Source organism: Momordica charantia (genome assembly GCF_013281855.1).
Source record: "Momordica charantia cultivar OHB3-1 chromosome 3 unlocalized genomic scaffold, Mcharantia_2.0 BLBB01000003.1, whole genome shotgun sequence".
NCBI classification, from domain to species: Eukaryota; Viridiplantae; Streptophyta; class Magnoliopsida; order Cucurbitales; family Cucurbitaceae; genus Momordica; species Momordica charantia.
The window spans coordinates 11,966,614-12,038,702 of NW_028275161.1; the positions used below are offsets into that span (position 1 = coordinate 11,966,614).

At 41.3% G+C, this 72,089-nt stretch overlaps 1 protein-coding gene and 2 non-coding genes across 3 annotated transcripts; 2 read left to right on the forward strand and 1 right to left on the reverse strand.

Moving 5' to 3' along the window:
• The first annotated feature begins 22,337 nt into the window (after positions 1–22,337).
• On the forward strand, positions 22,338–22,444 carry LOC148212393 (small nucleolar RNA R71). Its single transcript, XR_015790065.1, has one exon. It is a non-coding gene; the product is annotated as a small nucleolar RNA R71 (small nucleolar RNA).
• A 4,766-nt stretch (positions 22,445–27,210) lies between these two features.
• Positions 27,211–29,855, forward strand: LOC148212394 (uncharacterized). Its single transcript, XM_088122211.1, has 4 exons — positions 27,211–27,352; positions 27,426–28,478; positions 28,547–28,999; positions 29,128–29,855. The coding sequence occupies exons 1-4, from the start codon at positions 27,211–27,213 to the stop codon at positions 29,853–29,855; spliced, it is 2,376 nt and encodes a 791-aa protein (XP_087978337.1).
• A 5,517-nt stretch (positions 29,856–35,372) lies between these two features.
• On the reverse strand, positions 35,373–35,479 carry LOC148212395 (small nucleolar RNA R71). The gene has a single exon (XR_015790055.1). It is a non-coding gene; the product is annotated as a small nucleolar RNA R71 (small nucleolar RNA).
• Positions 35,480–72,089: the final 36,610 nt, after the last annotated feature.

Consider the following 72,089-nt stretch of genomic DNA (forward strand, 5'->3'; position numbering starts at 1 on the left):
AAAGAAGAAGAAAGAAAAGGAGCTTGGGGCTAGGGTTTTCTTTTCCTTTTGTTTTGTTTTAAAACTCATTTACCCCAATAGAGGCCCAACGCGTTCAGGCCCAAGAGGAAAGAAGTCCATCCCCCTTAAAACAAGACTCACCACACCGAGTCGGTAATTATTAATTTAAGTGAGAGTTTAGAGCCCGATAATAAAGATAACTTTAGTTAACGATCCATAAATTTAATTAACAATCAATTTAAAATTACTGAAAAAATCTCCCGATTCGGGACTAACTAACCTGAGGGACTCGGGGCGTTACAACAACGTTCCGATGACGATTGTCATCAAAGGAGGAAGGTGAATTGAGAACTAGTCTTACCTGAGGAAATTCTAGGTTAGACAAGCCGAAGAGTTTCAGAATAGGGAGAACAACATGCCGAGAACAAAGTGCAGTAATGGGACAGATTAGCCACGTTGGAAGAGAAAGTCGAAGGGATGCACCGGATTATAACTTTCCTTTTGAGCAAGCTAGAGCAACAAGATTTGAGACAACCTTCACTAATCTGAGATCCTCAATAAAGCAAAGCCCGGAAATCGAGGATGTTGTGGAGTCGACAAATAACCTACCAAGCCAAAGCAAATTAATCAACTAGGTCTGATGACTATGCAGCCACATAAGTCCATGGCGCACAACAGGAGCAAGAACAACAAGGGTAGCAGATAAGATCTCAAACAAACCCTCACTCACAAAAAAATTCAGCCTAGCAGGCACGAATAGGCTGAAAAGCCACAAAACATAGTGAAAAACAAAAAGACAAACGGTGCGACCTAGAGGAGATGCTGGATCAGGAAGACTCACCATTCATGGAAAAAATTATGAAGGAGAAAGTTCCACCAAAATTTAAACTCCCAACCATCAAACAGTATGACGGCTCAGGAGATCCAATCAATCAGCTCGATGCGGACAGGGAACGATGGATATTTATGGAGTGACAAAAGCCATTAGATGCTAAGTTTTCTCTTTCACATTTACTGGTTCAACTCGCATCTGATTTCGACAACTAGAAAGCAAGTCAATTTTGTCATTCAAAGAACTAGCAAGAGCATTTGTCACACGGTTTGTCGGAAGGCTGAATACAAGTCAACCCGTGGCATATATTATTACTATGGAGTAAAAGTCGACAGAGAACCTCAAAGAATATATAGCTAGATTCAATAAGGAAAAATTACTGGTCGAGGGTCTTACTAACTGAGTATCAGTTCTCGCCTTCATGTCCGGTATAAAAGATGAGAATGTGTTATTATCTTTTTGGAAAAAGACCTCAGATTCCTTCGTAGGGAACTACTACTCCACTCAAAGTAAGATTAAGATCCGAGCTTAAGCTGATGGGTTGGGTAAATTTAATTCATATATTAGATATTTAATATGAGAAAAACAATCTGGATCAAAATGGGGAAAAACCAATCTTATGCTAGATCAGTCGATCAAGTCATCAGGATCCCCAAAAGGGGTTTGAACAATATACCCCATCAACGATTCCACTTGAACACGTCGGGATGGAAATAAGTGACAAAAAGCTATTTAAATGGCTTGAGAAGATGAATGCGCCATCTCTTAAAAGAACTAAATGTAGATGTTGCTCTTCCGGACAGGTCATCTCAAATAATTTGTAAATGAGTCAAAGGCAGTTCTGAGCAGTGACAAGGACGACAAGTCTTCTGCGAGGGAGATGAGGACAATATTGGAAGGGCCTACAGCCCTACACCATTGGGTGGATTTGGTAGAGAACATGTCATCCCTGAAGGGAGAATAGAACTACATGTGGTATTTGGCAGCGGGTTGAGGAGTGTTGCAAAGATGGTTGAGTTCCTTGTCATCAACTACGCCTCATCCTATAACGCAATATTGGGTAGACATAACATACACAGGTTGAAGGTGATATACTCCACATATCACCAGTCTATGAAGTTTCCAACGCGCAGTGGGGTAGTTGAAATTAGGGGGAACAACGATTGTCACGAGAGTGCTACTACACCACCGTAACAAACAACAGATCCAAATAACAGGCATTTGCAAACTTTCTCCTTTTGTAGCAACAACTAGTTTCTTTTTGCAGTTTGTTGTTTAAAAATTTATTAGGTTAAGTTTGAATTTTTATATTGCATATTTGTTTTAGATTATGTTTGATTTTATATTTCCAAATTATTTGCCTGTTTCTAGTTAGCGTAGATTTTCCAGAATTTGAGATTTAATTATTTTTTCTTTTGCAACTAGAGTAGTCGTCTTTTATTTTTACAAAATATTAACTTCTAAAGTGGGAGCCTAGATAGGTTAATCAGCAACAAAGGCTGATCAAGAACTCAAAAAGGGATGAAACTAAAAGCAGGCAAATAAGTTAAACCTAGTAAGTAAAATCGGAGAAGATCAATGTAACGCCCCAGGAATTTCACCATTTCCAAACAGGGACCGTTACTAAGACTACCTAAAGTTTTCACATAAACAAGAGAATTGTCTTCACAACAATACTAAGCAATAAAGCTACCACGCTTCTGCTGCGCTACTCTGATTTTCAACACTCACGAGAGCTTGAACAATTAGAACAACACCACTAAAGATTTAAGAGAAACTCACATCCTATACAGATAAACCATTAAATACCGACTTCACATCAACCAAACCCTTCAAGGAAACCTCTACTAACTATAAACCATCCACTAAATGAATACTAACATCTCGAATGACAATGAAGCAAAAACTTATTCAAGTACGATCAACTTAAACAAAAGAAATTAATTGCACGCAACTATCCTAACTAAAAGAAATTAATTGCACGCAACATAGCTAATGGTCTTTCCGATCAAGCCTCCTCCTCGCCATCACCATCCCAAGAGCTAGCTCGATACCTGCAAACTGGAGGGGAAAAAGAGGGATGACTACAACCACAGTACTCAGTAAGCAGCCCTTATCTGAAGGGTCACACACAAACAACATACTTATCCAGGAACAACGTGTCATGCTTATTAAAGAATCAACATATCATGCTTATCACAACTCTCGAGCTTTGAATAAATAGAAACATATCACAAGAAGCAGTTTATGCAAACGTTTAACTATACATGTACCGTACATGTCAAACTCATCCTTACATATTAACACACTAGTTCTCTTTCTTGATTCCTCCAAGGCTTACTCCTTTGAATCGCGTCGGCCCTTGCCATTTATCCCCAAAGCCCGACACTCATCTACACAGGCTTGGCGTTCGACCTTCCTATTTATCCTTAAGGCCTTGAACTGTGCATCGACCCTTGACTGTTTTTACCCAAGGCCCCGAAGACTTCACCATCTATCGGCCCTTGACCATTTTTATCTAAGGCCCCAATAGTATTCCTTTCAAAAGACACCTCGCATCGACCCGCGACCATTTATACCCGAGGCCTCGACACTAATCTTTATCCAATATTGGTGTATCGACCCTAGATCGTTTTTACCCGAGGCCTCGATACCCAATTAGTGACGTATCAGCCCCCGACCATTTATACCCGAGGCCCTGACACTCACCCATTCACTTTCTCCAAGAATTCAACTCTCACCAGAATCTTACTATATACTTTCTTAAGCCATGACCCATGCGTCTTTCAGCTCACAAACACAATTCAGCATACTTCCACAACATAAACAACATCATATTCATGAAATGATAAACCAATCATACTTTCACAACATAACATTTCTTAACAACAGCTCCACAATGAGTTTTGTCACAACAAAGCATAACCAAACAAGTTTTAAACAATTAGAGCCCAACACAGTTCACCCAAAACACTTAAAATCCAACATCAATGTTCAATAAGCGTCGCTAGATATAATAAACACACGAAACACGCCGAACAATTCATGCATATTCAGACAACAAACATCCCCACAACAATTCTCAGTAGTTTCGCAGAGCAGAATTTACACCATTATCATCGACAAATATTCAACAACACTCCAAGTATGCAGATTACCACAACCGAGAGCTACCTAACACATCAGCGCATCAAAAATAATATCGAACATCACAAACAGCACATTAGAGGCCATCTGACACACATTAACGCACGCACACGCCCCTTGTCTACTTACTTTGTTTTGTCTCAAAACTCTCACAAGAGTCCTACTTGTTACTACGCCATGCCTCATGCATCAATAATCTCATAACAGTCCAATATGCGAGACACCAAAATGATCATGTGTAAAAACCAATTAATTTAAAATAGTCCAACATGATCCAACAGCTCCAACAGGCATCGTTCACCGAAGAGGCACAACTAACAACTTAACCAAGATATAATCGATAGATGTCTAGCATACATCAAACACAACTGATTTCTCATAAATCTGCAATATGCTTTTGAAACAACAAATTTTAGTACCAGTATACAATTTTCATCATGAAAACCAATTAAAGCACAACAACAATTCGAACATAGTCATCCAAGATTACTTGGTTACAATTTATTCTCACAACCACATAATTTTCCCGGGATATATCAACAGTCTTTCAACAATGACGTTTACTAAATGATAACAACGATAAGCAATCATGCAAATATCACACGTGGGCACACGAGCAAACAACCATATCATATCAGCACACAACAACCAATCCCTCAAGTAACAAACTACTTACACACTCGCGCTGCTAGCTCCTTGAGTCGGATTGAAATTGAACCTTACTGAAACGATGGTGAAAGTGTTGGGGCTTGTAGATCTTGTGCCGACAAGGTCTAGATGTCACGGATCGGGCTTCGTTTAGGTGTGGGTTAATATCGAGAGTCACCGGTGGGCCAGAAAACGCCACCAAGCACGCTGGGCGTCGCAAAAACATACGCGGGGACACCGAATAAGGGCTATTCTTGTGTTGGCCGTGAGTTGTCGGGTCGTTGAGGGGTCGTGGGTTGCTGCAGTACAAAGTTGGATGAGCTGTCGTGTAACGCCCCGAGTTCTTCAGGTTAGTTAGTCTTGATTTGAGAGATTTTTCTTTTAATTTCAAAGTGAACGTTAATTGAATTTATTTATTTTTGTCGGGCTCTAACAATCCAATGAAACGATTTTTAACCGAGCTTGGTATGATGGGTCTTGGGTTGAGGGAATGGACTCCTCCTTCTTTGGGTTTGGGCTTGGATGATTGGGCTTAATGGGAAAATTGTTTTAAATCAAAACAAAAGGGGGAAACCCTAATCTCTTCTTCCTCTTTCCCTCCCTTTGTTTCTTAGCCGATAGCCCCCAAGTTTCCCATCCTTCTTCTTGTTCAGCCGGCAGCTGTTCTCCGGCGAAGCAGCACGGCAGTGGCGGGTTTCCTCCCCGACAGTAACGGCGGACGGTGGGCCACGGACTTGGCAACTCTCCTCCAGATCCGGCGACCCAATCTATTTCTCCTTACGACGGCGAAAACCTCGATGACGGCGTGTCTGGTTTGGCGATAACGACTCCGACGGCGGTGGCCTCTAGCAGTGTGCGGCGGCACGAAGAGCAGCGAACCCGACTGTGACTCGAGGAGTTGCGGCAAATCCAGCGGCGCCGGCGTCATACGGTGGCGGCGCGTGACCTTTCCTGCGTGCAGCAGACTTCGACAGCCCCGAATAGTCGGAACTCGTGAAGCCCAACGAGTTTGGTGGTGTTTTCCGGCCTTCCGGTGACGTTCGACTTGACCCCCTCTTATTCGAACCCAAATCGGCATTACCCATTGTTTTTCGGCATCAGATCAGCGGGCGCGAATCATTTCGAACTTGGATTTGGAAGTCCGAACCCCTTCGACATCAACCCACTCGTAACCCAAGTTGTTTTATTGTATAGTAGGTAACGACTCTACCTAAACTTGGTTTCGTTTATAACTAAATGTTTCTAATGGGTTACTAACCTCGAGATCGTGCTCTTTTGTGGTAGGAAGTGCTCGACGAGCTTAGAAGCTTTAGGACAAGTGTTTGTAAGTAGCACGGGGGTGGGTGCGTGTGTTGGTGTCTACTATTTAGTTGTCGATGTACTATTTATGATGTTGAAAATGGTTCTGATATGATGTTGCGCGGTGTAACTCTCGTCTATGTTGGTTTGTATGCCTAGGTAGTGTTGAATGTTCGTTGGTGATAATAGTAGAAACTTTGTATTGTTGAGCTGCTGATATCTGTCGTGGAATGATGTGTGTTTGCAGGGAATATTCGTTAAAATAAATATGATGGTGGGGATGTTTGTTGTCTGAAAGTTGTATGAAGTGTTTGGCGTGTCTTATGAGTTTTTATTATATCTAGCAATGCATAATGTGTGCGGATGTTTGATAATGAGTACTTGGGTGATTTGTGTTGGACTGCTGTCGTCTAAAAATTGTTGACTATGCTCTATTATAACTGAGCTCACTGTGGCGCTGTTGTTGAGAATTGATATATTGTGAAAGCATGTTTGGTTTACTGTTTTGCTTTTGGAATGATGTTTATGTTGGGGAAGCATGTTGTTCTGTGTTGGTGAGCTGAGAGATGCATTGAGATCATACTAGTGGTGGTGTTGTTGATGAGCGTTGTGGTGGTTGGTGTTATTAGGGAAGTAGTACCGAAATCCTGACGGGAGACTAGAATTGATATGTGGAGTTATGATAGTTACGAAGTTAATGGGTGAGTGTCAGGGCCTCGGGTATAAATGGTCGAGGGCTGATACGTCACTAATTGGGTATCGAGGCCTCAGGTATAAATGGTCGGGGGTCGATGCGAGGCGTCTTTCAAAAGGAGGACTATTGGGGCCTTGGGTATAAATGGTCAAGGGCCAATAGAATCTAAGACATCGAGGCCTCGGGTATAAATGGTTGATGGTAGATGCACTAGTGTCGGGGCTCTGGGTATAAATGGTCAGGGGCCGACACGACCAATGGAATGGTCTTGAAGAGCTTGAATAGTTGAGGTGAACAGGGATGTATTGAGGCGTTAGGGAGTCATGTGGACGGTAGTTGTTTTTACATGATTGTGGTTAGCATCGCATGTTCATGATTGAATGTATAATGTAAAAGTAGAGCATGTCTATGGTTGTTCGCATACTGTAATGATAGAGCATGATAATGTATGTTTCTTTTATGGTTATGAGTATGAAGGTGGTGTGTGTGTTTGGTGAGGGCTACTTACGGAGTATATTTTATATACTCACCCCCCCTCAACAATGATTGTTTCAGGTGAAGGACTCGTGGGTGACCGTGGTGATGGGACGGAGGAGACCTGACGAGCCAGGACCATAGGCTGCTTAGTTGTTTTTTTTGTGTAGTTTAAATCATTGGTTAGGGCCTCGTGTTGTGGCCAATAAACGGTTTAATTGTATTTGAATAAATGAGAGATTTTCTCCTTGTTGTTAGTTTTGCTTCGGGATAGGTGCCCATTTGAGTTTTATTCCATTTGGTTAGATTCATATAGATTGACTAATAAACTTGCCTCGTGAAGTGGTTCACGAATGTTGTGGAATTGTTATTTCATGAGTCTGATTTATCGTTAATTTGATGAGGAATGGAACTTGACTTTATAAGTTTGTATGTATATGATGTTGGCAGGATGTAGCCAGGGTTAATGTTGATTAGTGGGTTATTTATTATGACCTTGAGGTGTGTGTGTAAAAATTATGGGTCGTTACACTGACGGACCCAGAAATTGAGGAAGATGGGAGTAGTAAGCGTCTGACGCCTAAGGATCCATCTATGGAGAACAGGGACGAGGAGCAGTTTTATTCATCTCCATTGATTATTACACCGGGAGAAAAAGAGTTCAAAACGTCGTGCAGTTCAGGCTAAGAAGCCGACAGTGCCCATGAATGAACCTAAAACGAGAGCTGCGAAAGCTAAAGCAGCTGAAGATAAGAAGAAGGTAGTGGCACCTGGGCCAGTTGATACAATCAAACTAGACTTGTCTGAGGGAAAGGAGGTCGAGACGCAATGGAACGCGGCGAATTTAGCCACTCGAACTTCATTAATGAAATCCCGAAAGATTATGACAGAATTGGGATTCGACCTCAATCTAGGAGATGTGCCTGACTATTGGAGGGAGACCGCTAGAGATAAAGAATGGAGACCGCTCATTCAGCCCATACAATGTGAGGCTTTGGAGTTAGTTAGAGAGTTGTATGCTGCTGTCCATCCCCAGTCACATATAGCCATAGTGCGTGGGAAGGAAATAAAGTTTGATGCCACTCAGATCAACTACACCTTCAACATTAAGAATATCAGAGATGCTGTGGGAAATAAGATGTTAGTGACTCCGACTCTAGAACAGCTCGGTGAGGCTATAGAATGTGTTGGGAAGCCCTCTGCCACTTGGGATTTGACTACTCATGGCAAGATACGACTAAAACCCGAGGATGTTTCACTAGCTGCTGCAGGATGGTTATATATAGTCAAAAACAGAATTCTGCCAACGGAGCATGATGAGCATGTCACTCAGGATAGGGCGCTGCTGGTTTATGCCATGCTAAAGGGCATAAATGTGAATTATGGAGAATTGATCAATACCAGTATCCATGAGTGTGCCCACCGGACACGTGGTAAGCTTTATCACGCACGCTTGGTCACTTCTTTATGCTTGCGACAAGGTGTGCAGCTCCGTGAGGATCAAATTAAGAGAGATGCCCCAGTTGTGGAAGAGAAGAATATTCGGAGAATTATCGCCCATGCGCTACAAAGAAGGGAAGGTACTGGGACGTCTCCTACATCGGAGATCCGTCGTCTCCGAGAGGAGAACCAACAACTGCGAGATCAGGTTCGAGAAGTCGTGCAACATATCTACAACTTGAGGGCTTTATTGGATTTTGCGGTTTTACCTTCATGGCCTCCAGCGCTAGCTGCTATCCTTGGTCATCCATCTTCCAGTACCGACACTGATCCTAGTCCACAACCTCCAACTTCATGAAGGGGAGGTTCCTTCTTTGCTATTTTTTATGTTTTATTCTTTTCGTTAATGACGTCGTTTGCATATTCTAGCCTTACTACGTTTTTTTTTTGTATGGATTATGTTTCGAGCTTAGTTGAAGCATGCATAAATTAGTATCGTCTATCTTCTGATCACTTAAAGTATGCCTTCACTTAACCTTAGTTTAGCTTTTCACATGCCTACTTTGAAGCATCTGTGCTGTGCATGTGATTTCATGTCAATGATGATTCTAAGTGATTGTTGAGTTTTCTGTTCTATGCCTGACTAAGCTTTGAGCTATTTCCTTCGTTTATGTGATAAACTCATTTTCTTTTTTGTCTTTTTGATCTTTACAGACTTTAAGCTTTTTCTTTGCCCCTATATAGGAAGTCCTTGTCCTTTTTACTGTTAAGCCTTTTTCATCAGATGCAAAAGTCTTTTCCCAGTGAGGACACTGTCTCTCTTAACTTTGGGGGGGGGACAGTCGTTGTGTCAGTCATTGTTTCAGAAAGATAAAGTGTTATTTATATTTGAAAAATCATGCTATTTTCTTTTGAAAAATAGTCTATTGGAAAGAATGAAAGTGTTGAAAAGCACTTAGCTTAAAAAAAAAAAAAAAGGACAAAAGTTGCAAAAGAGTAAAAAGAGTCTTGTTGAGAGAAAATAAGAGTGGGGAAAATACTTGTGTTAGAAAGAAAATAGTGGTAAAATCAATGAGAGTTAAAGAAAATGTATTTATGATTTCCGAGTTCTACTGTAGACACCCATTTAGTTTTAGGTTGGGTGTTGACTTTGAAAATAGCAGTAAGGATGGTGATAAGTGACTTCTGTTTTTCATTGTCGTCGTCTTATGACCTAGCTGTTAGTTACAAAGTCTTTCTACGAGTAGCTGTGGTTGAAACCGATGTTAGTGTGTGGAAACCTCAGGGGCTAGTAGCCGGTCTTTCAGATGTAATAGTCTCAATGTAAAAAGGGAGTATGCAGATTCCTTAGGGGTATTTGAAAACGTTTTCTATTTTTGAAAGGAAAAAGGATTTTGAAAGAGAAAGTTTTTATCATTCCAAACTTGGTTTATAGTGACTAAGCTTACAAAGGCAATAAAATTGTAGGCTTTGACATCTTTTCCCTGAGACAATTTATGATTGAACATCTCGGTTGCTTTTGCTTTACCTTGTCCATGTGTTAGAAAGCTGATTAAAGTTGCTAAGTTTTGTTTGAGGACAAGCAAAAAGTTAAGTTTGAGGGTGTGATTACGCTTGTTTACATGCGTAAAAAGAAGGTTTTAGATGCTATTTTTACTATGTTTTAACTTTGTTTCAGACTTTTTCTCGGTCGTTTGAGTTCAATTCATGCAAAATTCATATATGATGGTTTGTGGTTGGCTTATATTGTATATATGACATTTTAGGATCATTTGGGAGTGCAAATTAATCAAAAGAAGCAAAAAGACGGAAAAACTATCATTGGAGGGGCCAGGCACCTGGTAGGCTGCAGAAAACCTGGTTTTCTTCCAACTTTGCCCTTAATGAAACGCGTCTTCCAATGCGTTTTGGTGGTTCCAACCGATGCATACGTGTATAAGAAGTGTTCCACTATCAGTTTGAGCACGATTTAGTCAGTCAAAGGAGTTGGAAATGGGTGATCCACCAGCGTTTTAGGACCTACCTAACCAATTCTGCACAGCTATAAATTTCAGCAGCTTCTCCACCAAATTCATCAAGCCTTGCTTCCTTCTCTTGATCATTCTTAGTGTTTCTTTGTTGCTTTCTAAGTACTTTTGAGTTGCTTTCATTAGTTGCTTTTAGTTTTTAAATCCCGAGCACTTTACATTCCTTTATTGAGCTTTGTTTTGTTTCCGTTGTTACTTAGTTATTTTCTACCTATTCAGATTTATAAAAATCCAGCACTTAGCTTATCTTTACTTTGACTTTACTTTATTTTTAGTTAATAGAATTGTGTTTTTGGAGGAAAGAGCACATGACATCCCCCCTTGCTTGAAAGAGAAGGGCGAAGCTCTCAATCCCGAGCAAAACTCTCCGTTAGTTAACTTTTGTTTTTCACACATGCATTTCAATTTCAACCATTTTACTTGCTGTATTTTCTTCAATATGTCTTTCTAAATTCCCGTCTCTAGCCCGGTTATGGATAGTTAGCCTTTTATTTCTAAAAAGGGTTGCTAAGAAGTAGTGTTTTTGCTTTCCACTCATTGCTCAACATGTTTTCCCAAAAGGCTAGGATTTAGAGAAGGCCACTGTAAGTCTTAACAAGTCAATACTGAAAAGGTTGCTTATTTGCATTGTTGAGTGGTTAAACCGATGAGAGGAGCACCTTAGACATAAGGGTTCCGCTTAAGTAGCCTGGACATAGGACCTTAACCGGAGGTTGCGACTATTTCCATCCTAAAACTAAGATATCTCTCATAATAGACATATTAGGGAATGTCTTAGGACTTTGAACTTGCTTAGACATAAGTCAAGTGAAAAGCGTAGTCGTTGGTTCCTCAAGTAAAATGCATATCGTCCTTAGCGTATCCTTGATTCTTTGTTGGCTAACTTGAAGTAATTCGGGCTAGGTTTTACCATTATAAGACCAAATCTCAAATCCAAACCCATTATTTGTGACTACTTCCCATTTTACAAGAATCACTCATTTCAACGTTCACTATTCATTAAAACTTTAGAGTTTGGAAATTATTTAGAAGTCCTTGAGGATCGATACTTGGATACTCCATCCATTTTATATTACTCTGATAGGTGTGCGCTTGCATCTATAGAATTGTTACCACGCTTAGTGCGTGCGTTTAGCATAACCTCAGTCAACTAAGACTACCTAAAGTTTTCACATAAACAAGAGAATTGTCTTCACAACAATACTAAGCAATAAAGCTACCACGCTTCTGCTGCGCTACTCTGATTTTCAACACTCACGAGAGCTTGAACAATTAGAACAACACCACTAAAGATTTAAGAGAAACTCACATCCTATACAGATAAACCATTAAATACCGACTTCACATCAACCAAACCCTTCAAGGAAACCTCTACTAACTATAAACCATCCACTAAATGAATATTAACATCTCGAATGACAATGAAGCAAAAACTTATTCAAGTACGATCAACTTAAACAAATGTATTCATAAATATCCTAAGTAGGTTACAATCCCGTAGTTCAAGAACCTAACACAATTAATGCTCTAAAAAGAATAATGAATCGGCAACCTTACAACATCCTTTAGACCATAAAACTAAACAAGACCAACCGCTAACAACTCAACTACACGATTAAATAGCCACAACTATCGTAACTAAAAGAAATTAATTGCACGCAGCATAGCTAATGGTCTTTCCGATCAAGCCTCTTCCTCGCCATCACCATCCCAAGAGCTAGCTCCATACCTGCAAACTGGAGGGGAAAAAGAGGGATGAGAAAAACCACAATACTCAGTAAGCAGCCCTTATCTGAAGGGTCACGCACAAACAGCATACTTATCCAGGAACAACGTGTCATGCTTATTAAAGAATCAACATATCATGCTTATCACAACTCTCGAGCTTTGAATAAATAGAAACATATCACAAGAAGCAGTTTATGCAAACGTTTAACTATACATGTACCGTACATGTCAAACTCATCCTTACATATTAACACACTAGTTCTATTTCTTGATTCCTCCAAGGCTTACTCCTTCAAATCGCGTCGGCCCTTGCCATTTATCCCCAAAGCCCGACACTCATCTACACAGGCTTGGCGTTCGACCTTGCTATTTATCCCCAAGGCCTTGAACTGTGCATCGACCCTTGAACGTTTTTACCCAAGGCCCCGATGACTTCACCATCTATCGGCCCTTGATCATTTTTACCCAAGGCCCCAATAGTATTCCTTTCAAAAGACTCCTCGCATCGACCCTTGACCATTCATACCCAAGGCCTCGACACTCATCTTTATCCAATATTGGTATATCGACCCTCGACCATTTTTACCCGAGGCCTCGATACCCAATTAGTGATGTATCAGCCCCCGACCATTTATACCTGAGGCCCTGACACTCACCCATTCACTTTCTCCAAGAATCCAACTCTCTCCAGAATCTTACTATATACTTTCTTAAGCCATGACCCATGCGTCTTTCAGCTCACAAACACAATTCAGCATACTTCCACAACATAAACAACATCCTATTCATGAAATGATAAACCAATCATACTTTCACAACATAACATTTCTTAACAACAGCTCCACAATGAGTTTTGTCACAACAAAGCATAACCAAACAAGTTTTAAACAATTAGAGCCCAACACAGTTCACCCAAAACACTTAAAATCCAACATCAATATTCAATAAGCGTCGCTAGATATAATAAACACACGAAACACGCCGAACAATTCATGCATATTCAAACAACAAACATCCCCACAGCAATTCTCAACAGTTTAGCAAAGAAGAATTTACACCATTATCACCGACAAATATTCAACAACACTCCAAGTATGCAGATTACCACAATCGAGAGCTACCTAACACATCAGCGCATCAAAAATAATATCGAACATCACAAACAGCACATTAGAGGCCATCTGACACACATTAACGCACGCACACGCCCCTTGTCTACTTACTTTGTTTTGTCTCAAAACTCTCACAAGAGTCCTACTTGCTACTATGCCATGCCTCATGCATCAATAATGTAACGCCCCGCGTTACTCAGGTTAGCTTGCCCCGAGTTCCGAAAAATTTTATAACAAAATAGATTTTGTTTATTGATTTATTTATTTATTTCATTTTTTATTTTATTTGATTCATCAGTGATCTTTATTTAATTTAAGTGTGGCATCTCAGCTAGTGTGTATTGTTACAGATTTAGTGGTGAGTTAGTAGCGTGTAGTATTCATTAAGTTATGGTTTAGTACGGATTCCGCTATGTGACACTTACTCTGGGACATTGGACCAACTACGAAATTATATTATTGGTTTTGTTAACAATGAGTGATTGGGTAAGTGGGCCTTAAACAAAAGAAACTAGCCCAAGTGAGTTTTATGTTGCAAAACAAAAGAAAAATGGGAATTAAAACAAAACAACCCGAGCCCATATTGTTCTCCTTCCTCATCTTTTTCCACCCGTCCCCTTCGTTTGAAGTCGCCAGCCCCCCCATCCGGATTTCTTTCTCCGACGAAGCAGCACCGACGACGGCCCCCTCAGTCGGACAGCAGCAGGCGCGGGCGTCGGCAGCAGCAGGTGCGGCGTCGAGCAGCAGCAGTGCAAGGTTGGGCAGCGGCAGACGGCGACAGCGTGCGACGGGCAGCAGCAGCGTGCAACGGGCAGTGGCGGCGCGTGACGTTCGGGCAGCTGCAGGCGGCATCGATACACGTGAGGCTGTTTTCGCGGCGTCCCTTCTCCGATCCAACTGACTGGGATGTTATGCTGAACGCACGCACTAAGCGTGGTAACAATTATATAGATGCAAGCGCACACCTGTCAGAGTAATATAAAATGGATGGAGTATCCAAGTATCGATCCTCAAGGACTTCTAAACAATTTCCAAACTCTGAAGTTTTAAAGAATAGTGAATGTTGAAATGAGTGATTCTTGTAAATGGGAAGTGGTCACAAATAATGGTTTGGATTTGGGATTTGGACTTATAATAATAAAACCTAGCCCGAATTACTTCAAGTTAGCCAACAAAGAATCAAGGACATGCTAAGGATAATATGCATTTTACTTTAGAAACTAACGACTACGCTTCTCACTTTACTTATGTCTAAGCAAGTTCAAAGTCCTAAGACATTCCCTAATATGTCTATTATGAGATATATCTTAGTTTTAGGATGGAAATAGTCGCAACCTCGGGTTAAGGTCCTATGTCTAGGCTACTTAAGCGGAACCCTTATGTCTAAGGCGCTCCTCTCCTCGGTTTAACCACTCAATAATGCAAATAAGCAACCTTTTCAGTATTGACTTGTTAAGACTTACAGTGGCCTTCTCTAAATCCTAACTTTTTGGGAAAACATGTTGAGCAATGAATGGAAAGTAAAAACACTACTTCTTAGCAACCCTTTTTAGACATAAAAGGCTAACTATCCATAACCGGGCTAGAGACGGGAATTTAGAAAGACATATTGAAGAAAATACAGCAAGTAAAATGGTTGAATGTGGAATGCATGTGTGAAAAACAAAAGTTAACTAACGGAGAGTTTTTATCGGGATTGAGAGCTTCGCCCTTCTCTTTCAAGCAAGGGAGAGTGTCACGTGCTCTTTCCTCCAAAAACACAACTCTCTTAACTAAAAATAAAGTAAAGGCAAAGAGAAGATAAGCAAAGTGCTAGATTTTTATATATTTGAATAAGTAGAAAATAACTAAGTACAAATGGAAACAAAACAAAGCTCAATAAAAGAATGTAAAGTACTCGGGATTTAAAAACCAAAAGCAACTAATGAAAGCAACTCAAAAGTACTTAGAAAGCAACAAAGAAACACTAAAAATGATCAAGAGAAGGAAGCAAGGCTTGATGAATTTGGTGGAGAAGTTGCTGGAATTTATAGCTGTGCAGAATTGGTTAGGTAGGTCCTAAAACGATGGTGAATCACCCATTTCCAACTCCTTTGACTGACCAAATCGTGCTCAAACTGATAGTGGAACACTTCTTCTACACGTATGCATCGGTTGGAACCACCAAAACGCATTGGAAGACGCGTTTCATTAAGGGCAAAGTTGGAAGAAAACCTGTTTTTCTGCAGGCATCCCAGGCGCCTGGCGCCTCCCATGTAACTTTTTCGTCTTTTTGCTTCTTTTGATTAATTTGCACTCCCAAATGGTCCTAAAATGTCATAAATACAACATAAGCCATCCACAAACCATAGTATATGAATTTTGCATGAATTGGAACTCAAATGATCGAGAAAAATCCGAAACAAAGCCGAAACATAGTAAAAACAGCATCTAAAACCTTCTTTTTACGCATGTAAACAAGCGTAATCACACCCCCAAACTTAACTTTTTGCTTGTCCTCAAGCAAAACTTAGCAACTTTAATCAGCTTTCTAACACATGGACAAGGAAAAGCAAAAGCAACCGAGATGTTCAATCATAAATTGTCTCACGGAAAAGATGTCAGAGCCTACCATTCTATTGCCTTTGTAAACTTAGTCACTATAAACCAAGTTTGAAATGATAAAAACTTTTTCTTTCAAAATCTTTTTTTCTCTTTCACAAACAGAAAACGTTTTCAAATACCCCTAAGGAATCTGCACACTCCCTCCTTACACTAAGACTTTTACATCTGAAAGACCGGCTACTAGCCCCTGAGGTTTCCACACACTAACATCGGTTTCAACCACAGCTACTCGTAGAAAGACTTTGAAACTAACAGCTAGGTCATAAAACGACGACAATGAGAAACACGAAGTCACTTATCACCATCCTTACTGCTATTTTCAAAGTCAACACCCAACCTAAAACTAAATGGGTGTCTACAGTAGGACTCGGGAATCATAAATACATTTTCTTTAATTCTCAATGTTTTTACCGCTCTTTTCTTTCTAACACAAGTCTTTTCCCCACTCTTATTTTCTCTCAACCAGACTCTTTTTACTCTTTTGCAACTTTTTTCTTTCTTTCTTTCGTTTTTATATATATATATATATATATATATTTTTTTTTTTTTTTTAGCTAAGTGCTTTTTCAACATTTTCTTTCTTTCCAACTGACTCTTTTTCAAAAGAAAATAGCATGATTTTTTAAATATAAATAACACCTTATCTTTTTGAAACAACGACTGACACAACGACTGTCCCCCCCAAACTTAAGAGAGACAGTGTCCTCACTGGGAAAAGACTTTTGCATCGGATGAAAAAGGCTTAACAGTAAAAAGGACAAGGACTTCCTATATAGGGGCAAAGAAAAAGCTTAAAGTCTGTAAAGATCAAAAAGACATAAAAGAAAATGAGTTTATCACATAAACAAAGGAAATAGCTCAAAGCTTAGTCAGGCATAGAACCGAAAACTCAACAATCTCTTATAATCATCATCGACATGAAATCACATGCACAGCACAGATGCTTCAAAATAGGCATGTGAAAAGCTAAACTAAGGTTAAGTGAAGGCATACTTTAAGTGATCAGAAGATAAACGATACTAATTTATTCATGCTTCAACTGAGCTCGAAACATAATCAATACAAAAAAAACATGCGTAGTAATGCTAGAATATGCAAACTACGTCATTAACCAAAAGAAGAAAACACAAAAAATAGCAAAGAAGGAACCTCCCCTTCATGAAGTCGGAGGTTGTGGACTAGGATCAGTGTCAGTACTGGGAGATGGATGACCAAGGATAGCAGCTAGCGCTGGAGGCCATGAAGGTAAAACCGCAAAATCCAATGAAGTCCGTAAGTTGTAGATATGTTGCACGACTTCTCGAACCTGAGAGTTTTCGAAATGCTGGAAAAACAGGGCAGGCGCCAGGCGCCTGCGTAATTCTTTTTTTTTTTCAACATTTTTTTTTCTTTCTTTTTTTGTTTCTTTTTTTTTTCAACGTTTTCAAAAACATTCTCTTAATAAGAAAAACTTTATAATGAAACAAAGAGAAAATACAAGATACAAAGACTTCCTTCCTTTACTTTTGTTCTTTCAAAAACGGATAAGAAGGAAAAACATTTTTCGCAAACATTTATTGACCTGAAAGTTGAATAGAGGTTTTTCCTCTATCCACTGGTTCTCCAAAATACGGCTTAAGTCTCTGCCCATTTACTTTAAAAACATTTCCTTTAGAGTCAACTAGATCCACTGCCCCATATGGGTAGACTTTAAAAATTTGAAAGGGACCAGACCATCTAGACTTAAGTTTTCCAGGGAAAAGTTTCAACCTAGAGTTGAATAACAGAACCAGATCACCTTCTTGAAGATTGTTCGGCCGAAGACGCCTATCATGCCACTGTTTAGTTTTTTCCTTAAACAACTTAGCATTCTCATAAGAAAAGTGCCTGTGTTCTTCTAATTCCAACAATTGTAACTTCCTCGCTTCACCTGCAGCCAACAAATCAAAATTTAATTTCTTAGTAGCCCAAAATGCTTTATATTCTAGCTCAAGAGGCAAATGACATGCTTTTCCAAAAACTAGCCTATAGGGGGACATGCCGAGGGGAGTCTTAAATGCTGTCCTATATGCCCAAAGTGAATCATCAAGCTTAAAAGACCAATCCCTACGGTTAAGATTTACAGTTTTTTCTAAAATGTTTTTTATCTCCCTATTAGATATTTCGGCTAACCCATTCGACTGAGGATGATATGCTGTTGCAACCCTATGACGCACATTGTATTTAGTCAGCAACTTTTGCATAGACCTATTCACAAAATGAGCCCCCCCATCGCTTATCAGACAACGCGGGGTTCCATAACACGTAAAATGTGCTTTTGCAGAAAACGAATGACAACTTTGGAATCATTGGTAGCAGTTGCAATGGCTTCTATCCATTTCGAAACATAATCTACTGCTAACAATATATAAAGCTTACCATTAGAAGATGGAAATGGACCCATAAAATCTATACCCCACACATCAAATATTTCAATCTCCAGGATCGGGGTTTGAGGCATTTCGTGGCGTTTAGATATATTACCTGTCCGTTGGCATTTGTCACAAACCTGGGCAAACTTATGTGCATCTTTGAACAGAGTGGGCCAAAAGAACCCACTTTGCAAAACTTTGGCTGCGGTTTTGTGTCCTGCAAAATGTCCTCCATATGGAGACATATGACAAGCGTCTAATATCGCCTCGTGCTCTTCTTCTGCGACACACCTGCGTAAGATATTGTCAGGTCCTAGCTTATATAAAAAAGGCTCATCCCAACGATAACATCGAACTTCATTTAGAAACTTCTTTACCTGTTGCTTGTTGAACTCATAAGGAACTATTCGACTTACCAAATAATTTGCTATATCGGCATACCACGGAACTGAATCAACTCGCAAGAGTTGCTCGTCAATAAACTGTTCACGTATAACAGTTCCATCATCACAGAGCGGGGATTCCAATCTAGACAGGTGATCAGCAACTTGGTTTTCAGTACCCTTCCTGTCCCTAACTTCAATATCAAACTCTTGAAGTAACAAAATCCACCGTATCAAACGTGGTTTAGCATCTTTTTTAGCAAATAAATATTTTAAAGCAGAATGGTCAGTAAAAACAATGACTTTTGTGCCTATCAAGTAAGACCTAAACTTATCAAAGGCGAACACAACTGCTAACAGTTCCTTTTCAGTAGTAGTGTAATTGAGTTGTGCACCGGTCAGAGTCTTACTAGCATAATACACAGGATGCAAGATCTTGTTTTTACGTTGTCCTAACATAGCTCCTATTGCATAATCACTGGCATCACACATGAGCTCAAAAGGTAAATCCCAAATAGGTTCGATAATTATAGGAGCTGAACTTAGAGCAACTTTCAACATTTCAAATGATTTTAAACAGTCATCATCAAAAACAAATGGTCTATCATGTTCTAACAATTGACACAAGGGTTTAGAAATTTTAGCAAAGTCTTTTATAAAGCGGCGGTAAAATCCCCCATGCCCTAAAAAACTTCTAATCCCTTTGACATTTGTAGGAGGAGGTAGCTTTGAAATGATGTCTATCTTAGCGTGGTCTACCTCTATTCCTTGCTTGGAAATTTTGTGACCCAAAACAATACCCTCTTGTACCATGAAATGACACTTCTCCCAATTTAGGACTAGGTTTGTTTGTTCACATCTCTCCAATACTCTCTCTAAATTAACTAAACATGCGTCAAAAGAATTTCCAAAAACAGAAAAGTCATCCATAAAAACCTCTAGAATATTTTCTACCATGTTAGAGAAGATGGCCATCATACACCTCTGAAAAGTCGCGGGTGCATTGCATAGTCCAAAGGGCATTCGCCTAAAAGCGAACGTACCATACGGACACGTAAATGTTGTCTTCTCCTGGTCTTCTGGAGCAATAGTAATTTGATTATAACCCGAATATCCATCTAAAAAACAATAGAAATCCTTACCTGCCAGACGGTCGAGCATCTGGTCAATAAACGGGAGAGGAAAATGGTCTTTCTTTGTTACCTTGTTGAGTTTGCGATAGTCAATGCAAACTCTCCACCCGCTCACAGTTCGGGTTGAGATGAGCTCATTCTCCTCGTTGGCCACCACGGTAATACCCCCTTTCTTTGGTACACACTGTACTGGGCTTACCCAGCTGCTGTCGGATATTGGGTATATAACACCGGCGTCAAGCCATTTAAGAATTTCTTTCCTTACAACCTCTTTCATCTTCGGGTTCAACCGCCTTTGACTCTCAATAGAGTTCTTAGCATCTTCTTCCAATAGAATTTTGTGCATGCAAAAGGCCGGGCTTATCCCTCGGATATCTGCTATCGTCCATCCAATGGCCTTTTTGTGCTTCTCCAAAATCTGCAATAAAGAATATTCATTAGTAGGTGATAAATTGGAAGCTATAATAACTGGTAAAGTGTCGTTATCCCCTATATACGCATATTTCAAATGCGACGGCAATGGCTTCTGCTCCAACGTGGGTGGTTCCACTATGGACGGAAGTAACGACTTGCATTCTTCTTTTTGTATTTTTTCAATAGGATTAGCCACATCTTCTGGTCCTTCTGCTATCTTATCAAGCTCTTCTTCAATCTCTGTAACTAACGAGTCATAAAACTCATCAAACATAATAGGATTCAAGCTATTTATAGCAGAGCACTCTTCAAAGTCTCCTGGTAATTTCATGGCATCTAGAACGTTAAATTTAACTTCTTCATTATTTACCCTCATTGTAATTTCTCCCTTCCTCACATTAAAAACTGTATCCCCAGTGGCTAGAAATGGTCTTCCCAAAATAATGGGAACGTCTAAGTCCGCCTCGCAATCTAGAATGATAAAGTCCGCAGGGAAAATGAATTTGTCCACCTGGACTAAAACATCTTCTATCTTTCCCTCAGGTCTTATGATAGATCTATCTGCTAGTTGGAGGGTAACCGTAGTAGGTCTAGCTTCTCCTATGCCTAAAGATTTGAAAACTGATAATGGCATAAGATTAATGCTAGCGCCTAGATCACATAATGCCCTACCTAAGTTTTTTCCTCCTATGGAACATGGAATGGTAAAACTGCCAGGATCATTACATTTCATGGGTAGCGGGCTGCCTACAGCTTCACTACTACATTTTGTCATGGCTACCAGTTCATGCTCTCCTATTTTTTTCTTCCTAGAAACTATATCTTTCAAAAACTTAGCATAATTTGGCATCTGTTCTAGAGCATCTACTAATGGTATATTTATATGCAGTTGTTTTAAAATATCTAAAAATTTTCTAAACTGGGAATCATTATTTTTCTTTACTAATCTTTGTGGAAATGGGGGAGTAGGAGTAAAAGAAGGCTGTACCTGTGGAGGAACACTCGGGGTGTCCTCATTACCTTTTCTAATATTTTCTTTTTCTGGTGTTGTTGGATTTTCTGGTATCTTTACAATTGGTTCAGTGGACGGAATCTGTACATCTGTTGTTGGCATTGTTGGTCCATCATATGCCAGTCCACTCCTGAGGGTGACAGCTTTGCACTGTTCTTTCCCTTCTCGTTTTGGTAATTCAGTATGGCCTGGAAAAGAACCTTGGGGTCTATTCTTCAATTCATTGGCGAGCTGTCCCAATTGGGTCTCGAAATTCCTCATTGATGCCGCTTGGGATTGTATCACTGCGTCGGTTCGGGCCATGTACTCCTTCATCATATTCTCAAGATTTGAGTTGTTATTTTGAACTGGTGGAGTCTGTGTTCTCTGATTGTACTGCTGTTGCGGTGGTGGGATGTATTGCTGTGTAGGTGGAACATAGGGCTGCTTGTTCTGTTGGCTCTGCCCTTGATTAAAACCGCTCGAACCTCCTTGACCTCCCCATGAGAAATTAGGGTGGTGCCTCCAACCTGGGTTGTAGGTGTTCGAATATGGGTTAAAGTTCCTATTGTTCCCATGTCCTACATAAAAAACAGAAGCAGGGTTATGTGGACAATTATCATAAATATGGTTTTCACTGCAAAATGAACAAATGAGATCGTTGACTTGGCAAACAGGGGCAGGAGTGCAATAATCCGACTGCACAGGTTGTATCGGCGTGGCTAATGGATTTTTTATTCCCAATGCCATCTCTTTCAGCCTCTGGTTCATTGTAACCATCTCTTTTTGCATCGAGGTCGCAATGTCCAGAGCCAAAACTCCAGCTGGATCTTGCTTCTTTGGTGCTGCCCTAGATCTTTGCGAACACCATAGTTCGTTATGTGAAGCTAAGTCATTTAGGATGTCAACTATCTCGTTGAATGTCTTCTTTGTAAAGGCTCCGTTGGCAGCATTGTTTAGCATCATCTTAGTAGGATGATCTAAGCCTCTAAAGAAATGTTCTATCTGGATGCATGCCAGCAAGCCATGGTTCGGACATTTCCTGATTAGTTCTTTAAATCTCTCCCACGCCTCGTGAACAGGTTCACGATCATATTGTCTAAAGGAGATGATCTCCTCTCTGATATCAGCGTGGCGAGTAGGTGGGAAGAATTTTGTTAAGAACTTCTCCACTAACGACCCCCATGTGGTGATGGATCCCGGTGGAAATGCATTGAGCCATGCTCTAGCTTGGTCCTTCAAAGAAAATGGAAAAAGTGTTAGTCTCAGAGCATCGTCTGTTATACCAGGAAATCGAAATGCATTTGCAATTTGAATGAATGATTTCAGATGATCATGTGGATCCTCATGTTCCTGCCCTCCAAAATGTCCAATTGTCTGCAACATTTGGAACATCATTGGTTTAAGCTCAAAGTTTGCGTGGGCTGGAATAGGGTTGACTATCCCTGAATCAAAGTTCTGAAAAGCCGTGGCGGCATATTCTCGCATTGCCACGTCTCTGTTGTCCGCCATCTCGATATGGTTGAATTCATCATTTCTCGCATGATCCCTCATATTACCGTTAACAGCAGGTGGATCAACCGGATCACGAGGTGGAATATCTGCCATTGATGTGCTTGTGCTCTCTACCTCACTTTCAGGACTGATTTCACCTTCTCTCTCTTTTTGCTTTTCTAGTTGTTTTCGAAGTCTTTGCTCCTTTCGAGTTTTTCGAAGGGTCCGCTCAATCTCAGGGTCAAGGGGTAGAAGAAAAGATCTTGTGCTCATGCACTTTAACTTACCCTTGTGAGATAAACGACCAAAAATATAGAACAAAAACGGTGGATGGAAATTACACCCAACAACAATTCACAAAAATAAAAACTAAAAGAATTTGAAAATAAATTTTAAAACTAAAGTCCCCGGCAACGGCGCCAAAAACTTGACTGGGATGTTATGCTGAACGCACGCACTAAGCGTGGTAACAATTATATAGATGCAAGCGCACACCTGTCAGAGTAATATAAAATGGATGGAGTATCCAAGTATCGATCCTCAAGGACTTCTAAACAATTTCCAAACTCTGAAGTTTTAAAGAATAGTGAATGTTGAAATGAGTGATTCTTGTAAATGGGAAGTGGTCACAAATAATGGTTTGGATTTGGGATTTGGACTTATAATAATAAAACCTAGCCCGAATTACTTCAAGTTAGCCAACAAAGAATCAAGGACATGCTAAGGATAATATGCATTTTACTTTAGAAACTAACGACTACGCTTCTCACTTTACTTATGTCTAAGCAAGTTCAAAGTCCTAAGACATTCCCTAATATGTCTATTATGAGATATATCTTAGTTTTAGGATGGAAATAGTCGCAACCTCGGGTTAAGGTCCTATGTCTAGGCTACTTAAGCGGAACCCTTATGTCTAAGGCGCTCCTCTCCTCGGTTTAACCACTCAATAATGCAAATAAGCAACCTTTTCAGTATTGACTTGTTAAGACTTACAGTGGCCTTCTCTAAATCCTAACTTTTTGGGAAAACATGTTGAGCAATGAATGGAAAGTAAAAACACTACTTCTTAGCAACCCTTTTTAGACATAAAAGGCTAACTATCCATAACCGGGCTAGAGACGGGAATTTAGAAAGACATATTGAAGAAAATACAGCAAGTAAAATGGTTGAATGTGGAATGCATGTGTGAAAAACAAAAGTTAACTAACGGAGAGTTTTTATCGGGATTGAGAGCTTCGCCCTTCTCTTTCAAGCAAGGGAGAGTGTCACGTGCTCTTTCCTCCAAAAACACAACTCTCTTAACTAAAAATAAAGTAAAGGCAAAGAGAAGATAAGCAAAGTGCTAGATTTTTATATATTTGAATAAGTAGAAAATAACTAAGTACAAATGGAAACAAAACAAAGCTCAATAAAAGAATGTAAAGTACTCGGGATTTAAAAACCAAAAGCAACTAATGAAAGCAACTCAAAAGTACTTAGAAAGCAACAAAGAAACACTAAAAATGATCAAGAGAAGGAAGCAAGGCTTGATGAATTTGGTGGAGAAGTTGCTGGAATTTATAGCTGTGCAGAATTGGTTAGGTAGGTCCTAAAACGATGGTGAATCACCCATTTCCAACTCCTTTGACTGACCAAATCGTGCTCAAACTGATAGTGGAACACTTCTTCTACACGTATGCATCGGTTGGAACCACCAAAACGCATTGGAAGACGCGTTTCATTAAGGGCAAAGTTGGAAGAAAACCTGTTTTTCTGCAGGCATCCCAGGCGCCTGGCGCCTCCCATGTAACTTTTTCGTCTTTTTGCTTCTTTTGATTAATTTGCACTCCCAAATGGTCCTAAAATGTCATAAATACAACATAAGCCATCCACAAACCATAGTATATGAATTTTGCATGAATTGGAACTCAAATGATCGAGAAAAATCCGAAACAAAGCCGAAACATAGTAAAAACAGCATCTAAAACCTTCTTTTTACGCATGTAAACAAGCGTAATCACCAACGAGCCTAACAACCTCGAATAGCTTAGATCCGTGAAACCCGGTAACTTTTCTTTGACCCACATTTGTTCGAAGTTAGATTTGGATTACCCACATCCAAACGAAATCGATTTGGAATACCCACACCTAAGCGAAGTTGTTTTGTAGTAACGAACATCAAAACGACGCCGTTGGAGGTCGTTTTGGGCACTTTTCGCTGCTGCAAAAACGTGGACAACAGTGTTTTGGTGGTGTTCGGCGATTATCTTCATCCGTTCGAAGCCCGATTTACGCTACCCACACATTTGCAAGCTAGATCTAATTTACCCACACCTACACGAAGTCATTTTGCGGTAATGAGCCCTTTGAACCCTCGTAGAGTCGTTTTCGAAGGCTGAACAATACATTTAAATTGCTGTATTTTTCTGTTTTTGGTTCTTAGGTGTGAGATCGACGCAAACTTAAAGACGTGGTTGTGTAAGTAGCACCAGGGGGCGAGTGCGTGTGTTATTTAGCGTTAACGGAATGGTTTTGATGCTGTTCTTTTTTCTTGTTAAAATAATTTAAATGAGCATGTAGGGATTGTTAGTTTGATTTGTGAATTTCTAGCGATCTTGTTGCCGTCTTTCTATTATTGAACACTTTTGAGGAAACATGCTTCCTGTTCTTATTGTTGTTGGTGACTAGTAGGTTCTGAACTGTTGTAGTTAGAAGTAACTAGCTCATGACGTTTTGCAAATGGGATGTAAATGAAATGCTAGCGTGGTTATACCGATAATTTAATCCATACTGTTCTGGTTGTGAGCTGTTGGATGTATTTTGTTTATTACGTGGAAAGGCATGCTTGTAAACGGTGCAGTGATTTAGAATATGAGAGGTTTACTTGTAGGTGGTCATGGAAGGGTTAGTGAAGTGGTGAAGGGTGAAGGGTAAAGGGACGGGTTGATAGTCTGTTAACCATGGGTGTTCTGACCTGAAAAATGCATATAACTCGCTTGGAGGTTCAAAGCCTTGAGTAGTGGCCTTGGGAATAAATGTCAAGGCTGAACGTCAAATTTCTGTAAACGTGTATTGGGGTCTTGGGGATAAATGTTAAGGACCAATACGCTGGGAAGTCATCGGTACCTTGGGAATAAACGGCAAGGACCGGTGCACAGTTCAGGTCTTGGGAATAAATGGCAAGGCCGAACGTCAAGTTTCTGTAGAGGAGTATTGAGGCCTTGGGGATAAATATCAAGGATCAATGCGACTCGAGGAGTTAGGCTTGAGGGATAAAAGTAGAGTGGTGCTTGCGAAGTAGTGGTGCTAGGCCTTGGGAATAAATGGCAAGGTCGAACATCAAGTACTGTAAAAGAAGGGGGTACGGTAACTTGGGAATAAATGTCAAGAGCCATCATGCCTTGAGAAGTTAAGCGGGGAGTAACACAGGGGGGTGTAGAGGAAGGTTTAGTACCACGAGACAAGGGCTAGTGAATCATGGGTTGTGGTCTTCGTAGTTCCGACGCATGGTTGTTGTATGTAAATGTCAAGTTATTATTTGCTATCTCTCACTGCTTATTTGATTACCTTGCTATCGTTTTATTCTTTATGCCGTGACTGTGAGCATGATTTTTGTGCTAGTTAGGAAGTGCTACTTACGGAGTACCTTATGTACTCACCCCCCCTTTTTTACCCTTATATGTTTTCAGTTGTGAACAGGGTCGACCTCGGTGATGACGTGGAGAGGGCTTGACCGAGGAAGGATCACTAGCTTAGTTAGTGAGGATAAAGGGAAGGGTCGTTGAGTACGAGTAGCATTGAGATTTATGTTATTGCTAGGTGTGAACCGCGGAGGAAATTTTGTATTCTTTAGAACTACTTTATTTGTTATGGATGTTGCTGGTAAACGCGTCACTATCGTCGTTGGAGTTTAGGTGTACTGTTGTTTTATTTATTTCTGAATTTTTGCCACTGAGGCGGATATGAGATGATTCTATTTTTAAATTGCCTACGGAGGGCGAAGTCCTGACGGTTTGTGACATTTGTATTTCTGACATAACGTATGGGAGTCGAAGCTTTATTTCGTTTAAATTATTTTCCTAGGGAGTTGCTTATCGCGTGTTTAGAGTTAAGGCTAGCCAGGTGAATTATTTAGCGTTGCCTAGGATGATATATAAAATCCTGAGGCGTTGCAGTTGGTATCAGAGCCGAAACATTTCTGTAGACTGAGTTAGGAACTAGCATACTTAGGAGTAGTGATCTCGGTCGACCTCCTCGTCATCACCAGGTACGCTTCATGCTCGTCCTTGAGAGCTTATACATTTCCCATGATTTACTTGTGCGTTGAAATTTTCTTATCAGTTTTTGTTGCCGCTCTGTTTCGCTAGACATAGAGTGTTTATTAAGCGTACCAAATAGAATGTGGTGGACCTTTTACTATTATGGGAGTTTCGACTGCCACTTTTCCTTTTAGTTTTCCGTGGAGTACCGTGCGAACGTCTTACCGAAATTTTGTGTCGTTCTTCCAGACGCCTCCCCGTTGTAGTATGAGATTGCGAGCTGACGCCGACCCCGCTCCTGGAGGTGAGAACGGAGCCGATCCACCGCCCCCCTCCTGCTGGGAATCAGGCAGGAGTAGTCCCTCCATTTCCTCCAGCAGCAGCTCGAGAGCGGGCAGATCCTCCAATTCCCCCAGCAGTTCCTCAGGTGAACCCCCAATTGGCATTGCTTGTAGAGGCCTTGCAAGCAGTGATCAGTAACGCCGCAGGGGTGGGCGGGGTCCAAGCTCCGCCACCCCAACACCTTCATACACCCCAGAGCGAGGCTCGTTTCAACAAGGATTTCAAGCACTACGGACCCCCAACCTTTGACGGTGAGAGTGAAAGAGCGACAGCAGCGGAAGAGTGGATTAGAGAGTTGGAAGCCCTTTACGCGTATCTTGGTTGCGAAGACCAATTCAAGGTGAAGGGCGCGATTTTTATGTTGAGGGGCGAGACCCTGAACTGGTGGGACTCAGTAGCAGCGGCAGAGGATCATGCGAATGTACCAATTCCGTGGGCAAGGTTCAAGAACTTGTTGTACGACTACTACTATCCGGAGACTGTGAAAGACATGAAGGAGGCAGAATTCCTGCATCTAGTCCATGGAACTTTATCAGTGGCACAGTATGAAAGCAAGTTCACGGAACTCTCCCGTTTCGCTCTAGAGTTGATTCCCACTGAGGCATTAAAGATCAAGAGGTTTGTTAAGGGCTTGCGCAAGGGAATCAGAGGCCCGGTGGACCTCCAGCGACCCACCACCTATGCTGAAGCGGTTAGGGGCGCCTTGGTTATGGATAAGGATGTTTCCAACAAGGCCTCACCCCTGCAAGAGGTCGGATCATCTTCCTGTGTGAAAAGGAAGTTCCCTTCGACTTATGCCGACCCGGTATTGAGAGCACCCCAGCGCCAGGCTCAACACCAGGGCATGCCGCCAGTATGCCCCACCTGCCAAAAAAGACATACGGGGCAGTGCTGGACGGGAAGTAAGGGTTGTTTCAAGTGTGGAAGAGAGGGGCATTTTGCAAGGGAATGTCCCATGTCGGCCGCAAATACACAGAGGTTGGGTCAGAGGATTCCACCACTAGTTGCGACGCAGGGAAATAACCAAAGTGCTCCTGTCTTCACACTTACGCCCAAGGAAGCGGCGGATGCCGAAACGGTGGTCACAGGTATTTCATCTCATTTTTTTTGGGCTTTGTGTATGAGCGTATGTCCTTATCTTTGCATTGTGATCCAGGTACTGTTTTAGACCATGATGTGCCTGCGTATGTATTGTTTGATTCGGGGTCGAGCCACACCTTCATCTCTTCTGCGTTTGTTCGTCAGGCAACCCTCGAATTAGAGCCGTTAGGGTTTTTGTTGTCGGTTTCTACACCACCAGGGTCGATTTTGATCGCTAGCCAAAAGGTGAGGGCAGGTGAGTTGTCTTTTGATAATCAGACTCTAAGGGCAAGACTGATCCAGCTGGACATGCAAGATTTTGACGTTATTGTGGGCATGGATTGGCTAGCTACCAACCAAGCCAACATTAATTGCTCGAGAAGAGAAGTCTCCTTCAAACTACCTTCGGGTCGGAACTTTACTTTTAAAGGGGTTACGGGTAGAGTCCCAAGGACAGTATCAGCGTTGAAGGCAAGAGGCCTGTTGCAGAATGGAGCTTGGGGATATTTGGCCAACGTCGTCGACGTTAGTAAGACTCCACCTAGTATCGACTCCGTTCACGTGGTCAGAGAGTTCCCAGATGTGTTCCCCAATGAGCTCCCGGGGCTACCCCTGTTCCTGAACTGGATTTTTGTATCGACCTACCACTCGGGACAGCTCCCATTTCGAAGGCACCGTATCGCATGGCTCCAGCGGAACTTAAAGAGCTTAAGGCTCAGCTGGAAGAACTCATAGACAAAGGCTTCATTCGCCCGAGCGTGTCTCCTTGGGGTGCCCCCGTGTTGTTTGTGAAAAAAAAAGATGGATCTATACAACTTTGTGTTGACTACCGGGATCTGAACAAGGTGACAATAAAAAATAGGTACCCCATTTCTCGCATCGATGACCTCTTTGACCAACTAAAAGGAGCAAGGGTGTTCTCGAAGATAGACCTACGATCGGGGTACCACCAGTTGAGAATTAAAGACGCCGATATACCTAGGACAGCCTTCAGAACCAGGTATGGGCATTTCGAGTTTACCGTTATGTCTTTCGGACTCACTAATGCCCCTGCGGCATTTATGGATCTCATGAATCGAGTTTTTAAGGAATTTTTGGATCTGTTTGTGATCGTGTTTATCGATGATATTTTGATTTACTCCAAAACGGAAGAGCAACATGAAGGACATCTGCGGCACGTCCTTACCACTTTGAGGAAGAACAGCCTGTACGCGAAATTCTCGAAATGTGAGTTTTGGCTGGTTAAGGTGGCTTTCCTTGGCCACATAGTCACCAGGGAAGGTATTGCTGTGGACCCGGCCAAGGTGGAGGCGGTCAGTGGTTGGCCAAGGCCTCGCACAGTGACAGAAATCCGCACTTTTCCCTTTCGGACCAGTGTTAGATGAGTTGGACTATTTTGAGGTAGAGTTAGCGGTAGAAGATGTTTCGGCAGTGCTGGCTCAACTCTTAGTCAAACCCACCCTAAGACAACGAATCATCGCTGCACAAAAGGGAGACTCTAGTCTGAGCAAGGGTGTCGGGATGCTGGGCCGAGGAGATTTTTCCCTTTCAGAAGATAAGGCCCTGCTCTATCAGGGGAGACTGTGCGTACCAATAGTTTTTCCTTTAAGGAGGGATTTACTAGCCGAGGCTCATAATAGCCCATTCTCGGTGCATCCTGGGAGTACCAAGATGTATAGAGATCTTAAGAGACACTATTGGTGGCACAATATGAAACGTGAGATTGCTCAGTTTGTTAGTAGCTGTTTGACGTGCCAACAGGTGAAAGCCTCCAGACAGAGGCCCGCCGGGTTGTTGCAACCTTTAAGTATACCGGTGTGGAAATGGGATGACGTAGCCATGGACTTCATTACAGGGTTTCCGAGAACGGCTAAAGGTTTCACAGTGATTTGGGTGATTGTGGATCGCTTAACAAAGTCTGCGCATTTCATACCAGGCAAAGCCACGTATTCAGTAGAAAGGTGGGCGGAACTTTATCTGCAAGAAATTGTTACACTCCATGGCATACCAGTGACCATAGTGTCAGATCGGGACTCCCGTTTCACGTCAACGTTTTGGCGGAGTTTACATAAAGCTCTGGGGACACGACTCGATTTCAGTATGGCGTTCCACCCCCAGACCGATGGTCAGACCGAGCGTCTGAACCAGGTCCTGGAAGATATGTTGAGGGCTTGCACATGGGATTTCGGTGGTTCTTGGGACAAACACCTGTACTTAGCAAACCTTTTCAGTATTGACTTGTTAAGACTTACAGTGGCCTTCTCTAAATCCTAACTTTTTGGGAAAACATGTTGAGCAATGAATGGAAAGCAAAAACACTACTTCTTAGCTCCCATTTTTAGAAATAAAAGGCTAACTATCCATAACCAGGCTAAAGACGGGAATTTAGAAAGACATGTTGAAGAAAATACAGCAATTAAAATGGTTGAAATTGAAATGCATGTGTGAAAAACAAAAGTTAACTAACGGAGAGTTTTGCTCGGGATTGAGAGCTTCGCCCTTCTCTTTCAAGCAAGGAGGAGTGTCACGTGCTCTTTCCTCCAAAAACACAACTCTCTTAACTAAAAATAAAGTGAAGGCAAAGGAAAGATAAGCAAAGTGCTGGATTTTTATATATCTGAATAGGTAGGAAATAACTAAGTACAAACGGAAACAAAACAAAGCTCAATAAAGGAATGTAAAGTGCTCGGGATTTAAAAACTAAAAGCAACTAATGAAAGCAACTCAAAGTACTTAGAAAGCAACAAAGAAACACTAAGAATGATCAAGAGAAGGAAGCAAGGCTTGATGATTTTAGTGGAGAAGCTGCTGGAATTTATAGCTGTGCAGAATTGGTTAGGTAGGTCCTAAAACGCTGGTGGATCACCCATTTCCAACTCCATTGACTGACTAAATCGTGCTCAAACTGATAGTGGAACACTTCTTCTACACGTATGCATCGGTTGGAACCACCAAAACACATTGGAAGACGCGTTCCATTAAGGGCAAAGTTGAAAGAAAACCAGTTTTTATGCAGCCTCTCAGGCGTCTGACGCCTCCAATGATGTTTTTCCATCTTTTTCCTTCTTTTGATTAATTTGCACTCCCAAATGGTCATAAAATGTCATAAATACAATATAAGCCAACCACAAACCATCATATATGAGTTTTGCATGAATTGGAACTCAAACGACCGAGAAAAAGTCCGAAACAAAGTTAAAACATAGTAAAAATAGCATCTAAAACCTTCTTTTTACGCATGTAAACAAGCGTAATCAGTAGGTGTAATTAAAGCATATTTTCGGACCCTATTTGCAGGCTAGGGGCTGATGTGAAGTTGGTTATGATAAGGAACGTTGGATTCTTGGGGAAAGTTAATGGGTGAGTGTCAGGGCCTCGGGTATAAATGGTTGGGAACTGATACGTCACTGATTGAGTATCGAGGCCTCGGGTAAAAATGGTCGAGCGTCGAAGCGAGGAGTCTTTTGGAAGAAAAACTATTGGGGCCTTGGGTAAAAATGGTCAAGGGTCGATAGATGGTGAAGTCATCGGGGCCTTGGGTAAAAATGGTCGAGGGTCGATGTAGTAATGTCGGGGCTCTGGGTAAAAATGGTTAGGGGCCGACTCTACTCCAAAAAGTTAGCTTTGGAAAGCTAGAATTGATGTGATAAGCGTAGAGGTGCTTGAGATGTTAGGGAGACTCGAGGTTGGTAACTAAATTGTCCATGGTTGTGGTTATCGCCGGATCTTATAGAGCGTGTCTATGTTTTGATTGCATAATGTGATGAAAAACATGACTATGAATGTTTTATGATTTTAGTTTGAGCATGATGTTTATGTGTTGTTGGTGAGGGCTACTTACGGAGTATATTTTATATACTCACCCCCCCCCCTTTACAACTATTGTTTCAGGCGGAGGATTCGTTGGCGACCATGGTGATGAAACGGAGGAGACATGACGAGCAAGGACCATAGGCTGCGTAGTTACTTTTGCTTAGCTTAGGTTTAGATGGTTAAGACTTTATGGTTTGGTCAATAAACTACTTGTTCTTATTTGAATAATTGGGAGGTTCCCACTCGTTGTCCACTATTTTTCGGAATAGGTGTTTATTTTAGTTTTCTTCCATTCATTGAGTTTGCCTAGTTGGAATAATGAAGTTGCCTCATGGGGTTGTCCACGGATGATGTTTGATTGATATTCTATAGAGTTGATTCATTGGTAAATTGATGAGAGTTGAAGCTTTATTTTATATCATTATTTCACAGGGAGATGTCATCTCGTGTTTGGAGTTAAGTTTAGACAGGTGGGTAGTTAATGTGACCTAGAAGTGTGTGGGAAGTTCTGGGGTGTTACAATTGGTATCAGAGCGGAGTTGTTCCTGTAGACTGTCCTAGAATCTAGGTCGATAGTGTATGGTCCTTGTCAGTCTCCTCGTCATCACCAGGTACGTTTCCTAGTTCTGTTTGTTCGATCATGAATGCCTTACATTGCTTATGGTTGAGATATCATTGTTGTCTGATATTAGATAAGTTAGCGTGTTTCCTTGGTTCATTATATAGACTTGTTTGAACTTCGTGATTACGCTTGTTTACATGCGTAAAAAGAAGGTTTTAGATGCTGTTTTTACAATGTTTCAGCTTTGTTTCGGATTTTTCTCGATCGTTTGAGTTCCAATCCATGCAAAATTCATATACTATGGTTTGTGGATGGCTTATATTGTATTTATGACATTTTAGGACCATTTGGGAGTGCAAATTAATCAAAAGAAGCGAAAAGACGAAAAAACACCTCAGGAGGCGCCAGGCGCCTGGGAAGCCTGCAGAAAACAGTTTTTCTTCCAACTTTGCCCTTAATGAAACGCGTCTTCCAATGCGTTTTGGTGGTTCCAACCGATGCATACGTGTAGAAGAAGTGTTCCACTATCAGTTTGAGCACGATTTGGTCAGTCAAAAGAGTTGGAAATGGGTGATTCACCATCGTTTTAGGACCTACCTAACCAATTCTGCACAGCTATAAATTCCAGCAATTTCTCCACCAAATTCATCAAGCCTTGCTTCCTTCTCTTGATCATTTTTAGTGTTTCTTTGTTGCTTTCTAAGTACTTTTGAGTTGCTTTCATTAGTTACTTTTGGTTTTTAAATCCCGAGCACATTACATTCTTTTATTGAGCTTTGTTTTGTTTCCATTTGTACTTAGTCAATTTTCTACTTATTCAAATATATAAAAATCTAGCACTTTGCTTATTCTCTCTTTGCCTTTACTTTATTTTCAGTTAAGAGAGTTGTGTTTTTGGAGGAAAGAGCACGTGACACTCTCCCTTGCTTGAAAGAGAAGGGCGAAGCTCTCAATCCCGATAAAAACTCTCCATTAGATAACTTTTGTTTTTCACACATGCATTCCACATTCAACCATTTTACTTGCTGTATTTTCTTCAATATATCTTTCTAAATTCCCGTCTCTAGCCCGGTTATGGATAGTTAGCCTTTTATGTCTAAAAAGGGTTGCTAAGAAGTAGTGTTTTTACTTTCCATTCATTGCTCAACATGTTTTCCCAAAAAGTTAGGATTTAGAGAAGGCCACTGTAAGTCTTAACAAGTCAATACTGAAAAGGTTGCTTATTTGCATTGTTGAGTGGTTAAACCGAGGAGAGGAGCGCCTTAGACATAAGGGTTCCGCTTAAGTAGCCTAGACATAGGACCTTAACCCGAGGTTGCGACTATTTCCATCCTAAAACTAAGATATATCTCATAATAGACATATTAGGGAATGTCTTAGGACTTTGAACTTGCTTAGACATAAGTAAAGTGAGAAGCGTAGTCGTTAGTTTCTAAAGTAAAATGCATATTATCCTTAGCATGTCCTTGATTCTTTGTTGGCTAACTTGAAGTAAATCGGGCTAGGTTTTATCATTCTAAGTCCAAATCCCAAATCCAAACCATTATTTGTGACCACTTCCCATTTTACAAGAATCACTCATTCCAACATTCACTATTCTTTAAAACTTTAGAGTTTGGAAATTGTTTAGAAGTCCTTGAGGATCGATACTTGGATACTCCATCCATTTTATATTACTCTGACAGGTGTGCGCTTGCATCTATATAATTGTTACCACGCTTAGTGCGTGCGTTCAGCATAAACGCCCAGTCAAGTTTTTTGCGCCGTTGCCGGGGACTTTAGTTTTAAAATTATTTTCAAATTCTTTTAGTTTTTATTTTTGTGAGTTGTTGTTGGGTGTAATTTCCATCCACCGTTTTTGTTCTATATTTTTGGTCGTTTATCTCACAAGGGTAGAAGATCTTTTCTTCTACCCCTTGACCCTGAGATTGAGCGGACCCTTCGAAAAACTAGAAAGGAGCAAAGACTTCGAAAACAACTAGAAAAGCAAAAAGAGAGAGAAGGTGAAATCAGTTCTGAAAGTGAGGTAGAGAGTACAAGCACATCAATGGCAGATATTCCACCTCGTGATCCGGTTGATCAACCTGCTGTTAACGGTAATATGAGGGATCATGCAAGAAATGATGAATTCAACCATATCCAGATGGCGGACAACAGAGACGTGGCAATGCGAGAATATGCCGCCACGGCTTTTCAGAACTTTGATTCAGGGATAGTCAACCCTATTCCAGCCCACGCAAACTTTGAGCTTAAACCAATGATGTTCCAAATGTTGCAGACAATTGGACATTTTGGAGGGCAGGAACATGAGGATCCACATGATCATCTGAAATCATTCATTCAAATTGCAAATGCATTTCGATTACCTGGTATAACAGACGATGCTCTGAGACTAACACTTTTTCCATTTTCTTTGAAGGACCAAGCTAGAGCATGGCTCAATGCATTTCCACCGGGATCCATCACCACATGGGGGTCGTTAGTGGAGAAGTTCTTAACAAAATTCTTCCCACCTACTCGCCACGCTGATATCAGAGAGGAGATCATCTCCTTTAGACAGTATGATCGTGAACCTGTTCACGAGGCGTGGGAGAGATTTAAAGAACTAATCAGGAAATGTCCGAACCATGGCTTGCCGGCATGCATCCAGATAGAACATTTCTTTAGAGGTTTAGATCATCCTACTAAGATGATGCTAAACAATGCTGCCAACGGAGCCTTTACAAAGAAGACATTCAACGAGATAGTTGACATCCTAAATGACTTAGCTTCACACAACGAACTATGGTGTTTGCAAAGATCTAGGGCAGCACCAAAGAAGCAAGATCCAGCTGGAGTTTTGGCTCTGGACATTGCGACCTCGATGCAAAAAGAGATGGTTACAATGAACCAGAGGCTGAAAGAGATGGCATTGGGAATAAAAAATCCATTAGCCACGCCGATACAACCTGTGCAGTCGGATTATTGCACTCCTGCCCCTGTTTGCCAAGTCAACGATCTCATTTGTTCATTTTGCAATGAAAACCATATTTATGATAATTGTCCACATAACCCTGCTTCTGTTTTTTATGTAGGACATGGGAACAATAGGAACTTTAACCCATATTCGAACACCTACAACCCAGGTTGGAGGCACCACCCTAATTTCTCATGGGGAGGACAAGGAGGTTCGAGCGGTTTTAATCAAGGGCAGAGCCAACAGAACAAGCAGCCCTATGTTCCACCTACACAGCAATACATCCCACCACCGCAACGGCAGTACAATCAGAGAACACAGACTCCACCAGTTCACAATAACAACTCAAATCTTGAGAATATGATGAAGGAGTACATGGCCCGAATCGACGCAGTGATACAATCCCAAACGGCATCAATGAGGAATTTTGAGACCCAATTGGGACACCTTGCCAATGAATTGAAGAATAGACCACAAGGTTCTTTTCCAGGCCATACTGAATTACCAAAACGAGAAGGGAAAGAACAGTGCAAAGCTGTCACCCTCAGGAGTGGACTGGCATATGATGGACCAACAATGCCAACAACAGATGTACAGATTCCGTCCACTGAACCAATTGTAAAGATACCAGAAAATCCAACAACACCAGAAAAAGAAAATATTAGAAAAGGTAATGAGGACACCCCGAGTGTTCCTCCACAGGTACAGCCTTCTTTTACCCCTACTCCCCCGTTTCCACAAAGATTAGTTAAGAAAAATAATGATTCCCAGTTTAGAAAATTTTTAGATATTTTAAAACAACTGCATATAAATATACCATTAGTAGATGCTCTAGAACAGATGCCAAATTATGCTAAGTTTTTGAAAGATATAGTTTCTAGGAAGAAAAAAATAGGAGAGCATGAACTGGTAGCCATGACAAAATGTAGTAGTGAAGCTGTAGGCAGCTCGCTACCCATGAAATGTAATGATCCTGGCAGTTTTACCATTCCATGTTCCATAGGAGGAAACAACTTAGGTAGGGCATTATGTGATCTAGGCGCTAGCATTAATCTTATGCCATTATCAGTTTTCAAATCTTTTTAGGCATAGGAGAAGCTAGACCTACTACGGTTACCCTCCAACTAGCAGATAGATCTATTATAAGACCTGAGGGAAAGATAGAAGATGTTTTAGTCCAGGTGGACAAATTCATTTTCCCTGCGGACTTTATCATTCTAGATTGCGAGGCGGACTTAGACGTTCCCATTATTTTGGGAAGACCATTTCTAGCCACTGGGGATACAGTTTTTAATGTAAGGAAGGGAGAAATTACAATGAGGGTAAATAATGAAGAAGTTAAATTTAACGTTCTAGATGCCATGAAATTACCAGGAGACTTTGAAGAGTGCTCTGCTATAAATAGCTTGAATCCTATTATGTTTGATGAGTTTTATGACTCGTTAGTTACAGAGATTGAAGAAGAGCTTGATAAGATAGCAGAAGGACCAGAAGATGTGGCTAATCCTATTGAAAAAATACAAAAAGAAGAATGCAAGTCGTTACTTCCGTCCATAGTGGAACCACCCACGTTGGAGCAGAAGCCATTGCCGTCGCATTTGAAATATGCATATCTAGGGGATAACGACACTGTACCGGTTATTATAACTTTCAATTTATCACCTACTAATGAATATTCTTTATTGCAGATTTTGGAGAAGCACAAAAAGGCCATTGGATGGACAATAGCAGATATCCGAGGGATAAGCCCGACCTTTTGCATGCACAAAATCTTATTGGAAGAAGATGCTAAGAACTTTATCGAGAGTCAAAGGTAATTTTCTTATGATAATGCTAAGCTGTTTAAGGAAAAAACTAAACAGTGGCATGATAGGCGTCTTCGACCGAACAATCTTCAAGAAGGTGATCTGGTTCTGTTATTCAATTCTAGGTTGAAACTTTTTCGTGGGAAACTTAAGTCTAGATGGTCTGGTCCCTTTCAAATTTTTAAAGTATACCCATATGGGGCAGTGGATCTAGTTGACTCTAAGGGAAGTATTTTTAAAGTAAATAGGCAGAGACTTAAGCTGTATTTTGGAGAACCAGTGGATAGAGGAAAAACCTCTATTCAACTTTCAGGTCAATAAATGTTTGAGAAAAATGTTTTTCCTTCTTATCCGTTTGGAAAGAACAAAAGTAAAGGAAGAAATTTTTTGTATCTTACATTCTTTTTATTTAATTATAAAAAGTTTTGCTTATTAAGAATGTTTTTGGAAAACGTTGAAAAACAAAAAGAAAGAAAGAAAAAAAAACATTGAAAAAATTTTACGCAGGCGCCTGGCGCCTGCCCTTTGCGAAAATAAATCACGCAGGCGCCTGGCGCCTGCCCTGTTTTCCAGCAGTTCGAGTTTCGTTTTCCTTCACAGTTTGGGTTTTAATTTTCGATAGCATGGGCTTTATTTTGGGTCAAACATTAATCCTCTATGATTTAGCTTTAAGAACTTCTCTTCAAACTCAAATTTTGTTTCCCTAATCCTATTTTGTATTCAAATTTGTTTTCTTTTCCTTTTAGGTTTAGGAAACTTGGTTGAACTTAAATGTCAATCCCTTTCCATTTAGGATTTAGTTTGGGGAAAGCTTTAAATAGACCCATTGCCTAAGCTTTACAACTCCACCAAAACCCACACAACTCTCTTCTTCCCCTTGTTTTTTCGGCAAAAACCCACTCCCTTCATCACCCTTGTTTTCGATTTTCAGCCACCACCAAAGAGAAGAAGAAATTTCCAGCATTTGCTTACATCTATGGCTTCCTCTTCTCAACATACTTCACTTCCTACCTCTTCCACTCAAGCCCCAAATGCCACAAGCATTCCTTTTCCACCATTGGAGAACTTCCAACACCACATGGGTTCAGATTCTAGGCTAGCTGCTGTTAGGGGAGGAAACCCGCTTCAAACATTTGAATGTCCTCCATCCCAAGCTCCTACACAACATCCTATAATGAGCCCACATGGTTATGTTAATTTTCAGCAACTACCCACCTTTAATATACCTCAAAACAGTGAGTTTAGGGCTGAAAATCCTCAACAACTTCCTCCAATGATCAATCCGGGTATGTACCAACCGTTTATGTTTAACCCGGTTCCTTCCTATCATTTTCCCTTGTCTCAAATGCAAATTCCAGCTAGTGTTCATCCTTATGGAATGCCAAACCCATCTACTCTATTTCCTAGCCTTCCACCTTATTATGGAATGGGTCATTGGGTACCTCCACATAATTATGGGATGATTTCACCTAGAGTTTCCCCACCACCTCAACTTCCATTCCTAGAAAGAGGACCTCAAGCACCCCAATTGAACCCTAACATATCGAGTACTTTCAACATGGGACAACTAAAACCCTTAGAGCCTCCTAGGATGCCAACCCCAACCAATATGCCAATGGATGCAGGAGATGAGCATGGAGGAGAGCAAGAGAAGAGCCACAGCCATAGGCTAGAGCCCGGGGTTTCGATAGGGCAAAAGAGGAAGGGCAAGGAGGTGATGATAGACCCAGAAATTGAGGAAGATGGGAGTAGTAGGCGTCTGACGCCTAAGGATTCATCTATGGAGAACAGGGACGAGGAGCAGTTTTATTCATCTCCATTGATTATTACACCGGAAGATGGTAATGATGATTTTCTACTGGTTTCACGACGACATTGTTCAAATATGCCAGAAACAGAGGATACCGAGAACGAAGTGGTGAGAACAGATACTCAGGAACCTTCCCCATTGGATACACCTGCAGAAGGAGCATTTTGTAGTCACCAAGAGTTGCCTACTGGGGCAACTGGATCTACTCCATTGGCAACGGATGAGTATGTCACACCGATGGCCACTCTACCAGGGGTAAGGGATGCTCACACTATTCCTTCTAATACAGTTAACCCGCTTGGGTGTGATACAGGTAGATCCAAGGTTGGGGAGAATAGTACTCAAGAACCTACCAGCGAAGAAGATCCTGAGGACACGCAGACGATAAGGGAAATGTTTCAATACAAGAGGCGGGAGAAAAAGAGTTCAAAAGGACGTGCAGTTCAGGCTAAGAAGACAACAGTGCCCGTGAATGAACCTAAAACGAGAGCTGCGAAAGCTAAAGCAGCTGAAGCTAAGAAGAAGGTAGTGGCACCTGGGCCAGTTGATACAATCGAACTGGACTTGTCTGAGGGAGAGGAGGTCGAGACGAAATGGAACGCAGCAAATTTAGCCACTCGAACTTCATTAATGAAATCCCGTAAGATTATGACAGAATTGGGATTCGATCTCACTCTAGGAGATGTGCCTGATGATTGGAGGGAGACCGCCAGAGACAAAGAATGGAGACCACTCATTCAGCCCATACAATGTGAGGCTTTGGAGTTAGTCAGAGAATTCTATGCTGCAGTCCATCCCCAGTCACATATAGCCATAGTGCGCGGGAAGGAAATACGGTTTGATGCCACTCAGATCAACTACACCTTTAACATTAAGAATATCAGAGATGCTGTGGGCAATAAGATGTTAGTGACTCCGACTCTAGCACAGCTTGATGAGGCTCTAGCATGTGTTGGGAAGCCCTCGGCTACTTGGGATTTGACTACTCATGGCAAGGTACGACTAAAACCCGAGGATGTTTCCCTAACTGCTGCAGGATGGTTATACATAGTCAAAAACAGAATTCTGCCAACGGAGCATGATGAGCATGTCACTCAGGATAGGGCACTGCTGGTTTATGCCATGCTAAAGGGCATAGATGTGAATTATGGAGAATTGATCAATACTAGTATCCATGAGTGTGCCCACCGAACACGTGGTAAGCTTTATCACCCACGTTTGGTCACTTCTTTATGCTTGCGACAAGGTGTACAGCTCCCTGAGGATCAAATTAAGAGAGATGCCCCAATTGTGGAAGAGAAGAATATTCGGCGTATTATCGCCCATGCGTTACAAAGAAGGGAAGGTACTGGGATGTCTCCTACATCGGAGATCCGTCGTCTTCGAGAGGAGAACCAACAGCTGCGAGATCAGGTTCGAGAAGTCGTGCAACATATCTACAACTTAAGGGCTTCATTGGATTTTGCGGTTTTACCTTCATGGCCTCCAGCGCTAGCTGCTATCCTTGGTCATCCATCTCTCAGTACTGACACTGATCCTAGTCCACAACCTCCGACTTCATGAAGGGGAGGTTCCTTCTTTGCTATTTTTTGTGTTTTCTTCTTTTGGTTAATGACGTAGTTTGCATATTCTAGCATTACTACGCATGTTTTTTTTGTATTGATTATGTTTCGAGCTCAGTTGAAGCATGAATAAATTAGTATCGTTTATCTTCTGATCACTTAAAGTATGCCTTCACTTAACCTTAGTTTAGCTTTTCACATGCCTATTTTGAAGCATCTGTGCTGTGCATGTGATTTCATGTCGATGATGATTATAAGAGATTGTTGAGTTTTCTGTTCTATGCCTGACTAAGCTTGGCGCTATTTCCTTTGTTTATGTGATAAACTCATTTTCTTTTATGTCTTTTTGATCTTTACAAACTTTAAGCTTTTTCTTTGCCCCTATATAGGAAGTCCTTGTCCTTTTTATTGTTAAGCCTTTTTCATCCGATGCAAAAGTCTTTTCCCAGTGAGGACACTGTCTCTCTTAAGTTTGGGGGGGACAGTCGTTGTGTCAGTCGTTGTTTCAGAAAGATAAGGTGTTATTTATATTTAAAAAATCATGCTATTTTCTTTTGAAAAAGAGTCAGTTGGAAAGAAAGAAAATGTTGAAAAAGCACTTTGCTTAAAAATAAAAAAAAAAAAAAAAAAAAAAAATTGCAAAAGAGTAAAAAGAGTCTTGTTGAGAGAAAATAAGAGTGGGGAAAAGACTTGTGTTAGAAAGAAAAGAGTGGTAAAAACAATGAGAGTTAAAGAAAATGTAGTTATGATTTCCGAGTCCTACTGTAGACACCCATTTAGTTTTAGGTTGGGTGTTGACTTTGAAAATAGCAGTAAGGATGGTGATAAGTGACTTCGTGTTTCTCATTGTCGTCGTTTTATGACCTAGCTGTTAGTTTCAAAGTCTTTCTACGAGTAGCTGTGGTTGAAACCGATGTTAGTGTGTGGAAACCTCAGGGGCTAGTAGCCGGTCTTTCAGATGTAAAAGTCTTAGTGTAAGAAGGGAGTATGCAGATTCCTTAGGGGTATTTGAAAACGTTTTCTGTTTTTGAAAGAGAAAAAAGATTTTGAAAGAAAAAGTTTTTATCATTTCAAACTTGGTTTATAGTGACTAAGTTTACAAAGGCAATAGAATGGTAGGCTCTGACATCTTTTCCTTGAGACAATTTATGATTGAACATCTCGGTTGCTTTTGCTTTTCCTTGTCCATGTGTTAGAAAGCTGATTAAAGTTGCTAAGTTTTGCTTGAGGACAAGCAAAAAGTTAAGTTTGGGGGTGTGATTACGCTTGTTTACATGCGTAAAAAGAAGGTTTTAGATGCTGTTTTTACAATGTTTCAGCTTTGTTTCGGATTTTTCTCAATCGTTTGAGTTCCAATTCATGCAAAATTCATATACTATGGTTTGTGGATGGCTTATATTGTATTTATGACATTTTAGGACCATTTGGGAGTGCAAATTAATCAAAAGAAGCGAAAAGACGAAAAAACACCTCAGGAGGCGCCAGGCGCCTGGGAAGCCTGCAGAAAACAGTTTTTCTTCCAACTTTGCCCTTAATGAAACGCGTCTTCCAATGCGTTTTGGTGGTTCCAACCGATGCATACGTGTAGAAGAAGTGTTCCACTATCAGTTTGAGCACGATTTGGTCAGTCAAAAGAGTTGGAAATGGGTGATTCACCATCGTTTTAGGACCTACCTAACCAATTCTGCACAGCTATAAATTCCAGCAACTTCTCCACCAAATTCATCAAGCCTTGCTTCCTTCTCTTGATCATTTTTAGTGTTTCTTTGTTGCTTTCTAAGTACTTTTGAGTTGCTTTCATTAGTTACTTTTGGTTTTTAAATCCCGAGCACTTTACATTCTTTTATTGAGCTTGTTTTGTTTCCATTTGTACTTAGTCAATTTTCTACTTATTCAAATATATAAAAATCTAGCACTTTGCTTATTCTCTCTTTGCCTTTACTTTATTTTCAGTTAAGAGAGTTGTGTTTTTGGAGGAAAGAGCACGTGACACTCTCCCTTGCTTGAAAGAGAAGGGCGAAGCTCTCAATCCCGATAAAAACTCTCCATTAGATAACTTTTGTTTTTCACACATGCATTCCACATTCAACCATTTTACTTGCTGTATTTTCTTCAATATGTCTTTCTAAATTCCCGTCTCTAGCCCGGTTATGGATAGTTAGCCTTTTATGTCTAAAAAGGGTTGCTAAGAAGTAGTGTTTTTACTTTCCATTCATTGCTCAACATGTTTTCCCAAAAAGTTAGGATTTAGAGAAGGCCACTGTAAGTCTTAACAAGTCAATACTGAAAAGGTTGCTTATTTGCATTGTTGAGTGGTTAAACCGAGGAGAGGAGCGCCTTAGACATAAGGGTTCCGCTTAAGTAGCCTAGACATAGGACCTTAACCCGAGGTTGCGACTATTTCCATCCTAAAACTAAGATATATCTCATAATAGACATATTAGGGAATGTCTTAGGACTTTGAACTTGCTTAGACATAAGTAAAGTGAGAAGCGTAGTCGTTAGTTTCTAAAGTAAAATGCATATTATCCTTAGCATGTCCTTGATTCTTTGTTGGCTAACTTGAAGTAAATCGGGCTAGGTTTTATCATTCTAAGTCCAAATCCCAAATCCAAACCATTATTTGTGACCACTTCCCATTTTACAAGAATCACTCATTCCAACATTCACTATTCTTTAAAACTTTAGAGTTTGGAAATTGTTTAGAAGTCCTTGAGGATCGATACTTGGATACTCCATCCATTTTATATTACTCTGACAGGTGTGCGCTTGCATCTATATAATTGTTACCACGCTTAGTGCGTGCGTTCAGCATAAACGCCCAGTCACTTCGCGCTTGTGTTATGCCCCGGTTAGTGCGATAATGACCTTGGTGCTCTGTTCTTTTAGACAATGGCTTTCCGGCGGAACACGAGAGCTCACAACTATGAGGATCCGAATCCTAGGGGTGAGGGAGCAGCGGACCCAGTTCCCCCGGTAGTTCCTGGAGGGGTAGCACCCCCGGTCCCTCATGCAGCTCCTCAGGGAGTTCCCCAGGTGAATCCCCAGGTGGCGTTGCTAGCTGAGGCATTGCAAGTACTACTGGATAATGCAAATGGAGCCGGTGGAGCTCAAGTGCAGCAGCCTCGCCGGGCACAAATTCCGCAAGATGAGGTTCAGTTTATCAGGGATTTCAAACGCTTTGGGCCACCTGTTTTCAACGGGGTGAGTGAGAGGCCTACTACGGCGAGGAATGGGTCGGGGAGCTGGAAGCCTTTTATGTGTATTTGGGATGCTCCGACGATTTCAAGGTCCGTGGAGCATTTTTTATGCTTCGGGGAGAAGCAGTAAATTGGTGGGAGTCGGTGGCGGCAGCGGAGGATCACGCCAACGTACCTGTCACGTGGGCAAGATTTAAGGACCTACTTTATGAGTACTCTTTCCCCGTGACCGTCAGGAATGAAAAACGGGCACAGATCCTCCGTCTCACTCAAGGGAGCCTGACCGTGGCCCAATACGAAAGGAAGTTCACTGAGCTGTCCCGTTTTGGAATGCAATATATTCCTACTAAGCAATTAAAGATTGATAAGTTCATTGACGCTTTGCGTAAGGAGATCAAGGGGCTACTTGTTCTCAAGGAACCAACTACATACGCAGCGGCAGTCAGGTGTGCGTTGGTTATGGACAAATGTCTCGAGGAGCCTCAGTCTCAACAGGTAATAGGCTCCAGCTCGGGGGTCAAGAGGAAATTTGCATCGTTCTCCTCTAGTCAATCCTCAAGAGGACACCAGCACAATGTACAAAGACAGACTGCTCCTCCGGTGTGCCCTTGTTGTAAGAAGAACCATGCTGGGCCATGTTGGTTGGGAAAAAGAATATGTTTCAGGTGCCAGAAGGAAGGACATTTCGCAAGGGGCTGTCCGATGACCGACTCGAATACCCAAGTGTTAGGCCAGAAGACCCCTGCGGCAACTGCGGCTCAAGGTGGAACCCAGAGGGCGGGCGTCTTTGCTCTCACTAGGGGGGATATTGAGCATGCCGAGGCGGTGGTCACAGGTACCTTCTCTCTGTGAGTCTTGAGTTGTGTGTATATGCTTGTACTTTATTGCATGCGTGTTACTTTTGCAGGGACTATTTTAGTGCTTCGTATACCTGCTTACGCATTATTTAACTCTAGATCTAGTCATTCTTTCATTGCTTCTACCTTTGTTCGACATGCGGACCTAGAGCTAGAATCGTTAGGCTTTTCGTTGTCGGTATCCACATCGGCAGGATCTGTGTTGGTTACTAGCCAAGTGGTGAAAGGAGGCCAGCTCTCTTTCGATGGACAAACCTTGGAGGTAAAGTTAATTCAACTAGATATGCAGGATTTCGATGTGATACTAGGCATGGATTGGTTAGCTGCTAACCGGGCTAATATTAATTGCTCGAAGAAGGAGGTTAGTTTTCGCTTGCCCTCCGAACAAAACTTTACCTTTAAAGGAGTTAAGGCCGAGGTCCCAAGGGTGGTGTCGGCATTGAAGGCCAGCTATCTTCTCCAACGTGGTGCTTGGGCCTATTTGGCTAGCGTCGTGGATGCAGGAAGGTTGTGCCAAGCATTAAGGCAGTTCGTGTGGTTAATGAGTTCACTGACGTGTTTCTGAGGATCTTCCCGGCTTGCCTCCGTTCCGCGAAGTGGACTTTTGTATAGAGTTGTTGCCAGGAACGGCCCCCGTATCGAAAGCACCATATTGAATGGCTCCGACAGAGTTGAAAGAGCTAAAGTTACAGTTAGAAGAATTACTCGACAAGGGTTTCATCCGCCCAAGCGTGTCCCCTTGGGGTGCGCCCGTGCTATTTGTTAAGAAGAAAGACAGTTCTATGCGACTTTGTATAGAGTACAGGGAACTAGACAAAGTGACGGTTAAGAATAAGTATCCCCTACCACGCATTGATGACCTTTTTCATCAGCTTCAGGGAGCGAAAGTGTTCTCGAAGATAGACTTACGTTCAGGGTACCACCAGTTAAGGTTAAAGGAGGCCGACATTCCAAAGACAGCTTTCAGGACGAGTTATGGGCACTATGAGTTTATCGTGATGTCTTTTGGACTCACAAATGCTCCGGCAGCCTTTATGGATCTAATGAATCGGGTTTTTAGGGATTTTTTAGATTCATTTGTTATTGTGTTTATCGATGACATCCTGATTTACTCAAAGACTGAGGTGTGTCACGAGGAGCATCTCAGGCAGGTTTTGACTACACTACGAGAAAATAAGTTGTATGCAAAGTTTTCAAAGTGTGAGTTTTGGCTGGACAAAGTGGCTTTCCTAGGTCACGTAGTCACCAGGGATGGTATTGCAGTAGACCCCACCAAGGTAGAGGTTGTTAGCAATTGGCCAAGACCTAGTTCAGTTACAGAGATTCGTAGTTTCCTCGGCTTGGCTGGTTACTACAGGAAGTTCATCTAGAATTTCTCTCATTTAGCAGCACCGTTGACGCAGTTGACTCGTAAGAATGCTACCTTCACTTGGAGCAGCGAATGTGATGAGACTTTTCAAGAACTAAAGAAGCATTTGGTGTCTGCACCGGTGATAACTGTCCCCGATGGAACGGGAGGTTTGGTGGTTTACAGTGACGCCTCGCGAAAGGGCTTGGGATGTGTTCTGATGCAACATGGGAAGGTTATAGCTTATGCTTCTCGACAGCTGAAGGTGCATGCGCTTAACTACCCCACTTATGACTTAGAGCTAGCAGCAGTAGTTTTCGCCTTAAAGTTATGGAGGCACTACCTATACGGAGAGAGAATTCAGGTCTTCACTGATCATCAGAGCTTGAAGTACCTTTTCACTCAGACGGAGCTTAATTTGAGACCGAGACGGTGGCTAGAGTTGGTGAAGGACTGTGATTGTGAGATTAGTTACCATCCGGGTAAAGCGAACGTTGTGGCCGATGCTCTTAGTAGAAAGACGGCAAGTGTGGCATTTTTAGTAGCGGCCTGCAATCAAATGCACAGCGAGTTGGAACGCTTGGAGGTGGAGCTGACAGTGGATGATGTCTCAGCGTTGTTGGCTCGACTCTCAGTGGAACCTAGCCTAAGACAGCGGATCATTGTTGCCCAAAAGGAAGATCCTAGCTTGGCCAAAGGCTTTAGTATGGTGGGCCATGGAGATTTCACTCTTTCAGGTGAGGCAGCCTTACTTTTTCGCGGAAGGTTGTGTGTGCCGAAAGATTATTCTTTGAGGAAGGACTTACTCGGAGAGGCACACAATGCTCTATACTCGGTTGATCCAGGAAGCAACAAGATGTATCAAGAGCACAAGAAACATTATTGGTGGCATAACATGAAGAGGGAAATAGCTCAGTTTGTTAGCAAGTGTTTGACATGCCAGCAGGTAAAGGCTTCAAGACAGAGACCTGCTGGATTGCTGCAACCTTTGAGCATACCAGTTTGGAAGTGCGGCGATGTGGCGCTGGACTTCATTACAGGACTACCAAGGACGGTTAAAGGATTTACTGTGATTTGGGTAGTTGTAGATCGTTTGACCAAGTCTGCTCACTTGATTCCCGGCAAGGCCATGTATACAGTAGAAAAGTGGGCGGAACTGTATTTACAGGAAATTGTCAGGCTCCATGGTATACCTATATCCATAGTATCCGATCGCGACCCGCGTTTCACCTCGACTTTTTGGTGGAGTTTACACAAGTCCCTTGGCACTAAGTTGGAATTTAGCACAGCGTTTCATCCCCAAACTGATGGTCAAACAGAGCGTTTGAACTAGGTTTTAGAGGACATGCTCAGAGCTTGCATGTTAGACTTTGGTGGTAGTTGGGACAAGTATCTCTACCTAATAGAGTTCGCTTATAATAACAGTTTTCAGGCCACGATTGGGATGGCTCCATACGAGGCACTTTATGGCAAGAAGTGTCGGTCTCCGGTTAATTGGGACGAAGTCGGAGAGAGAGTCCTCTTGGGACCGGATTTGGTGCAGGTGACTAACAGTGCCATTCAAAAGATGAGGGGAAGGATGCAAATTGCTCAGAGCCGTCAGAAAAGTTATGCAGACATCAGGCGTAAGGAACTCGAGTTCGTGGTAGGTGAGCGGGTGTTTCTTCGTGTGGCACCCGTGAAGGGAATTTTACGTTTTGGGAGGAAGGGGAAGCTCAGTGAAAGGTTCATTGGGCCTTTTGAGATTTTGGAACGTATCGGCCCAGTCGCATATAGGTTGGCTTTGCCACCATCGTTGGCTGCAGTTCACAATGTGTTTCACGTGTCCATGCTGAGGAGGTACATTCATGACCCCTCGCACGTTTTGGATCCTGAACCATTACAACTAGATGAGTCTTTGTGCTACGAAGAGGTACCTGTCAAAATTTTGGCAAAAGAAACCAAGTTGTTAAGGAATCGGACGATTCACCTGGTTAAGGTTTTGTGGAGAAACCACGAAGTGGAATAAGCTACTTGGGAACGGGAGGACGATATCAAGGCGAGATACCCTAAACTGTTGGAACAGTCAACTTTCGGGGACGAAAGTTTTTGAAGGAGGGAAGTCTGTAACGCCCGAGTCCCTCAGGTTAGTTAGTCTCGAATCAGGAGATTTTCATTTAATTTTAAATTAAACATTAATTAAATTTATATATATCGGGTTCTGCGTGATTGGTTTTATCTTAAGTTGGGATGGATTTCTTTTTCTCTTGGGCTTGGTTATGTTGGGCTTTTATTGGGTTGGTTTGGTTTTAAAACAAAGGAAAAGAAAATTAATAAAAAGAAAAAAAAAACAAAACACACTAGGTTTCCATCTCTTTCTTCCTTCCCTTGCCCTAGCCGCCAACCCTCTTCTCTTCCTCTCTTCCTCCGGCGATCGGCAATACCAGCGGCGACTTCCTCTCTTCTTCCGGCGACCGGCGGTACCAGCGGCAACTCAACCGCACGCGGCGGCAGACTCGACGGCGGGTCTTCTCGTTCCGGCGACTTCGAGCAGACCCGTGAACGCCGTGTTGTGGCACCCCTCCGACGATCCTCGGCGGCGTTCGTCTATCCCCGACGATCCCATAGCAGCGGCGGTCGGCGACCCACGACGTTCCAGCGGCTGCGAAATTCGTAGCAGGTGCAGCGGCGGACTGGAGTGTAGCGGCTGTGCTTGGGTGTTTTTGGCGGCGTCTCGGAGTTACGGTGATAACCCACAACCCGTGGAAGCGTGGTTTGGATGACCCAGACGTTGTTTTAGCGTTCAACAACATCGACAGAGGATTTGGAGAATTTTTCCTCTGCTGCAACTCGTGGACAGCAGCGTTTCAGTGGCATTCGGGCTTACCCACATCCGTTCGAAGCCCGATTTAGGCTACCCACACCTTGGCGAGTTAGATCTAAGTTACCCACACCTTGACGAAGTCGATTTTTTGGTAATGAGTCATTTGAACCCTCTTAGAATTGATTTCGAAGGCTGAATCGTATATGTAACTTGCTGTTTTTTTCTGTTTTAGTCCCTAGGTGTGAGATCGACGCAAAAACATAGGGGCGCGGTTTTGTGTTAGTAGACAAAGGGCGTGTGCGTGCGTTAATGTAACGCCCCGCGTTACTCAGGTTAGCTTGCCCCGAGTTCCGGAAAATTTTATAACAAAATAGATTTTGTTTATTGATTTATTTATTTATTTCATTTTCTTTTTTTATTATTATTTTTATTTTATTTGACTCATCAGTGATCTTTATTTAATTTAAGTGTGGCATCTTGGCTAGTGTGTATTGTTACAGAGTTAGTGGTGAGTTAGTAGCGTGTAGTATTTATTAAGTTATGGTTTAGTACGGATTCCGCTATGTGACACTTGCTCTGGGCCATTGGACCAACTACGAAATTACGTTATTGGTTTTGTTAACAAGGAGTGATTGGGTATATAGGCCTTAAACAAAAGAAACTAGCCCAAGTGAGTTTATGTTGCAAAACAAAAGAAAAATGGGATTTTAAAACAAAACAACCCCAACCCATCTTGTTCTCCTTCCTCATCTTCTTCCACCCTTCCCTTTCGTTTGAAGCCGCCAGCCGCCCCACCCCCCCCCCATCCGGATTTCTTTCTCCGACGAAGCAGCACCGACGACGGGACAGCAGCAGGCGCGGGCGTCGGCATCAGAAGGTGCGGCGTCTGGCAGCAGCAGCGCGGCAGACGGCGGCAGCACACAACGGGCAGCAGCGGCGTGCGACGGGCAGTGGCGGCGCGTGGCGTTCGGGCTGCTGCAGGCGGCATCGATACACGTGAGGCTGTTTCGCGGCGTCCCTTCTCCGATCCAACGAGCCTAACAACCTCGAATAGCTTAGATCCGTGAAACCCGATAACTTTTCTTTGACCCACATTTGTTCGAAGTTAGATTTGGATTACCCACATCCAAACGAAATCGATTTGGAATACCCACACCTAAGCGAAGTTGTTTTGTAGTAACGGACATCAAAACGGAGCCGTTGGAGGTCGTTTTGGGCACTTTTCGCTGCTGCAAAAACGTGGACAGCAGTGTTTTGGTGGTGTTCAGCGATTATCTTCATCCGTTCGAAGCCCGATTTACGCTACCCACCCCTTTGCAAGCTAGATCTAATTTACCCACACCTACACGAAGTCGTTTTGCGGTAATGAGCCCTTTGAACCCTCGTAGAGTCGTTTTTCGAAGGCTGAACAGTACATTTAAATTGCTGTATTTTTCTGGTTTTGGTGCTTAGGTGTGAGATCGACGCAGACTTAAATACGTGGTTGAGTAAGTAGCACCAGGGGGCGAGTGCGTGCGTTATTTAGCGCTAACGGATTGGTTTTGATGTTGTTTTTCTTGCTAAAATAATTTAATTGAGCATGTAGGGATTGTTAGTTTTGATTTGTGAACTTCTAGTGATTTTGTTGCCGTCTTTCTATTATTGAACACTTTTGAGGAAACATGCTTCCTGTTATTATTGTTGTAGGTGACTAGTAGGTTATGAATTGTTGTAGTTAGAAGTAACTGGCTCATGACGTTTCGCAAATATGATGTAAATGAAATGCTCGCATTATCAAACTGATAATTTAGTTTTATTGTTTTAGTTGTGAGCTGTTGGGTGTATTTTGTTTAATACGAGGAAAAGCATGCTTGTAAACTGTGCAGTGAATTAAAATGTGGGAAATTTACCTGCAGGTGGTCATGGGCGGGTTAGTGAAGTGGTGAAGGGTGAAGGGTGAAGGGACGGGTTGGTAGTCCGTTAACTATGGGTGTTCTGACCTGAAAATGCATATAAATCGCTTGGAGGTTCAAAGCCTTGAGTAGTGGCCTTGGGAATAAATGATAAGGCCGAACGTCAAATTTCTGTAAATGAGTATTGGGGTCTTGGGGATAAATGTCAAGGACCAATACGCTGGGAAGTCATCGGTACCTTGGGGATAAACGGCAAGGACCGGTGCACAGTTCAGCACTTGGGAATAAATGGCAAGGCCGAACGTCAAGTTTCTATAGAGGAGTATTGAGGCCTTGGGGATAAATGTCAAGGGTCAATGCGACTCGAGGAGTTAGGCTTGAGGGATTAAAGTAGAGTGGTGCTTGCGAAGTAGTGGTGCTAGGCCTTGGGAATAAATGGCAAGGTCGAACATCAAGTACTGTAAATGGAGGGGGTACGGTGACTTGGGAATAAATGTCAAGAGCCGTCGTGCCTCGAGAAGTTAAGCGGGGAGTAACACAGGGGGGTGTAGAGGAAGGTTTAGTACCATGAGATAAGGGCTAGTGAATCATGGGTTGTGGTCTTGGTAGTTCCGACGCATGGTTGTTGTATGTAAATGTCAAGTTATTGTTTGCTATCTCTCACTGCTTATTTGATTGCCTTGCTATCATTTTATTCTTTATGCCGTGACTGTGAGCATGATTTTTGTGTTAGTTAGGAAGTGCTACTTACGGAGTACCTTATGTACTCACCCCCCCTTTTTACCCTTATATGTTTTCAGGTGCGAACAGGGTCGACCGCGGTGATGACGTGGAGAGGGTTTGACCGAGGAAGGATCACTAGCTTAGTTAGTGAGGATAGAGGGAGGGGTCGTTGGGTACGAGTAGTGTTGAGATTTATGTTATTGCTAGGTGTGAACCGCGGAGGAAATTTTGTATCCTTTAGAACTACTTTATTTGTTATGGATGTTGCTGGTAAACGCGTCACTGTCGTCGTTGGAGTTTATGTGTACGGATGTTTTATTTATTTATGAATTTTTGCCACTAAGGCGGACCTGAGATGTTCTATTTTTAAATTGCCTACGGAGGGCGAAGTCCTATCAGTTTGTGGCATTTGTATTTCTGACAGAACGGATGGGAATTGAAGTTTTATTTCGTTTTAAATTATTTTCCTAGGGAGTTGCTTATCGCGTGTTTAGGGTTAAAGCTAGTCAGGTAAATTATTTAGCGTTGCCTAGGATGATATATATAAAATCTTGGGGCGTTACAGTTAATGTGTGCTAGTTGGTTTCTAATGTGCTGTTTTGTGATGTTTAATATTGATTTTGATACGCTATTGTGCTAGGTAACTCTCGTTTATGTTAATCTGTATACTTGGTGTAGTGTTGAATATTCGTCGATGATAATGGTGGAATTTTGCCTTGCTAAACTGCTGAGAATTGTTGTGGGATGATGTGTGTTTACAAAGGATGCACGTTATAACATAATTATTGTGATTATGTTTTCTTATGATTTGAGCGTGCTTGTACAGTTTATATAAATGTTCATTTATGATGCGAGCATGCTGGTCAGGGTCATATTATTTTCTTATGAGATGTGGGTGTAATTGAAGCATATTTTCGGACCCTGTTCGTAGGCTAGGGGCTGATGTGGAGTTGGTTATGATAAGGAACGTTGGATTCTTGAGGAAAGTGAATGGGTGAGTGTCAGCGCCTCAGGTATAAATGGTCGGGGGCTGATACGTCACTAATTGAGTATCGAGGCCTCGGGTAAAAATGGTCGAGCGTCGAAGCGAGGAGTCTTTTGGAAGAAAAACTATTGGGGCCTTGGGTAAAAATGGTCAAGGGCCGATAGATGCTAAAGTCATCGGGGCCTTGGGTAAAAATGGTTGAGGGTCGATGCAGTAATGTCGAGGCTCTGGGTAAAAATGGTCAGGGGCCGACTCTACTCGAAAAAGTTAGCTTTGGAAAGCTAGAATTGATGTGATAAGCGTAGAGGTGCTTGAGATATTAGGGAGACTCGAGGTTGGTAACTAAATTGTCCATGGTTGTGGTTATCGCCGGATCTTATAAAGTGTGTCTGTGTTTTGATTGCATAATGTGATGAAGAGCATTACTATGAATGTTTCATGATTTTTGTTTGAGCATGATGTTTGTGTGTTGTTGGTGAGGGCTACTTATGTAGTATATTTTATATACTCACCCCCCTCCCCCCTCTACATCTATTGTTTCAGGCGGAGGATTCGTTGGCGACCATGGTGATGAAACGGAGGAGACATGACGAGCGTGGACCATAGGCTGCGTAGTTACTTTTGCTTAGCTTAGGTTTAGATGGTTAAGACTTTATGGTTTGGTCAATAAACTACTTGTTCTTATTTGAATAATTGGGAGGTTCCCACTCGTTGTCTACTTTTTTTCGGAATAGGTGTTTATTTTAGTTTTCTTCCATTCATTGAGTTTGCCTAGTTGGAATAATGAAGTTGCCTCATGGGGTTGTCCACGGATGATGTTTGATTGATATTCTATAGAGTTGATTCATTGGTAAATTGACGAGAGTTGAAGTTTTATTTTATATCATTATTTCACAGGGAGTTGTCATCTCGTGTTTGGAGTTAAGTTTAGACAGGTGGGTAGTTAACGTGACCTAGAAGTGTGTGGGAAGTTCCGGGGCGTTACATAAACACTTCAGTGTTTAGAATTTTTTTAGTTAAAGCTGGTCTTAGTACGTACAAGTTATTTTATAATTTTGCTGAACAAATTTCAACATATTTTCTTATAATAAACGCTTCATTAGAAAGAAAATACATTGACATGGATTTTTTAAGTTAGCTGATTACGCTTGTTTACATGCGTAAAAAGAAGGTTTTAGATGCTGTTTTTACAATGTTTCAGCTTTGTTTCGGATTTTTCTCGGTCGTTTGAGTTCCAATTCATGCAAAATTCATATATTATGGTTTGTGGTTGGCTTATATTGTATTTATGACATTTTAGGACCATTTGGGAGTGCAAATTAATCAAAAGAAGCAAAAAGACGGAAAAATCATCATGGGAGGCGCCATGCGCCTGGGAAGCCTGCAGAAAAACTGGTTTTCTTCCAACTTTGCCCTTAATGAAACGCGTCTTCCAATGCGTTTTGGTGGTTCCAACCGATGCATACGTGTAGAAGAAGTGTTCCACTATCAGTTTGAGCACGATTTGGTCAGTCAAAAGAGTTGGAAATGGGTGATTCACCATCGTTTTAGGACCTACCTAACCAATTCTGCACAGCTATAAATTCCAGTAACTTCTCCACCAAATTCATCAAGCCTTGCTTCCTTCTCTTGATCATTTTTAGTGTTTCTTTGTTGCTTTCTAAGTACTTTTGAGTTGCTTTCATTAGTTGCTTTTCGTTTTTAAATCCCGAGCACTTTACATTCTTTTATTGAGCTTTGTTTTGTTTCCATTTGTACTTAGTTATTTTCTACTTATTCAAATATATAAAAATCTAGCACTTTGCTTATCTTCCCTTTGCCTTTACTTTAATTTTAGTTAAGAGAGTTGTGTTTTTGGAGGAAAGAGCACGTGACACTCTCCCTTGCTTGAAAGAGAAGGGCGAAGCTCTCAATCCCGATAAAAACTCTCCGTTAGTTAACTTTTGTTTTTCACACATGCATTCCACATTCAACCGTTTTACTTGCTGTATTTTCTTCAATATGTCTTTCTAAATTCCCATCTCTAGCCCGGTTATGGATAGTTAGCCTTTTATGTCTAAACAGGGTTGCTAAGAAGTAGTGTTTTTGCTTTCCATTCATTGCTCAACATGTTTTCCCAAAAAGTTAGGATTTAGAGAAGGCCACTGTAAGTCTTAACAAGTCAATACTGAAAAGGTTGCTTATTTGCATTGTTGAGTGGTTAAACCGAGGAGAGGAGCGCCTTAGACATAAGGGTTCCGCTTAAGTAGCCTAGACATAGGACCTTAACCCGAGGTTGTAACTATTTCCATCCTAAAACTAAGATATATCTCATAATAGACATATTAGGGAATGTCTTAGGACTTTGAACTTGCTTAGACATAAGTCAAGTGAGAAGCGTAGTCGTTGGTTTCTAAAGTAAAAAGCATATTGTCCTTAGCATGTCCTTGATTCTTTGTTGGCTAACTTGAAGTAGTTCGGGCTAGGTTTTATCATTCTAAGTCCAAATCCCAAATCCAAACCATTATTTGTGACCACTTCCCATTTTACAAGAATCACTCATTCCAACATTCACTATTCTTTAAAACTTTAGAGTTTGCAAATTGTTTAGAAGTCCTTGAGGATCGATACTTGGATACTCCATCCATTTTATATTACTCTGACAGGTGTGCGCTTGCATCTATATAATTGTTACCACGCTTAGCGCGTGCGTTCAGCATAAACGCCCAGTCATTAGCAAGTAACATAAATTAAATTTCTCTTCATTTGAGGAACAATGTACACATTATCTACTAACATGTATCTATGATTGCTCAAAAATAACTTGACGCTGCCCACCATAACAGCATTGACGATCTCCTCGGTTCCAACTTTGAGAGACATCTCTCTAGCCTTTAGCTGCCTCTAGGAACTAATTTCCTTCTTTGGCTTTCTTCTTCTCAACCAAGTAATTTTGGCAGTTCCTCTTGCAGTGCCCGTCAACCCCGCAATGGAAACATTTCCCTTTAGCTGCAGTGTTAGCCTTCTTCCCCTTATGGGCAATAGCTGGGATAGTTTTATTCCCCTGTCCACCCTTCTTCTTCTTGAAGTTTTTCGAACTCGATGAAGAAGGTTCAGACTTAGTCGTAGAGGTCGAACCTCTATGGAAGTTTTGTTGGAGGTGACAACATCTGCCTTCCCATCAGGTTCTTTACTTTTCATGAAGGACTCGTAAGTTTGTAGCTCGTTGAGGAGTGTGGTCAAGTTGTATTCTAGTTTATTCATAACAACGTTCCTGCAAAACTAGAGGAAACTCTAAAGAGACTTCAGAATAAAACTGACTTGGCTGGACTAATTGATGACAACGTCATTCATCTCCGCCACGTTGAAGTTGTTGGGTTTTATGTCCTAAAACTCATAGTTTGAAAATGACAGATATACTTTTATCATTCAATAAAGTTGTTATTGAAGGTGTTAATCAATAAGTAGTTATGGATCCAATAAAATGTTCTTACTATATCTAAATCCAATAAAATAAAGGATCCTAGACTGTTACCTGAGACTCAAACTCTATGTAAGAGACATAAATATGGATCAAGTTTGAGTTAACAGTCTAAATGGTCTATAATATAGGAATAAGGTTGGGCGCCTTATTCTGGGGACACCATGGATGCGGCCCACTTTGTAGCTAGTACAAACGATGTGATCCTAATTCGTTCATGTGAAGACATGCGAGTGGGGGTGTCCCGTGCAAAGAGTTTGCATAAGACCGGACCATGAGATAGTCACTTTTACTTTATAACACCGTTTACTGTTTGAAACTGACTATCTCAACTTTGATGGCCTATGTAACTCGATCTTAATCCTGAGCTAACTATGAACTTCTGTTTACTCGGGATTATCCTTAGATCTGCATGGGTGAGAGCAGCTCAACAGCGCTGGCTCGATAAGCCTCCCATTTCAAGGGTAAGACCCGGTAGATAGCTAGGGACATAGGATGCAAGAAGGAATTCACTTCTACCCAATTTTGGGATAGTAGAGAGGTTGTTCTCTTAAGGGCTGAATCCAGGTCTTGAACAATTGGCGCCACCCTCATCAAAAGGTTTGAGAGGATTTTTTGATTTGATAGTTGGACTACAAATCATTGTTCATCAGAGGATTAGTGGGACTTAAGGAACAAGAGGTAATTACAGGGGTAAAGCGGTATTTTGACCCAGCTGTAAGTACGAACAACCTGTGAAGGGTCGACTTACCGATCATGGTTATATCAAATGGACATAATATATCAACAGTGAGGAGAGTGCAGCTATGGGCTTTAGTGGAGTGACCGCGTAGTTGACGATTGTTGGTTAACTAGGTTAAAGAGTTTAACCGGTTAATCTCAGATCGTTGGAGCTCATGATCTGTAGGTCCATAAGGTCCCCTGGCTAGCTCATATAGGAATAAACTTGGAATAATTTGAAGGAATAATTCAAATCGTACGAATTAGGTTAATCATATGAGATATGATTAAGTAATTGATATATGATATCAATTTGAGAAATTTGTACAAAATATTTAAATAGAATTTATATATTAAAATTATGAATGAGGATTCATAATCGGAGGCATGGATTTCATCAAACATCGGATTTTGGAAAAAGTCAAATAGTTGACGTTGACCACAGAAAGTCAAAGGTTGACTAAAGTAGATTAAAATAATGTTTTTAACCAAGTTGGCGGAAAATTCCACTAACTTGTCGAGTGGAACATTTAAATAATCTCAAAAATCCACTTTTTGACACTTAGCCATGCATGCATAAGTGGAATGTGTGTTGTAAGTTTTTTGTGAACTTAAACATGCATTTTGACACTTAGCCATGCCATGCATGAGTGAAATGTGTGTTGTAAGCTTTTGGTGAACTTAGACATGCATTTTGACACTTAGTCATGCCATGCATGAGTGGAATGTGTGTTGTAAGCTTTTGGTGAACTTCAACATGCATTTTGACACTTAGTCATGCCATGCATGAGTGGAATATGTGTTGTAAGCTTTTGGTGAACTTTGACATGCAAGAGTTGCATGTAATTTGCCTATTTAAGAAGGCTTTTGTTCAAACATCAAAAACTCTTGGAACCTTTGGCCATTTGATGTGTTTTCAAAAAGCTTACATAACTCCTTTTAGCTCCACTTTTCTCTAATTTTTTCCTTCTCTAAAAAGAGTCCCACCACTCTATTCCAAGCCTTGAGAATAGCTAGGAAGATCTATTGGTGGTTCTTCATTGGAGCTATTTGAAGATTTTTGAAAAGCTACAAAGATTTGTATTTTTCTCTACTTATCTCTAAGCATCATAATGTATGATCATGCATGTTTAATCCTAGGTTGTATTATGCATCTAGATTGTTATTTCGATTCTTGCTCACTTCCGCTGCGCATGTATGTATTTTTTCCATCAGAAGTGGACCATCATATTGAGAACATGTTCCCGGACAGATGTTTCCTCCTTCATCCGTGAGTTGATGAATTTGAGAGCTTCATACATGACTTATAAGGAAGGTTTTCCAAGCATGTCACGCAATGAATCCATGATCTTTAGTGCAGTGATCATGGTCTCATGTTACTTGGTTAAACATCAGATATGCTGGGCAAGATGTACGAGCCTTTGAGTTGGCATGAACAGCTTTTATGGCGTCAGGTCCAGGGACCTACGGACAGACCCCCATTAAGACAAAGTAGAGATCATCTACTACAGGTATGACATTAAGGTTCATTTTCCACGTGGGATAGTTATATCCAGTCAGTTTATCGGCGGTGGGAAGTGAAATTAAAGACTTTTGCAAAACCCTTTAAAACAATCAAATTTAGCAAATTAAGAAATAATCAACCCTAATAATTACATAATTTGCAATGATGCTTCAATGATTTAGAACAACCGCCATCGAAGGGTAGTAAGTTATTCCTTCACTGAATTGAGACTATCGCAATCAAGCACTATACCAGGATAACTCTTACCCCTATAATGATTATCTACCATTTCATTTGGTCCATAAATCATTAACGAACTGAATAATTTCTTGTAAGTTTAGCCTTTTCATCTTAGACTCTAAACTTCTGCCTCGGCACGCCCACCGCAGGGTAGAACAATACTGTTGCCAAAACTTTAGAGCCATATCCATTTCAAGGGTTTGACATAGCACTAATCACATGCAAACACCTTCAAAATGAATGATACTCTTAGGGCACCACGAGGCCGAGTATAAAACCCTTGCTTTGCAAACTAATGAAGGAGATCATAGGAAGTGTTGTCACACGACCTTCTCTCACTTACTTTAAATACTTTCTCTATTCACCTTGATATTGACCCATGCAAACATCTTCCAAAGGGAGGATGCTTCTAAGGCACCACAAGGCCAAGCATGAATCTCACAGTGTGAACTTCACAGATAGCATGAGAGAAAAGAGTATATATTATACATACCTTGTATATGAAACATACTGGTGTATTATATACATACAGTAATCCTTCCACTATGTATTTTATAACTTAAGGTTTATTATTTAAGAAAAACCGGCTAAAACATTTTTCCTTAAATAAAATTATTCGTCCACTACAACTTGTTTATATTGGATAGTTTTACACTAATGTTTTTAGTTGATGAAACGATTTAATAAACTAAAACATTATTGCATGCTTTTATAAAATATTGACTAATTCAACCTCCAGGTCGATTCCCAAGCAGAGGTGTTCTCTAAACGGTCAACTTAAATACATCAACCTAGACAGAACCTTGCTAAGACATGGTTCCCTTATAGACAATATTTCATAAATATATATATATATATTAGAAAAAAAATCTAATCTTATTATGAATAAAAAACGTAAGGTTTAATTAATTTATTTTAAAACCCTTTTTAAAAAAGATTAATTAACCCTAAAATGCATTAATAAGCTGTAAACATACGTATGACAATTATAGATAATTAAACTTATAGGCATGCATCAAATGACATTCATAAATATAACAATTATATTTACTAAAGAAATGTCATGCTCAATGCAACTCATTTCTCTATTAATTAACATAACAATTATATTAATTACAAGAAAAAATACATCATGCTTCACATAACACTTATATTAATATAATGCATGATCATGCTTTAACCTATGGTGGGATTTTAATCTAAATGGCATACAATGTGCATCAATCTAAATGGCATACAATGTGCATCATACATTTAATTAAAAATACATTCATAATGCATAATTATTAAATAGCAAAATTGGACCGAATTTTGGCATCCTAAGAAAGTAAAATAAACAAAACGCTGGAAATAGCTCAAACCCACGAACCAACGCCTCGAAACCACAAGGGAAAGCGTCGCGGCGCCACAGCACTGCTGCAGCATACTTTAGCACACACGGCGCCATGGCGCTGCATAACGTCACGACATGCAAAACTGCAGCAGAGAAGCGTACTGCTACATAGCGCCTTGGCACTGCCGTCGCAGAACTTCATCATCTTCTTTGCTGTTTTCTGGAAAAAAAAAATGTCTAATCCGTCACCCTGAACACTTTTCAATCGACCCAGACTTACAGACTCGATACTTAAACAAATGCCCAAAACAACAGGCCCTTGCATGATCAAAATCAAGCAAAATTGTAGTTCTAAACGCCCAGATTAAAAGACACCCAATTTGCAAATCCACATGCATAATGCAGTGAAAACCCCATCAAAACATGTGTAAATTTCAACAGAAAATTAAGAACGAAAAACCGCACTCTGATACCAATTGAAGGGATGTGAATCTCGGAGTGAAAGCAGTAGAACACATTCTTGAATTTCTTTAAATTGAAAACACATAAAAAATATAAAATAGGGATGAATGTTGGATTTTACCTTTGAAGACTCTTCTTCGTGTAAACCCAATTGCAAGAGAATGAGAGAGTTTAGAGTTTTTTAGCCTCACTTTTAGGGTTAGCTTAGTGTTATATTTATAGAGGGAAAATTCTAAGACTATCAGGGTATCTTATCCTTTTGGATATATGATATCTTCTCCTGAATATAGGGGAAATCCCAAGACCATTAGGATATCTTTTCATTTTACATATATGATATCTTCTCCTGAATCTAGGGGAAATCCCAAGATGATCCGGATATGTTCTTCTTTTGGATTACTAAAGGGAATTCAAAATGAAGAAATTAGAGATTTTTTCCATCCATAACATTAGCCCCCACTTCCAAAATATATAGTATTAAAATCTTGAATCTTTATTAAAAACATTAACATATATTTATATAATGTATCAATATACATTATATACATTCCCTTATATAATTTGAACATATCAAATTATTTCATAATTCTTGATCCTCGTTTTACCCATTGTGAGCTATCAATGAGACCTAATGGACCTATAGATTAGAAGCTCTAACGATGCGGGATTAATTAGTCAAACTCATTAACCGAGTTAATCAACATTCATTAACCGTGGATCACTCCGCTAAAGACCCGCAGCTACTCGATTCTCATGGCATAATATTTTCGTGTCTACGGATTTACGTTCATTAATGACAAGTCAATCCTTCACGAGTGCTCATAACTCTAGCTGGGTCAAATTACTGTTTTACCCTTGAGTTACGTCTTGCTCCTTAAATATCACTTCTTCTCTAATGAACAATCCGCTTATGGTTCGACCAATAACTATAAGTCCCTCTCAAGTTAGTGAGAGGGTGGGGCCTCGCAAGTCCCGGAGTCAGCATGTATGGGAACACTCGTCTACTTCCCTAAAGTCGCGAAGGATTGATTTCAACCTTGTGTAGTTATGTTTCTAGCTCCCCACTCGGTCTCGTCCCTAAAATGATAGGATTATTGAGTCGACAACCCGAGCCACTCTCACCCATACAAATCAAAAGAAGATCCCTTATAGGCAGGAGTTTATAACTCGTTCAGGATTAAGATCGAGTTACCTTGTCATCCTATGAGATACCAATCTATTGACCAATGGTGTTAGAGCCAATGATTAATTATTTCGCGGTCCGATCTTATACAAACTCATTGTATTGGATACCTCTACTCGCATGTCTCTACGTGAACGACCTGGATAACGTCATTTGTAACCATTACAAAGCGGGCCATATCCATAGTGTTACTAGGATGAGATACCCAACTGTATCCATGTACTATAGACCATTTCAATTATTAATGGAACATTATCCACTTTTATATTGAATATATACTGTATATATACTGTATATTGAATATATACTATATATCAAATATATACTGTTACAGTTACAGTACATTAAATAACCTTGGATCTTAGTTTATTGAAATACAAGTAATGCAAAGAAATAATAAAATAGCTTTTATTAATAATAAATAAAATGTTTACAAATTACAAACTCACGAGCTCAGGGCACTAAACCTAAACATTGTTTGTTGTCACCTATGCTTAACTGATTGAACACATCCCTGCATGCTCTATACTTGTCATTGTCGTTAAAATTGAGGCTTTCTCAAGGATTTGAGAATCGGTTCCACACTCGTCGACGCCTTCAATTGCAGAGGCTTTTCCCTTGATTAGTTCTAGTTCACAGATGAATGACGGTGGACCTTGCTCGATCTTGGACTGACCTCACCCACCTGCTAGTTGGATCTTGTGACTCATGGCCTCTATTAATAAGGCTAAGGTCTGATTCATCCCTTCCAACTTATCTTCGGATCCGAAAAACTTGTCTTTTGCCTTACCTCACTTTGGAACAGGTCAATTTGATTCTATTGGTGACGGTTCCTCAAGGCGTGGTATATGCTTTGACGCTAGGTTGCAACCGTCTTGGAGGTTGCTCACTATTTTATCCTTCAGTTTTCGAGATGCCCTTGGCGGTTACTTTCGCTCTTGTTCATGTTGAATGTTGGTCAATGTATAGAAATATCTGGTTGAGCACTAGTTATGTCTCTCCCAAAAGACGACATCAAATTTTGATGTAGGAATTTTGTTCCAATCATCAACATCATTAGCTCCAGCGAACACCTGCACACAAAAAGAATTGCACACCTGTATGGTGTTAAGCTCAATACACTCCGATGCTTGAGTTAGCCAAAGATTTGTTGAGAGTAGCAATAGTAGAGTTGTAAGGGCATACCTGATGCCAAGGATTTCTCCTCCTATTTATAGAGGGAGCATTCTTCGGTTGGTTGACGTGGATCGGTTCGATCGGATTTGGGTTGGCTCGAGTGTGGTCAAGCCTAGATGGTTTGATCTTGTTGGCTTGACACACATGTTGCTTCCTTAACCTCAGTTATATGACTTTGACTGGGTAATATCACTCGTAACACGTAATAAGAACAATCAAACTTTAAAGGACTACACATAGGTAGTTAGGAAAATTAATCAATCACAATGATTGACTTTTGCTATTTTTTCGCATTCCAAGAATACTCCAACAATATAACAAGTAAATGGACCAAGGAATAAGTTTGGTAAGTTTAGGGAGTAAATTGAATAAACAAAATTTTAAGAAATAAATTTGTAATTTAGCAACATTTGTTTTGTAAATATTTATGGTAATGGTCATACAAAAACTACCGAAGTTTACACATTCACATGACAAACCTATCATGTAAGAGGTGTAAGTTTAGTTTTCTTGTCTTAGTTTTCTATAAAACTAATAAATCATGTTAAAGCTCTCTCTCATTTGAGTGCTCAAAATTTGAACAAGTCAGTTCAACTTTCATTCACTTCCCCTTGTGAGAGCATTTAAGTGGTGGGATAGAATACTGTAGAGCCTTCTTTTACTTCGTGCTTGAAAGATTTAGTGTTGTCTTGGTCTATTTATCTTAGAGGACAAATCCCAACCACCCCTCATTTGTACTAAAGTGGGTGAAACATGTATCTTAGGACATACTTTAAATCCATCATGTTCACCCACAGGCTAGTGTGTGGTGATGTGGTAGTATGAATATGTGTGATCACAAACTTTGTGAACACAATGTTTGCACAAGTATGCACATATACCTCTCCCAAGTAATGTGCGAAAGTATTTAAGACATTGTATCCGCATAGATTTGTATTGACATTATTTCAAATTAAAACTAATGATTAACAACCAACGTAACCAATTTAATATTATTATTTTTCCACAAACATCTTCTTCCTGTAGCTTTCTATTAGAGTGGTGCAGTGGCATATGAGATACACTCCTACACTGTGCCAAAGGTCTGTAGGGTGAGTTTTTCTATACCTTTAACCGCAATGGGGGCGTCCGCACGGTACACTTAACATTTCTCTTTCTAATTCGCTCGGCATTACCCTTTCAATTTTCTTGGTGCTATTTTTATGCATGCTTGCCCACCTACTTTGCAAGTGCCAAAGGTGTAACGCCCCGAGTCCCTCAGGTTCGTCAGTCTCGAATCAGGAGTTTCATTTATTTTTTTAATTAAACTTTAATTAAATTTATACGTATCGGGTTCCGCGGGATTGGTTTTATCTTGAGTTGGGATGGGTTTCTTTTTCTCTTGGGCTTGGTTATTTGGGCCTTTATTGGGTTGGGTTCGTTTTAAAACAAAGGAAAAGAAAAAAAAAAAAAACACATTAGGCTCTCATCTTCTTCTTCCTTTCTTATCCTAGCCACCGTCACACCCCCCCTCGTTGAATTTCTTCTCCGGCAACCACACCTCACGTCGGCAACGGAAGCGGCGGCGCCTCCTCGAACCAGCAGCAGCCCGACCCTCGGCGACCTATTCGGCGGCGGTTCGCGAGCACGGCAGCGTTCTTCGGCGGCGGCGCGACTTTGAAACCTCTTCGGCAATCGTCGACGGTAGCAACGACGCGTTTCCAGCCCATTTCCGGCGTCTCACATGGGTCTTGAACCCAAACCCAGGGCGGTTCCAGTGTTTCTGCAGTGGCAGTGTCGTTTCTGCGCGATTCCGACGGCGACCCTTGGCCGTGCGCAGTCCGACGACGACAAACAGCTCCAATCTGTGGCCTTTGTTTCCCCCCGACGACTTTAGACGCTTACCCACACCTGTCCGGAGTTCGATTCGCGGTACCCACCCCTATTTAGACTCAAATCAGCATTACCCATCGCTTTTCGACATCGAACCAGCAAGCATAAGGGCTTTCGAACTCGATTTTAGGAGCTCGAACCTCCTCGGCGTCTACCCACTCCTAACCCAAATAGTTTTATTGTGAGTTATAGGTAACGACTCACCTAAACTCGGTTTCAAATGTATTTAAGTGTTTTTTTTCTAGTTAGTTTCTAACTCAAGCTTGGTTGCCTTTGATTTAGGGAATCCTTCGGCGAGCTTAGTAGCATTAGGGCCATTGTGTCAGTAGACAAGGGGCGTGTGCGTGCGTTGATGTGTGTTAGATGGTTTCTAATGTGCTGGTTTTGTGGCGTTTAATATTGATTTTTAATACGCTATTGTTCTAGGTAACTCTCGTTTGTGTTAATCTGTATACTTGGAGTAGTGTTGAATATTTGTCGGTGATAATGGCGTAATTTTCTGCTTTGCTAAACTGCTGAGAATTGTTGTGGGGATGTTGGTTGTCTATTCGGCGTGTACCTATTCGGCGTCTTTCGTGTGTTTTAATATCTAGCAATGCTTACTGAATATTTATGTTGGATATTAAGTGTTTTGGGTGAACTGTGTTGAGCTCTAATTGTTTAAAAATTTGTTTAGTTATGCTTTTTTGTGACAAAACTCATTGTGGAGCTGTTGATAAGAAATGTTATATTGTGAAAGCATGATTGGTTTATTATTTCATTATTAGAATGTTGTTTATGTTGTGGAAGCGTGCTGAACTGTGTTTGTGAGCTGAAAGATGCATGGGTCATGGCTTAAGATAGCAGATAGTAAGACTCTGGTGAGAGTTGAATTCTTGGGGAAAGTGAATGGGTGAGTGTCAGGGACTCGGGTATAAATGGTCGGGGGCTGATACGTCACTAATGGAGTATCGAGGCCTCGGGTAAAAATGGTCGAGGGTCGATGTGAGGAGTCTTTTTGAAGGAAACCTATTGGGGCCTTGGGTAAAAATGGTCAAGGGCCGATAGATGGTGAAGTCATCGGGGCCTTGGGTAAAAATGGTCAGGGGCCGATAGATGGTGAAGTCATCAGGACCTTGGGTAAAAATGGTCAAGGGCCGATGCGGTAGTGTCGGGGCTCTGGGTGAAAATGGTCAGGGGCCGACTCTACTCAAAGAAGTTAACTGTGGAGGGCTAGGATAGCTGTGATAAGCGGAGGGGTACTTGAGATGTTGGGGAGACTCGAGGTTGGTAACTAATTGGTTCATGGTTGTGGTTGTTGCCGAATCTTATAGAATGTGTCTATGTTTGATTGCGGTTGTTGCGGTTGTATCTTATAGAATGTGGTTGTTGGGGAGACTATGAATGTTTCATGATTTGGTTGAGCATAATGTGTGTGTTGTTGGTGAGGGCTACTTACGGAGTATATTTTATATACTCACCCCCCCTCTACAATTATTGTTTCAGGTGAAGGACTCGTTGGCGACCATGGTGATGAGACGGAGGAGACATGACGAGCGAGGACCATAGGCTGCATAGTTACTTTTGCTTAGCTTAAGTTTTTAGATGGTTAAGACCCTATGTTTTGGTCGATAAACTATTTGTTCTTATTTGAATAATTGGGAGGTTCCCACTTGTTGTTTATTTTATTTCGGGATAGGTGTTTATTTTAGTTTCTTCCATTCATTGAGTTTTGCCTAGTTGGAATGATAAAGTTGCCTCGCGAGGTTGTGTACGGATGATGTTTATTGATATTCTATAGAATTGACTCATTGTTAAGCTGATGAGAGGTGAAGCCTGATTTTATATAATTATTTCACAGGGAGTTGACATCTCGTGTTTGGGGTTAAGTTTAACAGTTGGGTAGTTAACGTGACCTAGAAGTGTGTGGGAAGTTCTGGGGCGTTACAAAAGGTCTGACTGTATTCTCATGAGCATGTCTTTGTGACGCTTCATGACTTTCCTCCCACGATTATTTTAGTTGTTTTTAAAAGATTGAATAAGATAAATGAAAGCAAGTAAATTATTTGATTGATTACAAGAGAAGTAAGTGGCGAATATAAACTAGGTTGGCTAAGATATCCCCTTATGTCAAAATCAATCTTGATTAAACGTAGATATCCTGTCATCATTCAATGAACCTTTTAAGTCTGTTTCTCCTTGAATCAAAATCTAAACTTTTAAAAAATTTTGGGTGAGCTTCTTATGTCAATAAAGTCAAATGAAAAGGAACATGTTGCGGTTACCTGTCGGTCTATCGGGCCTGTTAGAAATTTTGTCAGTCAAGGCTACTGTCTTCCAAATATTGGTTTCAAGTACGACTGGTTCTGTAACGCCCCAGGACTCCCCACACACTCCTAGGTCACGTTAACTACTCACCTGTCTAAACTTAATCCCAAACACGAGGTGACAACTCCCTGCGAAATAATTATATAAAATAAAGCTTCACCTCTCATCAATTTAACAATGAATCAACTCTATAGAATATCAATCAAACATCATCCGTAGACAACCTCAGGAGGCAATTTTATTACTCCAACTAGGCAAACTCAATGAATGGTGGAAAACTAAAATAAATCAGAAATAAAGTAAACAACGAGTGGGAACTTCCCAATTATTCAAATAAGAGCAAATAGTTTATTGACCAAAACATAAGGTCTTAACCATCTAAACTTAAGCTAAACCAAAGTAACTACGCAGCCTATGGTCCTCGCTCGTCATGTCTCCTCCGTCTCATCACCATGGTTGCCAACGAATCCTTCACCTGAAACAATAACTGTAGAGGGGGGGTGAGTATATAAAATATACTCCGTAAGTAGCCCTCACCAACAACACACAAACGTCATGCTCACACAAAATCATGAAACATTCATAGTCATGCTCTTTTTCTGTAACGACCCAGAATTTCCCCCACACTTCTAAGTCACGTTAACTACCCAACTGATTAAACTTAACCCCAAACGCATGATGCCAGCTCCTTATGCAACAATTACATACAATCAAGTTCCACCTCTGGTCAATTCAACAATAAATCAATTTCATAGAATATCATTCAACAACATCCGTGGACAACCTCACGGGGCAATTTTATTATTCAAACTAGGCAAAACTCAATGAATGGTAGAGAACTAAGGTAGACACCTATCCTGAAATAAAGTCAATACCAAGTGGGAACCTCCCAAATTATTCAAACACGAACAAATAGTTTATTGACCATAACATAAGGTCTTAATTAATAACTTAAGCTAAGCAAGAATGACTAAGCAGCCTATGGTCCTCGCTCGTCATGCCTCCTCCGTCTCATCACCATGGTCGCCCACGAGTCCTTCACCTGAAACAATCATTGTAGGGGGTGAGTATATAAAATATACTCCATAAGTAGCCATCACCAACAACACACACATCATGCTCAACTAAATCATGAAACATTCATAGTCATGCCTTTCATCACATCATGCATTCAAACATAGACACATCCCATAAAATTTGGTGACAACCACAACCAGGAACACGTTAACTACCAACCTCTAGTCTCCCTAACATCCCAAGTACCTCTACGCTTATCACAACTATCCTAGTCTTCCACAGTTAACTCCTTCGAGTAGAGTCGGCCCCTGACCATTTTTACCCAGAGCCCCGACACTGCTGCATCGGCCCTCGACCACTTTTACCCGAGGCCCCGATGACTTCACCATCTATTGGCCCTTGACCATTTTTACCCAAGGCCCCAATAGCCTTCCTTCCAAAGGACTCCTCGTATCGACCCTCGACCATTGATACCCGAGGCCTCGATACTCAATTAGTGACGTATCAGCCCCCGACCATTTATACCCGAGGCCCTGACACTCACTCATTCATTTTCTCCAAGAATCCAACTCTCACCAGAGTCTTACTATATACTTCCTTAAGCCATTACCCCTGCATCTTTCAACTCACAAATACAATTCAGCATGCTTCCACAACATAAACAACATTCTAATAATGAAATAATAAACCAACCATGCTCTCACAATATAACTTTTCTTAACAACGGCTCCACAATGAGTTTCGTCGCAACAAAGCATAACCAAACAAATTTTAAACCATTGAGTCTAAATTTTAAACCATTGGAGTCCGACACAGTTCACCCAAAACACTTAATATCCAGCATCATTATTCAATAAGCATTACTAAGTATAATAACACACAAGACACGCCGAACAACTCATGCATATTCAGACAACAAACATTTCCACAGCAATAATCAGCAGTTTAGCAAAGCAAAAACCTCACCATTTTCACCGACAAATATCAAACACTACTCCAAGCATACCGATTAACACAACGAGAGTTATTTAGCACAATGACGTAACAAAATTAATATTAAACGCCACAAAACCAACACATTAGAGACCATTTAACATACATTAACGCACGCACACGCCCCTTGTCTACTTACTCACAACCGCGGCCTTAGGTTTCGATTCGACCTCACACCTAAGCACTAAAACAGAAAAATACAGCAAGTTACGTACACTATTTAGCCTTCAAAACCAATTCTAAAAGGGTTCAAATGACTGATTACCACCAAAGCCGACTTCGTATAGATGTGGGTCACCTAGATCTAGCTCGCCAAGGTGTGGATAGCCTAAATCGAGCTTCGAACGGACGTGGGTCACCGCCAAACGTCCTAAACACTGCTGTAACGCACAAATCCCGCCGCTGGAGTTGCTGTTCGTCGGATCGTAGCAGCAGGTCGTCGAGGTTCGCCGCGGATCTGACCCGTTCGTCGTGCGCCGCCGGTTTGCCGCTGTAACAACCCGTTCACCGTGCGTCGCCGCGGATCTGACCCGTCGCCGTGTGCCACCGTGAGGTGGAGCGGTGCTGATTCGTTGCAGACCGCTGGGGAACGCACCGCCGCTGCTGTAGATCGCCGGGACGTCAGGGAAGTCGCGCCGCCGCCGCTGCTGCTACGGGTGTGGTCGTCGGTGAACAAGAAGAAGAAGAGGGGTGGGTGACGGCTAGGGCAAAAAGAAGAAGGAGAAGAAGAAGATGAAGTCCCTTCATTTTTTGTTTTCTTTTTCCTTTGTTTTAAAACCAAAATAACCCTTTAAAACAAGACCCACCACACGGAGTCCGGTAAATATTAATTTAATTGGAGTTTAGAGCCTGATAAATATAGATAAATTTAATTAACAATTAATTTAAAAATTAAATGAAAAATCTCCTGATTCGAGACTAACTAAACTGAGGGACTCGGGGCGTTACATTTTCACATTATGCATTCAAACATAAACAAATTAATTACCAACCTCGAGTCTCCCTAACATCTGAAGCACCTCTACGCTTATCACAGCTATCCTAGCCTTCCACAGCTAACTCCTTCGAGTAGAGTCGGGCCCTGACCATTTTTACCCAGAGCCCCGACACTACTGCATCGGCCCTCGACCATTTTTACCCAAGGCCCCGATGACTTCACCATCTATCGGTCCTTGACCATTTTTACCCAATGTCCCAATAGTTTTCCTTCCAAAAAGACTCCTCGCATCGACCCTCGACCATTTTTACCTGAGGCCTCGATACTCAATTAGTGAAGTATCAGCCCCCGACCATTTATACCTGAGGCCCTGACACTCACCCATTCACTTTCCCAAAGAATCCAACGTTCCTTATCATAACCAACTCCGCATCAACCCCTAGCCTTCGAACAGGGTCCGAAAATATGCTTCTATTACACCCACATCTCATAAAAAAATAATATGACTCAGACCAGCACGCTCGCAACATAAAGAAACGTTTATATATGCTCAACCAGCACCCTCACATCATAAATGAACATTTATATAACTCTACAAGCACGCCCACATCATAAGAAAGCATAATCACAATAATTCTATCCTAACGAGCATCCTTTGTAAACATACATCATCCCACAAGAATTTTCAGCAGTTTAGCAAGGCAAAATTCTACCATTATCACCGACGAATATTCAACACTACACCAAGTATACATATTAACACAAACGAGAGTTACCTAGCACAGTAGCGTATCAAAATCAATATTAAGAATCACGAAACAGCACATTAGAGACCAACTAGCACACATTAACGCACACACACACCCCTGGTCTACTTACTCACAACCACGCCCCTAAGTTTTGCGTCGATCTCACACGTAGGCACTAAAACAGAAAAAAAACAGCAAGTTACATGTACTATTAAGCCTTCGAAATCAATTCTAAGAGGGTTTAAATGACTCATTACCACAAAATCGACTTCGTATGGGTGTGGGTAACTTAGATCTAGCTCGCCAAGGTGTGGGTAGCCTAAATCGGGCTTCGAACGGATCTGGGTCAATGCCAAAACGTATTAGAACGAGGAAATCGCCGTGAACTGCTACTGCTCGGGTGCTGGCCGTGAGGTTCGAGGTCGTCAGAGGGGAAACACGTCAGATCTGCTCGACTGTGCCGTTGCTACCGTGACGTCGCAGGTCGTCGATGCTGTCCGATCTTCAAGGAAACACGCCGCCGTCCTGTCGCTGGCCTCGCCAGAAAATGAGTCGCCGTGTCGTTGACTTCGTTGGGAGAACAGCTTAGACCGTCGCAAATTAACAAGCAGTGGGAAGGGTGACGCTGAAATCGTGCTGGGCTGCTTCACAGCGACGCCGCCGTGCCTGCTATTGCTCGAGGAACGTTGGCTCGGTTCTGCTGCTGCTACGAATTCGCCGGATGGAGAAGCGCCACTGATCGCTGCTGTTGCCGTCGTCGAATAGAGGGGAGGGGCTGGATTGAAAAACAGAGGGGGGGCTGATGGCTCGGAGTTGGCGGCTAGGGCAAGGGGAAGAAGAAAACGATGGAAACCTAGTGGGTTTTATTTTCTTTCTTATTAATTTTCTTTTTTCTTTCCTTTGTTTTAAAACCAAACCAACGCAAAAAGCCCAACATAACCAAGCCCAAGAGCAAAAGAAACCCATCCCAACTTAAGATAAAACCAACCATACGGAGCCCGATATATATAATTTCATTAAAGTTTCATTTAAAAATTAAATGAAAATCTCCTGATTCGAGACTACTAACCTGAGGGACTCGGGGCGTTACAGGATCACTTCCTATCTTGTAAATTTTCAGCGGGCGACTACCCTTCCAATCAAATCTCCTATTTAGTGCACCTATTCTAGCCCTAGTTTAGTCTAGACTCCTTCGCCGGAAGGTTACTTGAATCTTCATGTGGACGTTGCTTGTGGGGCTTCTCAAACTGATCTTGGCATTCTTTTTCGTGACTCTCATGGCATCATTTTGGTAGCAAAACCGCAGGTTATCGAGATTGCTCTCACTCCTTTGTTGCATTAAATTCGAGC

What these genes read in the sequence shown, in the direction of transcription:
- LOC148212394 (XM_088122211.1), top strand. Translation starts at nt 27,211, where the DNA reads ATGGGAGTTTCGACTGCCACTTTTCCTTTTAGTTTTCCGTGGAGTACC. An exon ending in TGCCGAAACGGTGGTCACAG is followed by an intron (nt 28,479 to 28,546) that starts GTATTTCATCTC and finishes ATTGTGATCCAG; the next exon opens with GTACTGTTTTAGACCATGAT. An exon ending in GGCCAACGTCGTCGACGTTA is followed by an intron (nt 29,000 to 29,127) that starts GTAAGACTCCAC and finishes CACTCGGGACAG; the next exon opens with CTCCCATTTCGAAGGCACCG.